This window comes from Borostomias antarcticus (assembly GCF_949987555.1).
Source record: "Borostomias antarcticus genome assembly, chromosome: 4".
Classification (NCBI taxonomy): Eukaryota; Metazoa; Chordata; class Actinopteri; order Stomiiformes; family Stomiidae; genus Borostomias; species Borostomias antarcticus.
The window spans coordinates 5,149,599-5,221,687 of record NC_140237.1 but is presented as its reverse complement, the minus strand read 5'-3'; the positions used below and the strand labels follow the sequence as shown (position 1 = coordinate 5,221,687).

General features: G+C 46.1%; 1 protein-coding gene and 1 long non-coding RNA gene across 2 annotated transcripts; both read left to right on the top strand.

The window, feature by feature from the left end:
* Positions 1-13,588: 13,588 nt before the first annotated feature.
* LOC311308275 lies at positions 13,589-14,579 on the top strand. The gene is made up of 3 exons (XR_014630425.1): positions 13,589-13,687; positions 14,060-14,144; positions 14,222-14,579. It is a non-coding gene; the product is annotated as an uncharacterized lncRNA (long non-coding RNA).
* Positions 14,580-43,823: 29,244 nt separating this feature from the next.
* LOC311307973 (Krueppel-like factor 13) lies at positions 43,824-55,336 on the top strand (the record flags this gene model as incomplete). The annotated part of the gene is made up of 2 exons (XM_084436873.1): positions 43,824-44,265; positions 55,041-55,336. The coding sequence occupies 2 exons, from the start codon at positions 43,824-43,826 to the stop codon at positions 55,334-55,336; spliced, it is 738 nt and encodes a 245-aa protein (XP_084292999.1).
* Between the last annotated feature and the right edge of the window lie 16,753 nt (positions 55,337-72,089).

The window sequence follows — 72,089 nt, the reverse complement described above, 5'->3', positions numbered from 1 at the left end:
AAGCTGCCTTACTACAGGGCATTGATTACTACTCCCTTGATTACTCCTCCACTTTCTCACGTGGTTCTTGCTCTCTCTCTCTCTCTCTCTCTCACTCTCTCTCTCTCTCTCTCTCTCTCACACACACACACACACACACTCTATGGACTGCATCCAGCTCTCTCTCCTCCTCCCGCTCTATCCTCCTCTGCCTCTTTTGTTAACCAAAAGGCAAACATAACAACCAGAGAATTTATAATCTCATAATAGGTATTGATCCATATCAATGTATAACGTATTTCTAATTGAATATTGGGTTGCTGTGGGTAATGCAGTCAGTTAACATCCATTTGACCTTACTCATCTTATGTGCATTTATAGGAAAACAGACCAATTAATGATGAGGGTATAATGTAAGATATAGGCCTACCATGAAGCCCAGTTCTATCAGAATAATAAGTGCATCAGCTCTGGTGAGTGTGCAAGGAGGCTAGCACAGAGTGAGAGATACTAATCTCTAAGCTACAGTAGCAAGCTAGCAAACAACAGCTAACCTTCTTTGACGCACACCATGAAACTAAACCAGACACTCTAAGTCACAGTCACAACACGTTTGACCAAACGTTCTGTCAGAACATTCAATATGCATACAGTATTAGGGCTGTCAATTTAACATGTTAATTCTATTAATTAACTATGCAAACTTAACATGTTAATAAAATGAATTGCATTCATTGATTTGTCCAGCTGTAGGTGGCACAGTTGCCGCGTCATGCCTGTTTTAACATTATTGAAGCGACAAACTTAATTTGGACTTGAATGACCCTGTAGGCTACTTCACGCAAAAACATATTTGCCTTCAAACAAACTCGAGGAGGCGGATAATCATTTTGCTTTGCCCTCTAAACAGAAAGTTTACTTTTAAAAAAAACTCCCAGATGGGACAGCTAATAAGAGCGTGGTCGTTTGCATACCATCGAAACAGTTTTATCCTATCTTTGCATCTCAATGCTAAACATGTCAATACAGTTTTATCCTATCTTTGCATCTCAATGCTAAACATGTCAATACAGTTTTATCCTAACTTAGCATCTCAATGCTTAACATGTCAATACAGTTTTATCCTAACTTATCATCTCAATGCTTACGGTAATATGGCAATAGCTGTCAGCATCAGCAGCAAAGGCCTAAACTTTTTTTTAACAAGGATATATGTATCCATGAGATCTGGATTTATCCATGAGATCTGGGTTTCGGACGGAGCACATATTGCTAGGATATATCCATGAGATTTGGATTTCGGACGGAGCAGATATTGCTAGGTGTTGGCGATGTAGCCTATGCGGAAGGCACAAACGGCTCACAAACTCCAGATTGAAATTCATCAGGACAAAATCGTGGAGTCTAACTGCACGTTGAACAGGGTGAATAAGTTAGTGGCCTCCATTCTTAGAAAATAAGCCTGTGAAAATGATCTGTTTACTACTAGCTATAGGCTAATTAGCTACTGTACATCAAGCACCTAGGCTAATGTTACTAGGTTCGTAGCTTTTTGTGTCGGTGCTGCACAAAAAATAACATTATGGTACAGCAGCCTGCAGGCCGGTTTTCTGCATGTTTTAAGAACCTCTTCAAACTAATGTCTAAGCTATGAACACTGTGCAGGACAAGCTTTGTTTGTGGGACATCAGAGACATGGTTTCCAGAAATCAAGCAACCTTATTGGCTTCTATTATTATCAGCGTGATCGACAGATCAGAAAGGTCTATTTAAATATCTTTATATGGGGGCTTTTGTCAGCAAAAAATCGATATAGCATCAATTTGCGATTAATCACGATTAATAAATTACAGATCATGTAATTAATAAGATTATTTTTTTAATCGTTTGATAGTCCTAATATATATTTACTGTATATATAGAAATAATAATTAAACTTTATTTGTATAGCACCTTTTATACAAATAAATGCAGCTCAAAGTGCTATACAACAGATAATTTACATGCACAAAGTGCTTCACATATAACAAAAATGAGCAAAAAGCAGGAAAAATAAGTTGGAAGATAAAACACAATAAAATAATATAAAGATAAAAATCAAGTAAAATACAACCTTTAAAAAATATTACCAATTCAAAATCACAAGACCAAAATACCATACATTTGTAGAGTATCATCTTATGGGAACCACTGGTTATGCAATAATACAATTGACAATGGTTCCAAACCTGTTAAAAAAGTAAAATTCATCCTGGACTTCTAGAACATTTAACACAATACCCGGTGATATGTGTCCAGATTTCTCTCTCTCTCTACACTGTGTGTATATATATATATATATATATATATATGTGTATATATATACACACACATATATATATATATGTATTTATTTATATGTGTGTGCGTGTGTGTGTCTGTATTGGGGCTGTCAATTTAACACATTAATTCGGGAGTGCCCACACTTTTTTGGCTTGTGAGCTACTTTGAAACTATCTGCGGTGTCTTTAGCCTACTTAAATGACTCAATCACACAGCACAATGCACGACTTGCACTGAATGGAATCAACCAGGGTTGCATAATCCTGACTATTTTCGGGGTTTTGGTGGGTTTTCCTTGGCTACTCTCAGCACTCTAGTTTACCGTGGTACAAAATAGATTGTAGCCCATAAAACGAGTTGTAGCAGCTGCAAAAACAAGCCTAAACAATGATTAGATCAGCACTCACATGATTAAATCATTAATATACTCAGCTAAACTACAGTACAAAAGGTCATACTTGTAATCTATAAAGTAGCAGGAGGAAAAAGTTGCTCATTTGGACAACAAGAGAGGTGACGTGACTGCTTGTTTCTGCACATGCAACCTCAATGCGCTTCATCAAGTCAACTTTTTATGTCTTTTCTTTTGAATGGCTCGCAATCTACCAGCATAGAGATCTACCAGCATAGAGATCTACCAGCATAGACTCTGAGATCTACTGGTCGATCACGATCGACGTATTGGGCACCCCTGCATTAATTGATTAATTAATCATGCAAACATTAAGGTGTTAATAACAATTAATGCAAATTAATCACATTCATCGATTTCGGCCAGCTGTAGGTGGCACAGTGCCTCATCATTGCCTGATTTAGCATTATTGAGCCCAACCCTCCATTAGTTTGTTCAATTCTGGTTTAAAATCAGTCCTATAAATCAATAGTAATCCTGGCCGAAAATGCCTCTAACAAGAGTCTCTATGAATGGTCAAAAAAATGTGCTCCTCGTGATTTTCACTGCCTTTGACTGTGCCAATCGACCCCCTCGCTCACCATCTCACGTGAGTGTGTAATACAGTGCAGCTGCACATCTCCTCCGTCACCAGGCCACAACATTCTCTTGTTACGGAGCATAACACACAGCACACACAGCAGCTGTTGTGAGATGACATCTAGATGAAACTTACCATTTCTTAACTTGAGATGTTACCAAATATATAATAATATTATACATATATATCAGAGGAGGCTCATCCATTGAGGTACAGGAGGACTGTCCTCCTCAGTTTTGAAGAGAAGAGAGGGATTAAAATTTAAATATTAATATATTAAAATATATATATTAATAAATAATATTTAATAATATTTCCATTTTGTTCATAAATCAGGTTTTCCCTAAGGATAAAACCCCATTGTTGAAATTCTAAAGCTCCAACAGTGACATCTACAAAAGGTGTAGATGGTGGACCCATACATATGAAAGGGAGGACTGTCCTCCTTTAGGGCGGGTTCTTTTATATTAAATCAACGTAATGCCATTTTTTTCTTGCTAATTTGTGATTGGCCAAAACACTGAAAATGACGCGCATCGGAGGACTGTCCTCCGGCCCTGTCTGAACAGGATTGAGATATTGACATTTTGTTGGTCCAATCACATTTCAGAGTGTGATGACTTGGTGGTGAAGACTAACATTCAATTGCATTTATGTTAATAGTCCACTTTAAGAAGTAGGCATAGTGACAGAACGGGCAAAACAGTACTTCATCAAATCTACTGACAGTAAATGCAACTTATGTAAAAAGTTAATTGTGTCCAAAGGGGGTAGCACTAACACCAGCAACCTAATGAAACACTTACAAGTTTTACCTTCGGTAAATGTGAAGCAGTGCAGTGTGTTTGACTGCTTTAGTGTAGCAGCTAATGCTAACGCTGTTGGCTCTAGCAATACTGCAGCAGCAGATGAGCCAGGCTAAAGATGCAGGTAACACTCATTATCGTTATTATAAATAAGTCTGTACAGTTTCCCCCCCAATAGAACCTCCCGCCCCTCCTGAAAGACCCCCACAAAAATGAATGCCAACAGTTGCGGAATTTTAGATCGCTAACGTTTTTAGCATAAGTCATGGAGTTTAACACAGCAAAAATTAGCATCGGAATTAGCAGACATTTTCTGACTGGGAGTGAGAGATGCTGAAATTAAAATATTTTAGCTGTTGTAGCTAGCTACATAAGTAATGTAGCCACAGTTAAGTCTATGTCTTCTGATGTTAGTAGCGGTTACTGTTAACAGCTACTGTTAACTGTTACTGTAGGGCATGGGTTCCCAAACTCCATCAATGTGGGCCTCCCCTCTGAAAACACACCCGCGCCCCCTCAACCCCCCAAATTTGTCCATTATGCAAGGCAGCGTTAGCTAGCCCATAACGTTACACAGCTAAGTTAGCTCGGTGGCACATGTTGCTAGTTAACAATGACGTTTTCGCACAATACATTCATGCCTGTGGGGGGAGGCTCTCTGCACTATCCGCAAATTTAGTATACATCTCTCCCATTATTTATTTAGATTTCCTGACCTTTAAAATCACGTTTCATTCATAAAAAACATAGAAAATTCAAAAATAAAAAAACATGTTTCCCTTTTTTTTTTTTTTACCATCAAATTTCTTTGGGGTGCCCCAGGGTAGGCCCGCCTTACAGTTTGGGAATGCCTGCTGTAGGGTGATGATCACAGCCCTTAACCCCAGTTACCAGAGGCACATTATCAGACACCCTCATACCTGCTTAGCATGCAGTTGAAAAGAAAAACATCATACTGTAGGTGAGCTTGCCAATGTAGCCATAACCAGCAATGACTGGACAAGTATCACACAGGATCACTATATTACAGTGACAGTCCACTATGTAAATGAAGGCCAACAGATGTGTATGACTCCCAAAGTGGTAGTGTAGTATTGATAAGAGTATCGTTAAGTATCAGTACCGATAAGCAGTAACGGTATTGATACCGGTATCAATAAAATCCTAACGATACCCATCCCTACTCCTGTCCTCCTCAGTTTTTTGAGTCACCAGCCGCCACTGATATATATATATATATATATGCAGTATAATAATAATAATAATAATATATTTGCTATCATCTCAATTTATGAAATGGTCATTTTCATCTAGCTACGCCATGAAATTCATCACTAGTTCACTCAACTTCCCCTTACAGATTTTACTGGCGCCAGGCAGACGTTACCAACTAAAACTTTACCAACAAGGGGCATGCAAATTGGCTCCAGCAAACCGGAAAAGAATACTGGATAATACTGTTTAAATAAAGTCCACACCCACCTGTATTTGTTTGTCCCTGTTTCTGGACTAAAAATAATTTATGAAAATAAAAATAATTATTAAAAAAAATTTGTTTTAGGGTGCTAAGATGAAATGTAGGAGTCATTGCAGATATGCACATGTCACACATACACACATGCAAACATATTAGATATGGCACTAACAACAGAACGCTAAATATGTTTAGGGCAGATGTATTAAGAGCCCTGAATGTGATAGACATCTTTTAAAATGCCAGACATAGCATGGTTAAGGTGATTAGTGGTGACAACACACACCGGTTCATTGAGTCTTTTCTTGGAACCACCACTATAGCCACCTCAGCTGGGGGGCCTCAGTGCACACACTCGACCTCACAACCACAACAATGCTGCTGATGACCGTGAATGGGTTCCTCTCATTAGCGAACTAAGTGTATAAAGCAAAACACACGTGAATAACCAGTAGAAAAAGAGAACCAGACCCCAGAATCAGTTTTGGTTAGTGCTAAGTTATGATTCACCCTGTGTCTGTGAATGGAGCCTGTCAAGGGTGGCTTTCCTCACTGGGCCCTCCAATGGGGCCCACCACCTCATACAAACCCCAGCAACACCAGTGTAGCAGGCTCAGTAGAGACACTGCCCTTAGGTAAAAGGGTGGAAAGAGCATCAGTGAATCTATGATTGGTTTGTTGTGTTGGCCTGCTTTGTATGAAGAGGAGAAAAGCTGTGTGACTGCACTGAACTGATGATGTGGGAACAATGCTTGGAACAACAACATGGTCTTAGTTGTAACCTCAACCCAAAATGACTCATGTAATTACTTACACATAGTTATATAGCCCACTCTGCAATGGAAAGGTTCTATGGTCAGTAGACAATATTTCAAGTCATGTCTAGACTTACAGTACGTACTGTACAGTGAGTTCCCATTTAAAGCATTTAAAGCTGTGTTTGAAATCGTTCCCTATTCTCTATAGTTTCGTAATGTCAGACTTTTGAGATCTCCGCCTCTCAGCCACCGAAAGTCTGGAGACATCTCTATCGAGAATCTAGGCTAGAATGAGCGCCTTCTAACAACGCTACCAATCAGAATCGCTCCCTATAGAGTGAAAGACCCACGTTACCGGAAATTATGTCCTCCCTTATATTCGTCCGCAGTGAAACGGCCTGGTCTGGAGTGGAGCAAAACATTGGAAATGGATGTCCCGGCAAGCAACGTTAGATTTGATTCTGTTTTATTGACTGTGTGCTCAATTCACAAGATTGGATTGAGATTAAGGATTTGCAGCAACTATGTTTAAACGTTAAGTAGTTTAGCTGGCTAGCAGTAGGTTAGGGAATCTCTTGCTACAAATACTCATGCCTGTTATGCCGGGCTCAGACTACAGAATTTTTGGGCCTATTTATCCCCGATTCACCCCTCCCCACAATCGGAAGAGAAATCTAGTCTGGAACGTTGGTCGGGGCCAATAATCGGCCCAGATTATCTTGTAATGTGAGGGGTTTACAGATCCAATCTTATACCTCCCGATCGGCTCGCCGACCCATCGGGGCGGCCCCGATAATATCAAACATGTTTGATATTTAAGATTATTACGTCCCGACTTTACAAGTGAGACGGCGAGACCAGTGATTCGTTGCTCGATCGGGCATGATAAGATCCTGTAGTGTGTGATGAGCCGTTATTTTCAAATCTTGCTGTGTGTGCTTGTTTGAGATGTGCAAGAAGAATATCTGTTAAGATTCTCCTTATGTGCGTGATGTAACCCGATTTCGAAATTGGTTAGGATTTTAAATATCCTGTAGTGAGCCCGGCATTAGAGCTTTTCAATTTGATCCCTTTTGATTAGTGCTAGTAGCCATGCAAACTGCTTTGCAGATCATTCGATGACAGCTTTGTGTTAACTTTAGCCTGAGCCAAGGGTCAGCAGTTTAGTTTTCAGAGTTGTAATCGTTACTATAGTTCGGCAGAGGCTATTCAACGTGTTGAAAACACACTAGCACAGTTAGAACAAACAAACTGCCAAGTTAGACCAAAAGTGTGGAGTGAGATTTTTTCACTTGGTCACAAGCTTAGAACTGATCCTTTTGGGACCCACATGTCATCTCAGTGTTCTTTGAGGTGTGGTCACCAAGGGTGATGATAAACTTGCCAGTTAAATATGTCCTGAACCAGTCAAGGACCGGCCTGGAGAGGCTGACCCAGTTCTCCAGTCTTCTAACAAGGATATCATGATCTACAGTGTCAAACGCTGCACTCAGGTCCAGGAGGACAGAGAGCTTTTTCGAGGCAGCATCGATTCTGACATTGTTTACAACCTTTACCAGCACTGTCTCTGTGCTACTGTATGATGCTGGCGAAAAACTGACTGAAAAGTGTCCAGAATAGAAATTGCAGCTGGGAAATTATTTAGCTGTTTGAATACAGTTTTTTTCTAGAATTGTACTCAAATAAGGGAGATTGGAGATCTAGGTCTAAAATTGCTGAGGACTGAGGAGTCTAAGTTGTTTTTCTTCAGAATGGGTACAATTTACAATAGCTAATGTGACTCCCACAGAGTTCAAAATAGTCTTGAAGAACTTGGTGGGAATAAGATGAAGCAGGTAGACAACTTAAGTTGTGACACCACTTTCATCAGCATCTCTGTGTCAACTGGTGGAAACAAGTTCATAACCCTGCTCTGTGGATGAACAGGGTCATCAATGAAAACATTTGGTCTTGACTGGGTGATAAAATATGCTACAAATTCCTCACACTTTGAAGTAGAGGACATGTTGATAGGTGTATAGGGCGGGATTTAAGAGGTTGTCAATCGTTAAGAAAAGTGCCCTGGAATTGTTTTGATTTCTAGAGATCAGTTTTGATAAGAGATCTCTTCTAGCATTTCTTATGGCCTGTAGCTTGGTCTTCCTCCATGTGTGCTCAGCTCTTATACATATATATATACTTAAGTTCATTCCTCCATAGAGCTTTGTGCTTAGCTACAGCCTTTTTCAGTTTAATCGGTGCTACAGAGTCACCGTGACCTTAATGACATCATATTGGACATCTGCAACCTGGGACATCTGCAACCTGGGGCATCTGCAACCTGGGGCATCTGCAACCTGGGACATCTGCAACCTGGGACATCTGCAACCTGGGGCATCTGCAACCTTGCCCTAATGAAAAATAACAAGCCTGCTATATTGTGTCTCTCCAATATTATCCCAGTGCCTAAATCCAGGGATCTGGATCAACATCAGCCTGACCCATATCATTGCAAATATGTACAACCGCATGATACTTAACAGGCTGCATTGCCTGATCAACCCAAACTTGAGAGAACCAGAATGGCTTTCGAGAGGGGAGGTCCACAGTAAGTCAGATCTTGGTCCTAAGGAGGATCATCAAGGTAAAGAAGAAGGACATGACAGCGGCGTGGTGTTTTGTTGATTCAAAAAGGCCTTTGACTCAATACACAGAGGCGTCATGATGAGATGAAAATCTCAGACCTATGGTGTTCCCCCCAATTAACTTAAGGTCATAGGGACCATATCTTCGAACACAAGGGCAAGGGTTGTGACGCCGGATGGCAGCAGCGAGGATTTTGACATCATGGTGGGAGTGTTACAAGGGGACACCCACGCACCCTTCCTCTTTATAATAGTCCTGGACTACGCACTGAGGCAGGCAATCCAGGGAAGAGAGGAGGATCTTGGCTTCACACCTAGGAGGTGGATAAAGTATCCTGCTGTAATCCTAACAGACCTGGACTACAACCACTGTCATCAGCCTGATATCTAACCAAGTGAGGCAAGCACAAGAGCTCCTGACCAGAGTGGAAAGGGAATGTGCCAAGGTGGGTCATGTACTGAACGCCAAGAAAACTGAGGTCATCACTTTTAACACCATGGAACATCTGCCCCTAATGACAGCTGAGGGTACTGCTCTGAAGGAGGTTGAGGACTTCAAATAACTGGGCTTTTGGATCAACTCAATGGAGCAGGACCTCAAAGTGAGGAAGGCGCTCACGTGGAGAGCTCTAAACAGTATGAGCAACGTGTGGAAATCCAACCTCCCCCATGAAACCAAGCTCCATTTCTTCGACGCCATCGTGGAGGCCGTTCTCCTGTATGGCTGTGAGTGCTGGACCCTGAGCCACTCCCTGCAGTGGTCGCTGGACGGATGCTACACCAGAATGCTACATGCAGCGTTGGACATAAGTCATATTGAAGGTCTGTACAGAGAGAGGCAAAGGGTGAGTGGGAAGCTAGCAGCAAGGAGAATGAGGCTGGCTGGGCACTGCTACAGACACCGTGAGCAAGCTGGTGTTATGGGAGCCATCCCCATGGCATGGACACAAGTTGCAAGGACATCCTACCAAATAATTTGGGGACATAATTAAGTTGGATGTGGAAGTGGAGACCACCGATGAGATCACCAGGTGTATGGAGGACCAGGATAATTGGAGACAAAGATGGGAGGCCCGTCTGGGGCCAGCTCTGTTGTGGAGCAACAACTGGACAGCCTGGAGACTGTGGTGGAGAGGAGGGGGATGAGGGACAAACTGAAGTCTAACCTGGACAACCCCTCCCATCCCCACTATGATGAGCTGTGGCAGATGGGGAGCACTTTCAGCCACAGGCTCATCCCACCCAGGTGCAATACAAAGCGGTTCAGACAATCCTTTGTGCCAGCGGCCATGAGACTGTAATAAACATAATGAACAGTGCCTGAGCATGTCTGAAGTATAGCCTACAGTATGTGTATTACTAGACATAATCCATACAGCATCTATGTATGTATGTACAACCTGGTCTCACCAGGCAGACGTCAGAATTCAACGTTTGTCCATCGCCTCCAAACGTCATTTTTAGACGGCATCAAACGTCCCTCATGTTCACCTATAAAGCACTAAATGGACTTGCCCCCGATTACATCTCAGAACTCCTGGAATATACATCAACACAAACATCAAGAACCCTTAGATCAGGTGACCAGAGACTGCTACGCGTCCCCCGGTCTAACCTGGTCTCAGAGACTGCTACACGTCCCCCGGTCTCTGGTCTAACCTGGTCTCAGAGACTGCTACACGTCCCCCGGTCTCTGGTCTAACCTGGTCTCAGAGACTGCTACACGTCCCCCGGTCTCTGGTCTAACCTGGTCTCAGAGACTGCTACACGTCCCCCGGTCTCTGGTCTAACCTGGTCTCAGAGACTGCTACACGTCCCCCGGTCTCTGGTCTAACCTGGTCTCAGAGACTGCTACACGTCCCCCGGTCTAACCTGGTCTCAGAGACTGCTATGCGTCCCCCGGTCTCTGGTCTAACCTGGTCTCAGAGACTGCTACACGTCCCCCGGTGTAACCTGGTCTCAGAGACTGCTACACGTCCCCCGGTGTAACCTGGTCTAGGCCTGGTCTCAGAGACTGCTACACGTCCCCCGGTCTAACCTGGTCTCAGAGACTGCTATGCGTCCCCCGGTCTCTGGTCTAACCTGGTCTCAGAGACTGCTACACGTCCCCCGGTGTAACCTGGTCTCAGAGACTGCTACACGTCCCCCGGTCTAACCTGGTCTCAGAGACTGCTACACGTCCCCCGGTCTAACCTGGTCTAGGCCTGGTCTCAGAGACTGCTACACGTCCCCTGGTCTAACCTGGTCTCAGAGACTGCTACACGTCCCCTGGTCTAACCTGGTCTCAGAGACTGCTACACGTCCCCTGGTCTAACCTGGTCTCAGAGACTGCTACACGTCCCCTGGTCTAACCTGGTCTCAGAGACTGCTACACGTCCCCTGGTCTAACCTGGTCTCAGAGACTGCTACACGTCCACCGATCTAACCTGGTCTCAAGAGGTGATGGAGCCTTTGCAGTAGCAGCACCACGGCTGTGGAATGCACTGCCACTGGACATTAGAACTGCCCCTGATTTGACTACATTCAAGAGAGAGATCAAGAAATATTTCTGCCGCAAACTGAATTACTGAGATGTGCTCCATACTATAGCTAATTTTGTATTTTCTTTATTATCTGACTATTCTTGTTGCTCATTACCCTTAGTGGAGTTCTATATGTCTGTTTCCTTCCTCTGCTCAGTTGTTGTCTTTATGTTTTCACCTAATGGAAGCCACGCTTTGGGCAACCTGACCAGTTGTAAATAATATGCATGTAACAAATAAAGATGACTATGACTATATCTTTGTTCTATTATATGCTATCCTGTACAGCTGCTGTACATATGGATGTATGTAGTTCCTTTTTCTTCATCTTTTAGGCTTAGTGCTTTACTCTGTATCTGCATTTCCAACTTTGTTGTACATTTTTTCTACAGCTGAAATGCCAAATTGAACGAATAGCATCAAAATAGCTACATATACTGTAGGAATCATCGTTGTAATGTTAGCTAACTGGTAGCTGCTGCTATAGTCATGAGCTAACTGGCTATCACAAACCCAAACCAAACTTGCACATAATTTTAGCACTAACACACGAGAGGGAGTGCTTCACCGTGGTTATTGGCATGGCTGTGCTGTGGTCGTAAGCACAAGAGCACAGCTCGAGTGCTGTAGCCAGCATAGCTGTGTCAACAACCACATTAAAGCACTCCATCATGTGATATTGCGTTTATACAACAGCACTGCACTGTTGTTAAATATCTTTTTGAATAAGATGGGTTTGTAGTGTTCAATTTCATTAAATTGCATTGCTTTCAGCCCTCCGTAAACTGAAATAGTATTGTTTACCGTTGCTATGGTCAACTTAACGCCGCTGACAACGTTTATGGAGTGATACCTTCACTGTGATTTGCCTGTTGGTAGGCTATATCATAAGCTGTGTTCGAAACCATTCCCTATTCCCTATATAGTGCACTATATAGTGTGTCGGCCATTTTTTTCTAGTGTTTGAATTCTCAACGGTTAATTTCATTCACTATATAGTCCACTACAAAATAACCACAAGTGATTTCTACTGAACAGATGATGTAGGCCTACCATACAATTTCAAAACACTACAAAACTAACTAAAATGAACTAAAATCAGGGCCAGGCGTTTTGAGGAGGAAGGAGGAGACAAGGGTCTCTGCCTGGACCATAATTATTTAAAACCTCTAATTATTATTATTTTTAATCATGTGTCTGAAATCCAAACAGTACAATGCCTGAGTAGGCATTAGCATGTTTATTCTGCATCACCCAGGGCTTGAACTCAACCATAGACACCATGGGAAGGTCATGTTCTTGTTAAGCCAACTGAGAAGCTGGTAGTTTGGCTTTAGCTTGATCTTCTAATAAAACTTCTACAAAAGAGCCTTCTTTTGTAGTAACAGTAATTGCTAACCCTAAACTAACAATTTTTTAAAAATACAACAAAGTAAAACTATACTGGGATTCTCCCACTGAGCATAAAGGCTATTAGTTAAGCTAAATGAAACTATGGGGAAGTGTGCATGAGGAGAGGAGGAAGAGAAGATCACAAATACATGAGTGTCAACAAAACTGACCGGACCATCATTTAAAACTTTGAAATCGTGTCACAGCACAATGAGTATACATTCACATTTGTATTCTGCATCACCCTGGGCATGAACTTACAACTTTACACGAAGGGCAAGTCATGCTCTTTCTTGAGCTTCCTAGAAAGTGAGAAGCCATAGACGGTTTCACACTATGGCCCAATCTCAAACCACCCCCTAAACCCTCGCCCTATCCACTCCCCCTCCGTTTGCGCGTTCACGCCGAGCGTCGCCATGTTAAGGGCCGTCCCAAACCAATTAGCGCGGAGTGCCCCTGGAGTGCGAGTGGGCTGTCAAACCCTTAAATAGCGAGTCTGCATCGGTGCAAGCTCCCGATAGCCGAAACAGGAAGTGCTTGTGGCAAAGCGATGCCGGAGGAAACACCACATAAATGTAAGTTCCGTCTTCCTACACTGGCAATCATTTTAGATAGGCAACAGCAAACTATTACAAGCCTGTATTCATGCATAGGTGACAGAAAAATACATCAAAATAGGCTTAGGACTGTGTCAAATTGACATCATATATTCCTTCATTTACAGGGACAATGGAACAGACAAAAGAGCTGATTAGGCTGCGACATATAAACGCAAACCTATTCACCAAAAAAAGGAATGCTGCCAAAGAGGCATGGGAGTAAGTTATTTAGTATTCATTGATTTATTTGTGTCAACAGTGCACAAAAGAGTTAATTTGCTAAACATATCTCCTTTTGGATTTGTGATCATCTCTCATACATTTGTATTTAATTAGATTATTTTATATGTTATCATAATTAAAAGTTTTTCACATGAATCACCCAAAAAGTGTGTGTGCACTCCAGGGCGTCTAAACAGGTATTGTTCATTTTAAGAATGCCATTTATCAGTATTTACAAATGAACCTTTCATACCAAATATGATCACGTTCATTGGGGATTACATCATCCCAGGCTCCCTTAAGAGGGCTGAGTAGCCCACTCACACCAAAGACAAAACCTAATTCCCCCCCCCCTATATTGAACTATAGGTTTGTGATCAAAGAGATGGGGCTCCAAGGTGTATCCCACAAACAAGCATCTAAAAAGTGGGAAAACCTACAAAAGAAATATAAGGTGAATGACTTTGTCTCTGTTTAAAGGCTAGTTTTATTGCCGCTGAGAGCTAACCTACTGCACACCATTATCCACAGGAGCTGAAAAAGCCAGTGACAGGAAGTGGAACAGACCAGGGGGAAGACACACCAAAGAACTGGCCCTATTTCATGGACATGCATGAGGCACTGGGGTCTAAGCCATCCATTACCCCCCCAGTTCTAATTGCCTCTGCACTGGCTAACCCCACCATTCTCCCCGACTCCAAAGCAGAAGGCAGCCACCCTAGCCCCTCAAACTCCCCATCCCCCAGAACACCCCCCAGCCCAGGAGGACCATCCATATCCCACCCCACAGAAAGCCCTTCCCCTGACACCCTGCCACCACCTGCCAAGAGGAGAAAGGCAACAGGGGGGATTTTGGAGTTCCTCCAAAAAGAGGCAGAAAAAGATGATATACGCCACACTGAGTTAACTCAACAATCAGAAAGACTGTTGAGTGCATTTGAAAGAATGGTTGATAAGAAAATCATTCCAAAATTCAAGACTGGAATGTCACATCTTATTAACCATTCTTTCAAATGATTTTTTTGTTGTTATTTTTGTTCACATTCATTGCTCAAATCATGTTTGTTCTGTCACGATGCTAACTTAAAAGTACTGAGTTTAAGTACAGGACGCTGAGCATAGGAGCCAAAAACAAACTTGCTTTAATACAAAAGAAGGTCCCACAAAGGGTAACAAAGGTACAGGCGTATCCTAGAAACATATGAGGCTCGAATGCATGGCAAAACACAGACACGTCTTAAATACAGGTGCATGCAATCAGCAACCAAACAGGTGAACCCATTTAGGGTGAGCCAAGCCCAAATCAGTCCACAAAATCCAAGTACGGTGCACTCTGCCGCCATCTGCTGGACATCTTGGGACACTACGGCGCAGTGCTGACAGTGCCCCCCTCCCGACGACCACCTCCAGGTGGGCCAGGTTTGAGAGGGTGGGCGCGGTGAAAGGCGCGGATGAGGCCAGGATCCAGGACGTGCCGGGAGGGCACCCATGAGCGCTCCTCCGGGCCGTAGCCCTCCCAGTCTATCAGGTACTGGAGGCCCCGCCCCCACCGCCGGGAATCCAGCAGCCTCCGGACGGTGTAGACCGGGCCACCAGCGATGACCCGCGGAGGGGGCGGCAGCGGGGCAGGCCTGGACAAGGGTGAGGAGAATAGAGGTTTCAATAAGGAGACATGGAACACCGGTCTCACCCGGAGAGTCCTAGGAAGTTTGAGTTTGTAAGCCACCGGGTTAACCCTCCTCTCCACAGGAAACGGGCCGATGAACCGGGGAGTGAACTTGGTGTCTGTGCGCAGAGGCAGGTTCTTGGTGGAGAGCCACACTTTCTGTCCAGGGCGGAACGTCGGGGTAGGCCGTCTCCTGCGATTGGCCTGGATTCGATGGCGTTCGGTGGTGCGCGTAAGCGCAGCACGGGCCTTTTTCCAGGCCTGGCGGCACCTGGCCACAGCAGCATCCGCAGAGGGGACCGCTGACTCGGACTGTTGAGAGGGAAAAAACGGTGGGACAAATCCATACTGAACCTCAAAAGGGGACATACCGGTGGATGACCCACTCAGTTGGTTGTGGGCGATTTCAGCCCACACCAGCTTCCGACTCCAGGCACCCGGATTGGATGAGACCATACAGCGCAAGTATTTCTCCAGTTCCTGGTTCACACGTTCCGTCTGTCCATTACTCTCGGGATGATAGCCTGAAGAAAGACTGACAGATGTTTCAAACAAGGACCAAAATGCACACCAATACTTGGACATGAATTGGGGGCCTCTATCAGAGACAATGTCACTTGGGATGCCATGGTAACGCACCACCTCCCGGACCACCACATCGGCGGTTTCCTTCGCTGAAGGCAGCTTAGGTAAAGGGACAAAGTGGGCAGCTTTAGAGAACCGGTCCACGATTACAAAAATCACAGTGTTGCCATCAGAAGGTGGTAGGCCTGTGATGAAATCCATCGAAATGTGGGACCATGGTCGATATGGGACCGGCAGGGGGTGAAGCAGGCCTGCCGGGGCTTGGTTCCCTGACTTCTGTGTAGCACAGACTGTACATGCGTGGACATATTCCTCAATGTCGCTTCTCATGCGCGGCCACCAAAAGTGGCGGCTAACTAGCTCTACCGTGCGGGCAGTCCCCGGATGCCCCGTCACTGGTGAGTCATGCCCCCACTGTAGAACATCAGAGCGGGCGTTGAGTGGGACATACAGATGGCCCAGGGGTACTCCACTAGGACCCGGATCCTCCTCTTGCGCACGCAGGATGGCGTCCTCCAGGGCAAGCGTCACCTGTCCCACCACACAGCTGGGGGGAATGATGCACTCGGGGACAGGGTCAGTAACATCAATGTCATACTGTCGTGATAAGGCATCAGCCTTGGCGTTCTTGGTTCCGGGGCGAAACGTGATGATAAACCTGAATCGGGTGAAAAACAGAGCCCACCTGGCTTGTCGGGGGTTCAGGCGTTTGGCTTCACGGATGTACTGGAGGTTTTTATGATCCGTGATGACAGTGAATGGGTGGCGTGCTCCTTCTAGCCAGTGTCTCCATTCCTCAAGCGCCCGTAGGATGGCCAACAGCTCCCTGTCACCGGCGTCGTAGTTCCTTTCAGCGTCACTGAGCTTGCGAGAGAAAAAGGCACACGGGTGAGTCTTATTGTCCATACCTGACTTCTGGGAAAGCACGGCTCCAACTCCAGAACTGGACGCGTCCACCTCCAATACAAACGGTAGGGTAGGGTCAGGATGCCTCAGCAGGGGAGCCGACGTGAACTGAGCCTTGAGGTGCTCGAATGCCGCTTGTGCCTCCGGGGTCCATCTGAGTTTGGTCGGTGCTCCACGGGTCACTGCTGTGATGGGTGCTACAATGGAGCTGAAACCTCGGATGAAACGACGATAGAAGTTAGCAAATCCCACAAAACGTTGTACCTGTTTGAGAGTGGTAGGAACCGGCCAGTCCAGTACTGCTTGCACCCTGGATTGGTCCATGATCACACCGTCAGGGGAGATGACATACCCCAAAAAGGAGGTGCGTGTAACATGGAACTCACACTTCTCTAGTTTGACAAACAGCTGATTGTCCAGTAACCGCTGTAGGACCTGCCGGACGTGCTGACGATGTTCTGTAAGGGACTTGGAGAAGATGAGCACATCATCGAGGTAAACAAACACACTGCGGTTGAGGAAGTCTCTGAGCACGTCGTTTACAAAGGCTTGGAACACAGCGGGTGCATTAGTCAGACCAAACGGCATCACATAGTATTCATAATGTCCACTAGGGGTGCTAAATGCAGTCTTCCACTCATCATTCTCTCTGATGCGGACCAAATGGTAAGCGTTCCGCAGGTCTAGTTTGGTGAACACTGTAGCTCCTCCAAGGAGGTCAAAAGCAGAAGACATGAGTGGCAACGGATATTTGTTTTTCACTGTGATGTTGTCAGTGCTCGGTAGTCTATGCATGGTCGTAGACCACCATCTTTCTTGGGTACAAAAAAGAATCCTGCTGACACGGGTGAGGTCGAGGGCTTAATAAGCCCATTGGTAAGGGACTCACTTATGTAATCCTCCATGGCCTGAGTCTCTGGGATGGAGAGAGGGTACAGTCGTCCCCGGGGGGGAATAGTGTTAGGCAACAGGTCAATGGCACAGTCATAAGATCTGTGAGGGGGTAGTTCTGTAGCTCTAGTCTTACTAAACACTTCAGCTAAGTCATGATACTCGGCAGGGACTGAAGTGAGCTCAGGAGATGAACAGGCAGCGGAACACTCTATCCCAGGTGTAAAATGATTGGCTGAAACACACTCTGAGCTCCATGACAAAATTGCCCCAGTGGACCAATTGATTAGGGGGTTGTGCTTCTGGAGCCAGGGAAACCCTAGTACTACCATGTCATGGTGGGATTCGACTAAAGCCAAAGAGATAGTCTCTTTATGTGAACCAATCTGTAGCGATAAGGGGCGTGTCATGTAGTTGATCTTACCGGAGCCTAGGGGTCGTCCGTCGAGTGCCTGTATTCTCACAGGATTGGGACGAGCCATGACCGGTAGACCGAGGCGTGTGACCAGAGCAGAGTTCATCAGATTCTCCTCTGAACCGGAATCGATCAGCACAGTGATTGGGATGTTCTCAGAGTTCTCTGGGGTCCAGGTGAGTTGAGCACTCAGGGATAGGCGCTTAGCTGGGTTGGGGGACTGAGATCGGACCAAACTGCTCACTAAGCTGTCCCCTTCCCCTAATGAGCGTTTTCGTTTCCCTGCAGCTGGGGGCATCGGTCTCTGTAATGACCAGCCTCACCGCAGTAAAGACAGCATCTCTCTCTGCGGCGACGCTCTCTTTCAGCAGGTGTGATGCGGTACCTGCCTATCTCCATAGCCTCCGCTTGAGTGGGCTGAGCAGCGGGAGCTGACGCGCTCTGTGGCGAACGCGCTTGGGGCTGTGCGGAGTTGGGAAGCCTGCGCTCACGCCTCCTTTCGCGTATGCGCTGATCGAGGCAGATAGAGGTGGTAATGAGCTCATCTAAAGTGGCACCCCACTCCCGACTAGCCAAATCATCTTTTACCGCCTCAGACAGGCCGTTATAAAAAGTGGTCAAAAGTGCTTCATTGTTCCATTTACTCTCAGCTGCCAAGGTGCGGAATTCTATAGCATACTCAGAAACGGCTCTGGCCCCTTGGCGGAGCGTGCTGATGCGGCGTGCTGCTTCTCTGCCACTCACAGGATGGTTGAAAACCTGGCGTAGTGCTTTAGAAAACTCTGCTGCATTAGCACAAAGTGGGGAACTAGCCTCCCACAGGGCAGTAGCCCACACTAGAGCTTTTCCTGAGAGCAGAGAAATCATAAAAGCGACCTTAGCTCTTTCTGAGGGGAACTGATCTGGCTGCATAACAAAAAACAGGTCACATTGAGTCAAAAATCCCTGACAGGTCTCTGGGATGCCATCATACCGCTCCGGTTTCTGAAGGAATGTCTTGCCGCCTGGGGGGTTCGGTTGATGCATTTGCTGTGTTATCCAGGTCTGGATCTGCTGGATTGAGGATCCTTGGGTTTTCAAAGCTCCGAGCACTTGGGATAGGCTGATGTCCGCTCCTTCAGCGCCTATTAAACTCATTTTGATGATTCGAGCCTACTGTCACGATGCTAACTTAAAAGTACTGAGTTTAAGTACAGGACGCTGAGCATAGGAGCCAAAAACAAACTTGCTTTAATACAAAAGAAGGTCCCACAAAGGGTAACAAAGGTACAGGCGTATCCTAGAAACATATGAGGCTCGAATGCATGGCAAAACACAGACACGTCTTAAATACAGGTGCATGCAATCAGCAACCAAACAGGTGAACCCATTTAGGGTGAGCCAAGCCCAAATCAGTCCACAAAATCCAAGTACGGTGCACTCTGCCGCCATCTGCTGGACATCTTGGGACACTACGGCGCAGTGCTGACATGTTCATATTATTTTCTACCTTAAAATATACGTTGTGGATTTGTCGAAGCTACTTATTGTATTATATATATATATATATAAAATGATTTGAGATGAGATCCTGTTTTGCAACTTGGATAGTAGATAGATAGATGGATAGATAAATAGATAGACAGATAGTGAGATAGATTTTATTGTCCTCAAAGAGGAAATGCTTTTCCCAACTCACATTATAAATTACACAGTGAAAGCATATAACCCCACATACCCCATGTACAGTACATTAAACAAAAATGTGCAAACAGTTGCATCCACCTGCCCAGAATCTGCCTTATTCAACAGTGACTACTTTAATACAGTTCACAAGTAGTCATGCTCCTGCAGGTGCTCTGGAGGGAGGGGAGGCTCATTCTCATAGTCATGCTGCCTCAGGTGCTCTGGGAGGTGGGCAGGCGCAGACAGCATTGCAGCCATCCGCTCTCTGATGTGATTCCCAGTTGTTTCCCTGCCGCCTGGTGCATCATCATGAGGACCCTGGGCATCGCCATCAGGGTTGAGATCTTCCAGCTCCATGACATCATTGGTCTTGAGGCACAGATTGTGTAAGAAGGCACAACAAGCAATGATATCTGGGGCAAAGGCTGGACTGACCTCCAGTGCCTTGAAGAATGTGGCCCTCCATCTCGCCTTCATCATTCCAAAAGCACGTTCAACCACTGAACGGGCCCTGGAATGGTGACGGTTGTACCTCTCCTGGCTCCGTCCTCGTAGAGGAAGCTTGTAGCATTGTGATGATGCCTATAGGTGTTTCTAGGCATGGGTATCCACCATCTGCCAGGAGGAAGAAGTCGGCTGGTGGATAGAGGGCCTGGCTGAAGATGGGGCTATTCTTCAGGACTCTCGCATCATGCACAGATCCAGGGTATCCTACAAAGATGTCTAGGAATCTGCCTGTTGCATCACAGATGGCTTGCATCTGGATGGAATAGAAGATCTTGTAATTCAGGTAGTCAGCTTGGTGCAGACCACCCGGTGGCTTGATGCGGATGTGGCATCCATCAAGTGCACCCGCTGCATGGCTGAAGATGGGAGTGCCAGCAAGCTGGCAGAATCCTTGGCCGACGTTAGGCAGTTCCTCCCGGGTTGGCAGTGCGACCATTGTACCCAGCTTTGCCTTGATCTCATCGGCTATTTTATGGATCACCCGGTGGACAGTGGACCTAGGGACCCCAAATGCACGACACACCACAGAGAGGGACAGCCCATGTGCCAGGCTGTAAATGAAGATGAGGACCTCCAGCTCCTGGCCCCAGCCATGGTCCCTTGGGTTGTGGATCAGCCTCTGCAGCAGTGCCACTGACTGGCGAGTGAGCCGGAAGTCCCTCTTCAGGCATGCCTCTGGGTCATTGTACACCCGCAGAATGGGCACTGCTGGGTTTAGCTGCAGGTACAGCATTCTACCTCCCTGGGAACAGACAGGACATATTTTTCTATCAATAAATGAACACACAGAGTTAAACAGGACATTCCCACAAATGTAAGCAGAGCATTCATCTCGGACCTGCTAGATTTATTAAATAATTAATTCACAATCATAATATATATGTTAGATGAAGCAACACTTTTCTTCCACACATTTCTAACAGCTCTGTGGATGCAATAGTTATTATTATTATTATAAGTCTACATAGAAATGTTACCAATAACACCTTCTATGTGATGTACTTTTCAAATCCAGTCAGCTAATATAGCCTAGACTGCAATTTCACTTGAATCACAGGCCTACACCTACATGTTTCACCAGTATTGTTCTTGCTATGTTGATTATGTGGCCTATCACAGATGAGAATACACATGGTTGGCTGGAACTGTCACCAATGGCAACGTTATATTTATCTGATTGCAGATAAATAGCCTATTTCATCACTTGTGGCCTCATAGCATAAACTTGGATTCAGAGCTGTGTGTGTGGGTGGGCCTTATAGGTTTTGTATTATGTTTTTTTTTTTTCTTTCCATGTATGATATTGTATGTATTCACAGTGGATTGGGCAATAATTGTGTAATGGCCACGATGCCTGCTTATTGCGGTCCACGTTGTTCAGCCTGACAGGAGTCGAGTCACTGTAATGATCACATAGGCTTACACTACATAAATTGCTTACATAAATTAACTTACCGCTTGCTAATACAGCAACGTTGCAAGAGTTTGCAGACGCTTTCGTCTTTTGCGAGCAGCGACTCTAGCATTTTGCACACTGTTTAACACGAGTGCAGCCGTACAGACAAGGGCTGCGTGGCGTCTGTCAGTTGCCATGGTGCCAGCTGCTTCCGTGTTCCAGTTGGTTCCGGTGGAGTGGGGAGTCCGTCCCACATTTGGCTTTCCATTTATATACACTCCCCCTTGATTGAGAGTGCCCTCCACAGCTGCGAGTGACACTTAATTTGGAGGGACACTCGGTGGCGGAGTGGGAGTGGGTAGGGGGTGGTTTGAGATTGGGCCTATGACTTAAGCAATCAAGGGTTGCATGTAAATGTCACAGGTGCATGTAACATGGAGGTTTCAGTAGTTTCCACAAAATGTTAAAGGCACCACGAAGGGTAAAAAACTAAACCATAAACTAAATGAGCTTTGAAAGAAGAGTCTATCTATTGGAGGAATTCTCTCCCTTGTCGTTTCACGCATAATTAACCATCACCAGGCAATCACGATAGATATGGCACAGCCGTCACTATTCACAGCTGTCACTAATTATGGGCCGGCTCTACAACAAGCTAATTTGCTAGAACCAATCACTTCCGTTTATCAATCTCACACGCTCCTTCTCGAATCTAACCCACCAATAGCAGGCTTATCAGCAGGCTTTAACCGTGCATAGGGTGCCGCACAATCGCTCAGTCTCGTTCTGATCCTCGCAGGTTCGCTCACGTTTCGTCCGTTTGGTTGTGTTTGTTCGGCATTCGTGGTCGGTTTTTGGCTCAGTGTGTCGCGGTCCGTTCGGCTCGCTTCGCGTAATAGTCTACACACCAAGGCGTAGGTTTGGTTTCAACATTGGTAGGGACCATATAACAGTGTAGCCTGCATACACATTTTTTGCTGGGGAAGAGAGGTTAAACCTCTTAAATATGCATATATTTATGAAATTGAATAATACTACAGTGTATCACATCCTGCCTGCTGCTGCGTCCCTCCACTCTCTCTTGACTTTTGCTGCTGCTGCATCACTCCACTCTCTCTTTCTCTCTCGGTTGCTGCTGCGTCCCTCCACTCTCTCTCTCTCTCAACTGCTGCTGTGTTTCATATATAAAAATGATTTGATAAAAATTGAGATTTTCATTGGATTTTTAGACTGACATTCAACTCATAAATTCTTGATATATCTGTCCATTAGGGGAGTCACAAAATACCAGAAATTTAGTTGGCAATACCAATTGAGAAATTCCACAATCCTGGATACCCAATTCGATACCATAGTTGGAAAAAATGTACTTCAACATACGCTACTTTATCTTACTTTATTCACTTAACAACCTCCGGCAAATATAGTGAGAGGAAAATTATGAGATTCCAGTTAGCAAGTATAGCCTAAGTTAGCTAATAACTGTAGGCCTAAGAAAACAGGCTACACAGGGACGGGCTTGTATAAAGAAAAACAGACCTGAGTCCTCATAAGTAACGTTAACGGCTCACACGGGCTGGCTAACCTCTAGATAACGTTACCTTATGAGTATTCCGTTTCCCCTATAATTGTAACAAGAACCCCTGTCAGGCTAAAACAATGTATTTATTTTTACATCAAAACTTACGACTTTAATATCACTGACGTTTTTTAGCATAAGTTAATGGGAATTTAATATGGCGAAAATTAGCATCCCGTCTAGCACAGACTGGGTTTGACAAAGCTATAGCTAGCTAATAGCCCAGCTAGTATGCTGACACTAACGGTTGTTAGTTGTGAGGACGCCATGATGTCCCACTCAATTAAATCTCTGGTCGGCAGCTAATGTATAATAATGTAATGGCTGCTGCTACCCTAATGTTACAGGATGATAGAAGCCATCTTAACAGTTCGCTAGCTAGCCAGCTTATATCACCAGTTGATAATTTGCCACAATGTAAAGACAAGTGATGGTAGTTTAGGTAACATTAGCTAGCACCAACCTAGCTGTTTTTCATGTGGCTAATGCCTAACGTTAGCTACTTAGTTTACCAGTAGCTAGCTAACCTAGCTAACGCTAACGTTACTTACAGTTGCGGAGAAAAAGCTCCTGATATCCCTCATCCTCTTCGGAGGGGGAGGCGATCGCCTGGCGGAGGCATAAAAAATACTGGGATGACACATTCACGGTGGAGGAAAGGGGTAGGCGGTCTAATGTAACTCCGAACATAATGCAAAGTAATTAGTTAACTCACTCAAAATGGTACCAATTATGTCCTTCCAAACTATGGGAAGGCCATCTAAATGATCTAATATAACTGCACTCCAAAGATAATGCGAACAAGATTGCTTAAAAGTTGGTAGGGACAATTTGGGCCTCCCAAAATGTTGGTAGGGACATGTCCCGACCGTCCATACGAAACCTACGCCCTTGATACACACCAATACCGACATTCGATGCAGCAGAAAATGTCCTCCGCAACCCTCTGGTTTGTAGCGAAATTCCGCATGTGAAGAAAATTATCTGACCAATCAATTGAGGGTACTCATTTGTTCGGGTTGTCCCGGTTTGGGATTGTTATAGCCTATAGGCCTATATATATATATATATATATATTTCTGTGTTTGTGAACATGTACGGTACGGTTTCAATGTAGCCTACCAGTCAAATGGCATAAATTCCGGTCAAGGCTATTATAGGAGTTTGTCGCAGTGATTTGCTGTCATCTAATACATTAGTAGCCAAGCCTTTTGTGATTCGCTTTCATAATTCGCTGATTCTAGTTTTATCTTTTGGTAGGCCTATTTGAATGGACGATCAATGCATGGAGTTCCACATCTTAAAGGACAATGCTCGTTTTTGACAACCTGGACCTTATTTACGACATATTATAAGACGTTTGACTCACCGAGATCACTTTGGTGTAGTTTGGAGGCATGTAGAAGAAATGTAAAATCCAGCGCGAGCCAGTATATCCGTGTAATGGTGGTGGTCGGGGCACTTAGAATGCAGTTTCAAAAAATCGATTTTCTGCCGCGAAACGGTTGTTTTCATCAATCTGTCTTGATGAATCGCTAGTTGTGCTTACATAGAGCATAGGCCTGTTGTGGTTTTCACATGCCATGATCTTTCGAAACGTCTTTCGAAACGAAATAGCTTCCTCACTTGCTCCAGCACGCATTCGCACAGCGCGCAATCGTTGCTCCAGCACGCTCTGCGCATGCGTGCTGGAGCAAGTGAGGAAGCTATTTCGTGTCTAAAGACGTTTCTAAAGATCATATTACAGAGGCATGTGAAAAACAACACAACAGGCCTATGCTCTATGTAAGCACAACTAGCGATTGGGCTCGATGGAGGAACCGTTAAGGATTTTGGCCTGTGGTTCCGGTTCACGGCAAGCCCAAGTTTTCGGTTCCCTTCCCTATTGATCGTACGGCATACAGGGGGCAAAATCATCGTAAATGCGATAGTCATCGTACTCTGGCAACGCTGCACGTCGTCGAGGCATGGGGAGGTGGGCCTCCTCGGCCTGTCAACTGTACGTTGGGACCAGCGGGACGTCCCCCCCTCGAGTCACAGGTTGACTGGCTTGGCGGCCCACCGCCGGGGGGAAGGCGTGTCTTCCCCCCAATGAATCAAGGCACGCATCACAGATCGTCAGGCATGGGGAGGTGGCCTCCTCAGCCTGTCTAAAATACATCTGGGCAGCGATTCGTCCGTTGCTAGCACGGCGGCTGATGTGCGCTCGTCTCCTCAAGTCGCCGGATTGACTGGCTTGGCGGCCCTCCACCAGGGGGGCCGTGCCCCCCCCAAACAGTGCTCCAGCCACAGTCTGCGCGTCGGTGGGGCTGCCACGGCTGCGCAAGCCAGCGCACGTCGTCACGGCTGTGGGGAAATCAGACACGATATCAGAGGGTAGGCCATGCAAATGGAAGACATGTTGCACCAACAGCCCAGCTGTCTCCTTGGCCGAGGGCAACTTGGGCAGAGCAATGTAATGTACAGCCTTTGAAAAACGGTCAATCACAGTGAGGATGGTGGTATTACTGTCAGACGGGGGAAATCCAGGGCTACGTGAGATCACGGCCGACTGGGAGAGGGAAGGGGGCGTAGGAGACCAGAGGGGGGTCTGGTAGATGCCTTATTCCGGGAGCAGACTGTACAGGCCGCCACAAACTTCTTGGTATCTGAGACGATGGTGGGCCACCAGTAACGGTGTCGGAGAAACTCTAGGGTGCGCTGAAACCCTGGATGGCAGGTGAGCCGAGAGGAGTGGGTCCACTGAAGAGCCAGGGAACGAGCGGCGATCGGAACATAATGGCGACGGGGGGGGGGGTCCCCGGATCTGGCTCGGCTCCTGTCCCCGGATCTGGCTCGGCCTGCCGGGCCTGTGCGACGCCGGCTTCAATCTCCCAGGTGAGCGCTGCCACCACGCAGTGGTGGGCTCGGGTTCGACCTCCTCCTCGTCCTCCATGGAGTGCATACGCGAGAGGGCGTCAAGCTGAATGTTCTGGGGACCAGGGCGGTAAGACAGTTTAAAATTGAACCTATCCAAAAACAGAGCCCACCTGGTCTGTCCACACCACAAAGGGGAGAGCAGCTCCCTCCAACCAATGCCGCCATTCCTAGAGGGCCTCCACAATGGCAAGTAGCTCTCGGTTCCCCACATCGTAATTCCCTTTTCAGCTGGGGAGAGGCGCCTGGAGAGGTAGGCACAGGGATGCAGCTGGACATCGACAAGAGAACATTGTGACAATACCACACTCAAGCCGGAGTTGGAGGCGTCCACCTCCACCACGAACTGGAGCGCCGGGTCAGGCAGGCAGAGGACTGGGGTGGTGGTGAACAGGCCCTTCATCTTCAGAAATGCGCCGTCGGCCTCGGGGTTCCACTGGAAGGGAACTGAGGTAGAAGTGAGAGCATAGAGAGGGGCAGCCACCCGACTGAAATCCTTAATGAACTGTCTGTAAAAATAAGCAAACCCCAAAAAACGGTGCAGCCTTTTACGGGTGTTAGGGGCCTCCCATTCTGTGATGGCCTTCACCTTCACCATGTCCATCTCAATGCTCCCCGCTCCGATGACATAGCCCAAGTAGGACACAGTGTTCGCATGAAACTCACATTTCTCAGCCTTGACGTACAGTTTGTTCTCCATGAGGCGCTGGAGCACGATACGCATGTGTTCCTCATGCTCAGTAGCATTTCTAGAAAATATCAAAATGTCATCGAGATATACAAAAACAAAAAGATTGATCATATCACGAAGAACATTGTTGACTAAGGCCTGGGAGACCGCTGGTGCATTAGTCAAACCAAAAGGCATCACCAGATATTCATAGTGACTCTGGGGGGTGTTGAAATCAGTTTTCCATTCATCGCCTTCACGAATGCGGACCAAATGGTAAGCGTTCTGTAGGTCCAGCTTAGTAAAAATGGCAGCATCTTGGAGAGGGATGAAGACAGAGCTGAGCAGAGGCAGAAGATATTTGTTCTTTACAGTGATCTCGTTCAATGCACCGTAATCGATACAAGGACGGAGAGAGCCATCTTTCTTTCCGACAAAGAAAAAACCTGCACCCACCGGACAGCGACTCCTGGATGTACTTCTCGTTCCGGTTGGGAGATGTTAAAGATCTGAGTGGAGGGGAGAGGTGCACCGGACAGTAAATCAATAGCACAATCATAGGGTCGACTTGGGGGCAGAGAAAGAGCTAGATGCTTACTGAAAACCTCAGCGAGGTTGTGATATTCCACGGGAACACCCGACAGGTCTGGGGAACAGGGGGCGGAGCTAGGGTCAGCTGGTTCAGGGGAGGAAGCAGACCATAAACAGTGGGAATGACAATGTGGACTCCACGAACGGATGGTGCCCGAAGCCCAGTCAACAACAGGATTATGTCTCTTTAGCCAAGGGAGGCCAAACACCAGACAAGGATATTTACAGGGCATGAGATAAAAACTGAGGTGATTCGTGGTGGTTACCTGACATCAAGATGGTGACGGGGGTGGTGTCCATCAGGCACTCGTCGGCTCCAGAGTCGATCAGGACTTCAAGAGTACGAGACTGACCGGCTATCACCAAGGTGACCTCATGGATGGATCGTGCTGTGGGAACCATGGGGGCGTGACTCACAGGAGAGTTGGCAACAGGGGAGCTGGAAACGGAACTCGTCAATACCCCCTTCTTTATTGACGGGGCCTCCCGTTTCCCGGCGACTGGGGCAACTGGAGCGCAAGTGGTCAGCCGCTCTGCAGTAAAGGCAGAGCCCGTGGTGCATACGGCGTTCCCTCTCGGCGAAGGTGAGCCTCCCAGGGGCCCCCCTACCCACCTCCATGGGTTCAGCCGCAGGAACCGAGGGGGAACCAATGAGAGGTGGAGAGGGAGGGGCAGGTGGATGTGCGGGCGCCTGGAGCGGACCAACTCCGGCCAGAACCCAACCAGCCCTCTCCCGGCGTCGCTCACGGATGCGGTTGTCGATCCGGATAGTCAGTGAGATGAGCTCCTCCAACCCCTCTGGCTCGGGGTGAGACACAAGCTCGTCAGGTGGTCGGAAAGAGAGTTCATATAGATGCTCTGCAGGGCCTCTTCATTCCACCTGCTCTCCGCCATTAGGGTGCGGAAATCTATGGCCAGCTCGGCCACGCTGCGGGAGCCCTGGCGGAGGCCCAAGAGGCGTTTGGCTGCCTCCTTGACCTGGACCGGATGGTCGAAAACCTTGCGCATCTCCCTGGTGAAGGCTGGGTAGGAACGCGTTGCAGGGGATTGGTTCTCCAATTCGGAGGTCGCCCAAGCAAGGGCGCCTTTAAGCAGACCGATGAGATAGGCTATGCGGGATCGGTCTGAGGGGTAGGTCTGGGGCTGCAGTTCAAAAACCAGTGAAACCTGAACCAAAAAGGTCCTGCACGCTCCCAGGTCTCCTCCATAATGCTCCGGGGGTGGAACGTGGGGCTCGCATCGTGGGGGAGCGCCGGCGTCCTCCACAGTGGTCGTAAGCCCCCTCAGCGCATCAGTGATCCCGGTCAGGGCTTGATCGTGTTGGCCCAATAAGGCACCCTGGTTGGCCAGGGCCTGTCAGATTGCTTCATGGTCTGGGAGGTTCATGCTTGGCCAGATCTTTGTTAGGTTAGTTGGCTAAGAACCCCCACAGAACAAGACAGACCGCTGTTGCAAAAATAATGAGTTTATTCTTAAAGAGAACAAAGGGAGTCCAGCGGCAAAAGGGCTCAGCTGGAGGACCAGGATCCGGGCAGGGTTCAGGGCTCAGGCTCTGTGCTAAGGTCCAGCGGATCTGTAGGCAGATGGAAAAAAGGGTGTGAGAAAACTATCCAAGGAATAGCAAGCATAACAAGTGTCCCAAGAAAACCGGACTGAGCTGATATAGCCTTGTGATCGGCTAACAGGAAGCAGGTGAGTGTGCTGACACAGGTGTGATGAGGTGGATCAAACCGGTCAATTAGTCCAGAGCAGGAGTGCAGGCCCAGTTTGGGGCTCTAGGTGGCAGCAGAGGTGGAAGCGAAGGGCAAAGCCCGAACTGTAACAGAGTGATGGACTTCATACTTCCTGCCAGCTAGAAGCATGGATGTTTCTACTCAGCTGGACCCACGTTTTGGTGGTGGTTGCAAAGCATAGCATGTAAAGCTGACTTGATATTATTTTTTTAAGTTTTAAATTTTCGACTGTTGCTGTAGCGCCACCATCAGGACTATTGGACCATACTGCAACCCGATAGCGCGTCTAAACGTCGGATAGACAAGTTGGTCCACCATGTTAAATGTGTCTATGCTACGTTTGAGCCTTAGAATACGCCCGTTTAAAAAAAAAAACAATGCATTTCTATGTGCCACTTGTCCACATACAGTACCACGCATGCATGGAGGCGCTCGGGCAGCGAGGATTGAGCAATTCCCCTGCACACCTGTGTGCCTCCAGGGGCGCTTGCCCTCGCAGGCGTATTACAATATTTGTATTTATTATTTAACCTTTATTTACCCAGGCAAGCAAATTAAGAACAAATTCTTAGATCTTAGATATGCAGAGTACACCCACTAAGCGCTCCACTAGTAGCTCCACTCCTGGGTTCAGTTTCGTAAATTAGCCTGATATGTGTCCACGTATAACCCCTGTGTTGATGTGGATGGTGCTTGTGTACACTGTGAATAGTTAGCTACCTCTTATTCTAACTCTATTCTAAATCTACTAGCTAACTCTAGTATGGTAGCTAGCTAGATAGTAGCTATAAGAACAGTAGCTAATGCTAATGCTAACTAATAATAATGACAGTAAGAATGTGAGCTAGTTGGCTAGCTAGTAGTGTTGTTTGCTAGTTGCTTGTAAAACGTTGTTGTTGTTGTTGTTTGTTAGTTTTGCTAGCTAGTTTTGCATTCGGTGTTGTCTCACCACAGTTGTTTCACCCACCCTCATTTATACCCCTCTTCTATCACACGTTCCATTGTGAACAACCAACCACAAAACTCTGAATGTATCATGTATTCCAAGGTGAACCACCACATCAAAATCTCTGATGCTGCTATTTCACGTTTTGACAAACGTGTATTCTACGTTTAAGCATGGCTAAAACGTAAAACTGAGCCGTTCCAACCTCTACTGAGCCTCTACTTGTCTATTCTACGTTTTCCTCGTGATATTGGGCTGCACATTGCCATTTGAGTACTTTTGGTATAGGACAGGACCTATGTGCAAAGTTTGGTGATTTTTGTGTGTGGCTGTAAGCCAGCGCACCAATGATAGCAAATGTCTGGTTGTCACTCCCTCCCTCCCTGGCTTCCTTCGTCCCATTGTTGACCTGCAGTTCTATGTTGCTTACACAAGAGTCAGTGGTCCCAGAACCTGCAAAGAGGCAGTTAGACTGCATTTACCGTTTTTTCGCCCATGGGAGGGCAGCAACAGGCTTAGATAGAACAGGCTTAGATAGACTGTGTTCCTTGTTGAGTGTAGTTCTAGCAGTACTTATAACAAACACCTACTCATTCTCACTGCTTCTGCTTCTCACCCCAACTTCCATACAACACCTCCACAGCTACTGCTCGGGTCCGGAGTGGGCTGTCCTCGAGGGGACAGGGGAAACCTCCCCTGTGGGCTCGAGGGGGCAGAGTCTCGCCACCACGCCACTATCCATGCCACTAAGCCCCTGAATGGCTAGAGACACACGGTCTTCACTGGGGGGTGCATAGAGATTGTCCGGAGGTCATTGCAGTGTCGCCGACCAACTCAGGTCCGAGGGGGCGGAGTCTTGCCACCACGCCACAGAACTCAGTCCAAGTAGGCTAGAGACACACGGTCTTCTCCGGTGGGTAGCCTGGAGAGGGATACACTGTCCCCAACTGGCTATAACCCAAGGGGGTGGAGCCTTGCCATCACGCCACTATTCACGCCACGGAATCCACAACTCAGTCCTTGAGTGGGCTAGAAGCACACGGTCTTTAATGGTGGGTGCATGGAGGAGGCAGAGTCTCACCACCATGCCACTATCCAAGCTATGGACCCCACAACTCCGCCCTTGAGTGAGCTAGAGACACTCAGTCATCACCGGTGGGTGCATAGAGATTGCCCAGAGGTCACTGTACTGTCCCCGACCAGCTCTGACCAAAGGGGGCGGAGTCTCAGCACCACGCCACTATCTACGCCATGGACCCCGAAACTCAGCCCTTGAGTGGGCTAGAGACACATGGTGTTCACCGGTGGGTGCATGGAGATTGCTCGGAGGTCACTGTACTGTCCCCAACCAGCTCTCCACCCCTGGTTATCTGGATTTATCCCTTACCTTTGTCCAGAAACAGAAGGTGAACCAATTGCAGCAAAATAGCTAACATTACACACTCTAAAAACTGCTGGGTTAATAATCACCCAAATTTAGTCATTTCAGTGACCCAGCCGGTAGTCACTATGTCACCTACTCGGTGCTGGGTCATTTTGATTTTGATTACAAATTTGACCCAACATGCTGGGTCGACCTGTTTTACCCAAAATTGGTTATTTTGAGCAGTAGTGTGGGTACCTTTTTACCCTTTTGTTGGGTTAATGTTATTTATTGTTATTTATGGCATTCTTCGCCCAATGCTGGGCATTTCTTACCCAGCATTGGTTTATTTGATCCTTTTTCTGGGATTTCTTATTCATTACTAAATCAATAACAAACATTTATAAAACACAGAAACGGCTTCTTTAAAAAGTGTTTGTATTGACATCCATCCATACAAATCCAACATCCAAATACATGAAAAAACAATATAAAATACATCCTAACAATAAAGTTCAACATTCATACAAGTAAAAATACATTAAAATACATACCTCCATAGGCCTAGTAAAATATAAAATACATGACAGATCACCATACCTTATTAAACCCCAATGCTCTCAACAAAAGCAGTAGATTTTTATCATCATCATCATCATCATCATCTTCATCCGCTTATCCAGGGTCGGGTCGCGGAGGCAGCAGCTCCAGCAGGGAGCCCCAGACATCCCTTTCCCTAGCAGCATCAACCAGCTCTGTCTGGGGAATCTTTAGCCGCTCACAGGCCAGTGCGGAGATGTAGTCCCGCCACCTGGTCCTGGGTCTACCCCGCGGCCTCCTCCCAGCCGGACACGCCTGGAACACCTCCCTAGGGAGGCGCCCAGGAGGCATCCTCACTAGATGCCCGAACCACCTCAACTGGCTCCTTTCGACGCAAAGGAGCAGCGGCTCTACTCCGAGTCTCTCCCGGATGACTGAACTTCTCACCCGATCTCTCAGGGAGACCCCAGCCACCCTCCGGAGAAAACTCATTTCGGCCGCTTGTATCCGTGATCTCGTTCTTTCGGTCATGACCCATCCTTCATGACCATAGGTGAGGGTGGGGACGAAGATAGACCGGTAGATCGAGAGCTTTGCCTTTTGGCTCAGCTCTCTTTTCGTCACAACAGTGCGGTATAGCGACTGCAGAACCGCACCAGCTGCTCCGATTCTCCGGCCAAACTCCCTCTCCATGGTTCCCTCACTCGTGAACAAGACCCCCAGATACTTGAACTCCTTCACTTGGGGTAAGGACTCATTTCCTACTCGGAGCGGACAGGCCACCGGTTTCCTGCTGAGAACCATGGCCTCAGATTTAGAAGTGCTTATTCTCATCCCAGCCGCTTCACACTCAGTTGCGAACCTATCCAGAGAGTGCTGGAGGTCGCAGGCAGCTGATGCCATCAGGACCACATCATCTGCAAAAAGCAGTGACGTGATCCCCAGCTCACCGAACTGCAAACCCACCTCCCCCCGGCTACGCCTCGATATCCTGTCCATGAAAATCACAAACAGGATTGGTGACAAAGCGCAGCCCTGGCGGAGGCCAACACCCACCGGAAAGGCAGACGACTTACTGCCGAGGACCCGGACACAGCTCTCGCTCTGGGTGTACAGGGATTGGATGGCCCTAAGTAGGGACCCCCTCACCCCATACTCCCGCATAACTCTCCACAAGACCTCTCGGGGGACCCGGTCGTAAGCCTTCTCCAAGTCCACAAAACACATGTAGACAGGTTGGGCAAACTCCCAAGCCCCCTCCAAGATCCTTGCGAGAGTGAAGAGCTGGTCGGTAGTTCCACGACCAGGACGAAATCCGCATTGTTCCTCTTCGATCTGAGGTTCGACTATCGGCCGGACCCTCCTTTCCAGCACCTTGGAGTAAACTTTCCCTGGGAGGCTGAGTAATGTGATGCCTCTATAATTCGCACACACCCTCTGGTCCCCTTTTTTGAATATTGGGACCACCACCCCAGTCTGCCACTCCTTCGGCACTGACCCAGACTTCCACGCAGTGTTACAGAGGCGTGTCAACCAAGACAGCCCCTCTACACCCAGCGCCTTCAGCATTTCTGGACGGATCTCATCAGTCCCTGGGGCTCTGCCACTGTGGAGTTGTTTGACTACCTCAGTGACCTCCTCCAAGGACATTGACGACCCCCCATCATCTTCCGGCTCTGCCTCGATCGTAGAGGGTGGATTAGTCGGGTTCAGGAGTTCCTCAAAGTGCTCCTTCCAACGCTCAACAACCTCCTCAGTTGAGGTCAGCAGTGTCCCCTCCTTGCTGTATACAGCTTGGATGGTCCCCCGCTTTCCCTTCCTGAGGTGTCTGATGGTCTTCCAGAAACACTTTGGTGCCGACCGAAAGTCCTTCTCCATGGTTTCTCCGAACTCCTCCCACACCCGCTGCTTTGCCTTGGTCACGGCCAAAGCCGCAGCCCTCCGGGCCAGTCGATACCCTGCAACTGTTTCTGGGGTCTCCCGGGCTAACATAACCCGGAAGGCCTCCTTCTTCAGTCGGACGGCTTCCCTCACCACCGCTGTCCACCACGGTGTCCGAGGGTTACCGCCCCTTGAGGTACCTATGGCCCTCAGGCCACAGCTCCCAGCCGCAGCTTCAGCAATGGAGGCTTTGAACACCGACCACTCATGCTCGATGTCCCCAACCTCCACAGGGATGCCTGAGAAGCTCCGCCGGAGGTGGCAATTGAAATCTCTCCGGACAGGCTCTTCCTCCAGACGTTCCCAGTTCACCCTCACTACACGCTTGGGTTTTCCAGGTCTGTCCAGAAGTTTCCCCCGCCATCGAAACCAGCTCACCACCAGATGGTGATCAGTGGACAGCTCTGCCCCTCTCTTTACCCGAGTGTCCAAAACGCATGGCCTCAGATCAGATGATACGATAACGAAATCGATCATCGACCTTCGGCCTAAGGTGTTCTGATGCCAGGTGTACTTGTGGGCATCCTTGTGTTCGAACATGGTGTTTGTTATGGACAAACCGTGACTAGCACAGAAGTCCAACAACAGAACACCACTCGGGTTCAGATCGTGGTGACCATGCCTCCCAATCACGCCCCTCCAAGTTTCTCCATCATTGCCTACGTGTGCATTGAAGTCCCCCAGTAGGACACTGGAGTCCCCTGCAGGAGCCCCCAAAAGGACTCCACTCAGGGTCTGCAGGAAGGCTGAGTACTCTGAACTGCTGTTCGGTGCATAAGCACAAACCACAGTCAGAGTCCCCCCCCCCACAGTCCTAAGGCGCAGGGAGGCGACCCTCTCGTCCACTGGGGTGAACTCCAGCACAGAGGCGCTCAGCTGGGGGCTAGCTAGTATAGCCACACCTGCCTTGCGCCTCATACCGTGAGCAACTCCGGAGAAGAACAGGGTCCAACCCCTATCCAGGAGTTTGGTTCCGGCGCCGGTGCTGTGCGTGGAGGTTAGCCCCACCAGGTGTAATTGGTATCGCTCCACCTCCCTCACAAGCTCCGGCTCCTTCCCCCCCAGCGAGGTCACGTTCCATGTCCCCAGAGCCAGCCTTTGCCGCCCGGGTCCGGTCCGTCGGTGTCCCCCGCCTTCACCGCCACCTAGTTGGCAGCGCACCCGACCCCGACAATTTCTCCCGCGGGTGGTGGGTCCACGGGACGATGGAGGAGGAGATGGTGCTTCCACGTGGCTTTTTCGGGCTGGGCCCGGCCGGGCTCCGTGGTAAGCCCGGCCACCAGGCGCTCGCATGCGGGCCCTCCGTCTGGGCCTGGCTCCAGACGAGGGCCCCGGGCTTCCTCCGGGCCGGGTCTCTCTTCCATTAGTTTGTAATTTCATTGGGGTTTTTTCCTGTAACCCCAGGTAGGGGGGCTAGGGGGTACTACCACTTGCCCAAGGTGGACCCCCAGACTAGTGGAGGGAAGGAGGCGTCTTACTTCTCCATTCTAGTTTTGCAACTAGCCACTGCCCGTAGATTTTTATTTATTTGTATAAACCCTCCACCACCACCAGGCATTTTTCTCTTACTCTTTTTTTTTTTTTATTAAATCAGGTTTGTTTTCATTCTCTTTTCTTTTTTCCCTTTTTCTTTTTTCTGGGTCTGAGTTACACTGCACTGATTGTCGTCCTCAGGAACCTCACTGCAGAAGACAGTGGTCTGCAGGAATTCCCACGCAGGGGAGCATTGCTTCGAGTAGTTGATGTCATAAACATAGAATGCTTTAAAGCAGACATCAACTGCTGCAAGCAATGTCCTGTGGCCCCTGAGCCTCTCCATTGAAAACAAAAAAAAACTGAGACTTGACATTGCTCTGCCCTAGAATAAGAACAATTGGTTCTGATCTTGTTTTCGCAGCTTCACAGAGATATTCTGGCATGTTGGTTCCAGGCTCTGAATAACAAAACAACAGATTCCAGTCAAGAGGGAGGAACTTTCATAATCTTACTGAAATAAATGTAAAGTCAAACAGGGGAAGTTAAATACTCCTCACAGGGGCACAGAATCATTGTTATTACATGGGGGAAGTAAAATATTGCCTTCGAGTGTGCCTTACATTTTATAAACAGTTAAATATTTCTATAATAATAATAATTAATTGCATTTATATAGTGCTTTTCATGACACCCAAAGCGCTTGACTATGGCCTTCTCATTCACATGCCAACGTCCTCTCTGTTCACAGTCACACACTCACACACACATCAATGGTGGTCAGCTACCATGTAAGGTGCCACCTCAGCCCATTGGGAGCAATTTAGGGTTCAGTGTCTTGCCCAAGGTCACTTTGACATGCACACAGGAGGAGCCAGGATTTCAACCACAAACCCTTTGGTTATTGGACACCTGCTCTACCTCCTGAGCTATAGTTGCCCCTTCAATACTTACAGGTTTCATGTCGATGAAGAAGGTCTTTGCCTCATCCAAAGTGGGACAGGTGTCGTTTTTTACTACTTTGTAGCTCGATCCAGGGAGTAGATATGGAAGCACCTGCAGGGCCACATCACCTTTCATGTCTGAAAGGCAAAGACATGATTCTAGTGGCATTCAAGGGACCCCGAGGAGTTTATTTTTGGTTACGAAACAGTCTCATTTTAATGTGGGTGAATCTACATTACCAGGGCCGGACTGGCCATGTGGCGTACCGGGCAAATGCCCGGTGGGCCGGACCTACTTGTGGGCCGATCTAAAAAAACGAGCTAACGAACGGCCCATAGAGCAGGGACAGCGGCCCATTGGTCCATCTTCTATACTGACACTGGGCTGGCCCAATCATATGTAGGCCCCACCCCTCCCTCTGTTAGTTTCAGGTGTCATTTGCGTGGGCCGCTAGAGAGCCTCAGCAGCACCCCCCCCCCCCCCCCCGTCAACAAATCGCGCAGCAGCCCCCCCCCCCCCCGTCAACAAATCGCGCAGCAGCACCCCCGTCAACAAAACGAAACTGAAGGTGTTCCATTTCACGCGTCGGCTCGGCTAGTGGGCCGACTGGGGCTACATTTCCCGGTAGGAAATATTCACCCAGTCCAGTCCTGTGGGCCGGTCTGGGCCAAGATGCCAGGGCTGAATTTTTGTCCCAGTCCGTCCCTGTACATTACCCACACAAGTTTGTGTCAATTTTCAACAAATGTCGTTTCTTGTATGTTGTTTATTTTTAGATTATTATTTCGTGGTCGGGTCGTCCAGAACTTCCTTGGAATGACGTAACGATTTACTGCAGTAGCCTACGCCGCCGACAATAATTTAAATATGACTGTTATATATTGTCAAAAGTAACGTTACTAGTAAGACCTATGTAATTACCTCGTCGGTGCCCATCGTTCCGTCTTCAAAACACCCGGCTCAGGTAGCTAAGGTTTACGACAGTGACCTTGGAGGCTCATGGGAAATGTGGTCTTTTTGGGCGGAAAACAGTTCCGCTTCGAAACTCCTCGTAGGGCCTTTCATTTAGCAATTTTTACAAATATATTAATTTGTTTCAGTCTGAAAGCATGCCCTGTTGTATTGCTCCCACTGGTGTTTATTTTCACATAACTGGTCAACATTTCCATTTTCTACCACAAAGGATCTCCATCAGGAAGACCTGGGGCCTCATTTATCATTGAGGTACGCCTTCTTTTACACGGTCTTTTTCGCGAGTTCAGGCGTACGCCATTTGCCCCCCCCACATTGCGATTTATCAAGCCGTAAGGGCGAAAATTTAGTCGCCTTTCTCCGCGCTTTTGTAGGACACCTCTCAGCTTGTCCTACCGATTTACACGGTGTTCTACGCCCTTCTTGAACACAGGGGGAACTGGCGACGCAGGTGGTGCGTCGGTGAATTACTATGTTTGACGGAGAGAATAAGAGCGACAGTTCATGAACGCACAATCATGTAGGCTAATAGCCCAATTCAGCACAAACATATATCGCAATGCAAGATTAGACGTGTCCTCTAACCGGCTCATTCATGGTCCGATATGGATTTGTTCCCCAAACTGAACTATGCGCTGTCCCAAACCTTTCCGCGCAATATGTCACACACCTAATGCCATCAAACGGCAATAATTGACCAATTAGATTGTCAGTAATATGTGATCATGTGGACCCGTTTGCTGTTTGGTAAGCATATAAATGACAGTCCTCCTGTGCGTAATGCGAGCCTAAATGAATCCGGCGCTACTTGGCCTACTGGCCGAGATAGAACTCCAAAGAGGTGACGGCGATGGCGACTGCACCCACATAAGGGCACCATCAGTGAATGAATACGTCTATGTGAATTGCTAAAATGTGCACACTAGAAATACCCAAATCATATGTGACGCCGACATGCTCATCTCAAGTGTAGTGGCACGGTGGCCTGGCTCCACGCATGACTCATTCATCCTGGCGCACAGCAGGGTAGGGCTAGACTGGAGGCAGGCGCTGCGCGTGACGGCTGGCTTGTTGCTGTGTGCATAGACAAGATACATATTCTTTGTCTTATTTACTTTAATCTTTATTAGCATTTTCCATCCATACAACGACAATACAATAAAACATAAAAACCTACAATAACAGCTTATGGGTACATCCATCCATGCAGCTTTTTTTTCTTACTCAAATATGACAATTTTAATATTAGTGGTATCATCACACTTCCTTCTATAATCCATCCATTTTTCCCATCTCCCTTCAAACTTTCCTTCCTGCATCCTCAATGCATGCGTGAACCTCTCCCTAACATAGGCTACATCTCCTCCACAACACCCAGCCACTGCTCCTTGGTTGGGCGTTCCACCTTATACCAAGCCCTCGTTATTGTCTTTTTACTAGCAACCAATAGTACTTTCACTAGGTATCTGTCCCCTCCTTGTACATCATCCCGTGTTATGTTTGCCAAGTATCAAAGCTGATAAGAAGGTGGAGGCCGGCGCGCTGGAGGTGGAGGCTGCAACCGGCGGGGGCACGACCGTCAGGTCAAGGACCACTGCAGACTCCCCCTCCTCTGAGTCCCACCCCACGTCAGAGTCTGGAGAAACAATTTCAATCATTTTCTTTGAGTTTGTCTGTGAACTTGATTATGCATTAAACATTTCATTGTGCAGCCATATTCATTTGATATGTTTTTCTGTTGGCAGTCAAATAAATGCTGTGATTTACCGGGTGATTTAGATGAGTCTTAATTTCCCAGAGGGGAAAATGTTTAATGTGTTCTAACATTATGAAGTGGTCATCTGCGTTATTGTTCCCTGTTTTTGGTCCTAATTTAATCATAGCCTACCACAGAATGTTTGCTTTCCTCACAGTCACATGTTACAGTATGTCCGTGTATGCCCAATCCTAGATGCACAACACGTAGCTAAAGTAGGCTACTAAGCTGTAGGAGCAAACAGACAAACGTAGGCGATTTATACCTTCCGAAGAGGATTGCCTTCCTCACGTGGACCTCACCAACTAGCACATGCACCTCCGTCTCCGAAAAGTTCCTCTTCTTTGCTCTTCGTTCCATGTTTCATTGTCCCGCCTGGGTGCTCCACGCTACCTTTTTAAGCCGGTTCCTTCCGGGAAACCACGTTTGGCCACTCATGGTTTTGACCATATATGGTTGGATTAGGGCGTGGAGGGGGCGGAACACGGGGCGCATGCGCGTACGCTCTCTTCCCCGCCGGTCTCGGATTTCCCGTGCAGAAAAGGGCATACGACATTTTTGATAGATCCGAAAAGCGTGTAAATATTCTCGTCGTACGCTACATTTCGCATTTTCCGTGTTTTCGTCGTACGCCCTCTTTTACACCTGAATTTACACGCTCTTTGATAAATGAGGCCCCTGACATGTAGAAGCATGACATCACTGTGAGTTTTATGCAGGATTGCATATTCCCATCTCTAATCTCTGCAACTGTAACCTAGTTGAATCTTTTATATGGGTACTCTGGTCTGGATTAAAGAAATTAGATATGACATTTCAAAAATAAGAAATGATTACTGTGCATACCAGCAGTAGCAGTGTCATTGTTATAGTTGTATATAGTTGATATATATTTTCATCTTTTTCATGTTGGTGTGCTCTGGGTATCTGTGTGTAGTGTGCGTAATAGGTGATATATATATATACATATATATATATATATATATATATATATATATATATATATATATATATATATATATATATATATATATATATAAATATAAGAACACATTGGCGCAGTATGATGTAGGCCTATTCACCTATAATGCTATTGAGCAATTTATGGATGGATTTATGGATGAATTCTATGGCCCGTCCATGTTTACTCAGGCCTGGACGGATTTATTATTTCTGGATACACCGCTGGCCTAAAGCAGCCGATATGGCTACATTAGATTAGCCTATAGCATATCTGTGTGGCCTAACGTGACATTTTACACAACGGTGCTTTTCTGAATCACTAATGTGTTAGAGACGTTTTGACGAGGTAACCTACAGGCACAGACATCATTTTAGAGATTTTCAGCATCCCCTGTTCAAAATATGTTCCCGCGGCTATGAGAGTACTGTACATGCCATTATTTGATGTGTGTGAATAACGTTACCGATTTGATGAAGACGAGAATTAATTGACGTGCTACAAAAAGTGCTAGTTAGCAGTAGCGCTAGCTAATGTAATTTATTACACAGATCTATTATATACTGTTCGCTGCTGCACTATAACATGTTTGTAACTAGAACTAGCTAGCTAGGAAAAAGTCAGGAATTATTTCTCCAAGCTCTTTGACATGTAGCTATCTAGCTAAATTAAGCTAGCTTGCTAACGTTAGCTATGCTCCATTTCGCTACTGAACTATTGTCATTAGATATGTGATGTTCACTCTAGTAATGTTACCCTTATAATGACTGAGCAAAGGTTAGCTCTGCAAATGAAGGAAATGGGTGAATTTGTATAACATTTAATATGAAATATAGCCACTTACTTCCAAGATCCAGGATTCTTGTCTTCCCCCAGTCTGCAATGTACAGCAGCGGGAAGATTAACCCAGGTTTTGGGTACGGTGCAGCGGGAATTTGGACCCAAATTGGGTAAACACAGGCGCGTGTAGACCCAGTCCATTGTGTGGTTACCCAGCTTGTGGTCAATATTCGCGCCACAACAAAAAGAGACCCAAAGACTCACCCAAGACTAAATTAATCACCCAATATCAACAGACCCAGCAGATGGGTCCTTCAATTCACCCAGCTTTTTTTTTAGAGTGCAGGAATCATCAGTGTTACGGCTTTAGCCACTGACCGCTACCATTAATATTATGGAAGCTGCTGCTAGTTGTTGTTAGCTCATGAGCTAACTGCTAACTATCCCGCTCTTATTGTGCTGGATTAGCATTGGAAGTATTGGAACTGATGTGTCCAGGTGACAAGACCTATCATAATGTATCAGACATTATTTCATGTCATTTCAATTCACAGCTATTTCAGTGGCATGACTGGCTTCCGTCCTACCAGTCCTGAACAGAAACAAGCCAGCCACGCATATAAGCCAGGCTTGACCTGGCCTGGTTCATGCATGGGTAGTCAGACTTCCTAGGAAGATTCAGATTCATTAATTCAGAATATTGGGAAATACAAGAGGGGTCAGCAGCTGAGCTGCCCGGACCCTAATTATAAAGAAAATGAAAAGCTCTTCATCGGCGTGGTGGATGGTAGGGGAGTGAGTTTAACCAACAACTCACTACCTAGTCGGGACACACAAGGACTGTTTCACTCCGTTACAATAGGAGTGAACTCCCTGAGCCCTGCCAGTACAGGGTTGTTTGTTAGTCAGTATGAATCCTCCCACTGCTCACATGATGCTTCTCTCTTGATTACCCAGCACACCTGCATGCTCTCATTACATTAATGCACAGAAAAAAGGAAATGCCCCAACTAAGTCAAGAACTACTCAAAGCTCTGTTCATAATATGTTGGTTTAACTGCCATGTCTTTTAGGCTACAGTGCATACACAGGAAAAAAAAACAACTATTTTTTTGTTGAGCACGTGTGTTCTGTGAAATATAGAGTTCCACCCATTTCTTCACATCCTGTGGCAGAACAAAGATAGAGAGAGAAGACAGAAAGAGATAGATATATAGACTGTGTGTGTGTGTGTGTGAGAGAGAGAGAGAAAGAGAGAGAGAGAGAGAGAGAGAACCAAGGGAAAACTGTCACCAGCACCACCCATGATGAGAAATGAAACCGCTCAGTTGAAATCCATGTCGTCAGAGGAGCAAAGTCAAACCACGACACTGCACTGCAGCAACAGCAGGTGCCCTCAATGTGTCCTCAGTCATATCTGAACAGTCAAAGCCAAGCTTTGTAACTGTGAGCACCATTTTAAGTCAGAGATCATTTCTTGTTTCTTAATAAGGAGATTCTGCTAGGGAGCTGGGTGGGTGTTAAGGTAATAAGGTAATTGCATATATACACAAAGTCACAGGCAACTAGAACCCATAAAAGAGTTTTCATGGCTGTCTCTGATGGCTACGCTCTCTGCAACACCACAATCACACACAGATGAAAGCCCCATACCTCAGCAGGCCAAAAGCCCAGCATCACATCCCTAATCTGGAAGCTTTACCTCTTTATAACTTCCCTTCGTCTGAGGCTTTAAGAACCTTGCTGTCTAGCCTGAGTGTCCAGTCTGACCATCGGTGTGTTCTTAAAACGGATGAACAGACACCAGCTGACCCCTAGTGGCCATGCTGACCGTCGTTCTACCCCAATAGCAGTGGTAGTTCTAGGCCGCCCTATGTGTCGAGGGGAGATAACCTCTGCCCCCCCAGCTGGAATGCCTGACACCCTTTTTGCCCCTGCTAATGCCCAATAGGAGTGTGAGGTTGCATACTATTGAAGGTCCATTTGCCTCATGTGATTTGTGCCACGTCCCTTTACTTCCCTTTCAGATGTTTTACTCGGACACCTACCGTAGCTTTGAACACAGGTGCCACGTCCATGTGTTGTTTAAGGTCAGGGGGAGTTCAAGGGATATCCTCTGACTGGGGGTCCTTGTACGTCCAAGGACTGAGAGGAATTCCCCCTCCCTGCTAACCAGAAAAGCAGAGTGTGCGGTACCTTCTCTTCTATAATCTCTCTCTCTCTCTCTCTCTCTCTCTCTCTCTCTCTCTCTCTCTCACGCACGCACACACACACACACACACACACACACAGTGGTTTGGGGTTTCTCAGTGCGTAGGCCTATTAGGCTACGTCTATGCTGGACTACTCAGATACCTTATATTGATCAGTGATCATTGAGAGTCTATCTATCAAGATATAGGACTACTTAACCTATATATTTCCTGTATCTAGAGAAAGAGGTTCTCCCTCCCGATGTACTATGTTCTAGAGCCAACTTTGCATTACAAGCTTACCGAGAGCACGGTTCTCGCGCTCTAGAGCGCACCGGTGTCCAATGGATAAGCAGCTGCAATGACGACACTCCCCTATGCATCGGGCCGACACGCCCCCAGCATGGAAACGGCTCTAGTCGGCATATTGACCTGTCACTATGCAGGAGATACAGTGCAGCCAGTGATGGAGCTCGTCAATTTAAAGTTTATTAACATTTCATAACTGTCTTATTTCCAGAATCGTTTTCAGAGTCGGACGCACATTCACGTGTTTGTGGGTAGACTTTGATCTTTCAGTTACCGGGATGACAATTTCATGGAGAAACCAGTAACATTTATGTGAGTTTCCAATTGATAGACCGGGGTAACGTCATTATAAAGAGGTTAACGGATTTTTGGGGGCAAGTTGTCATTTTTTAATGTCACCACGACGAATTTGTGTTAGCCTATATTTGAAAGGATATGGATCATTTCGCAGCTGAGTGCCTTGTGTCAATGTCCAGTCGGGCTATCGTTCATCCTAAAGAAAACATAGAGTTCAAAGCAGAACCTGCATGCTCGCAAAGGAATGGAGAAGAAAAGGACTCAATGGTCAAAGACAACTCCTCACTATTTGTTGTGGCCAGGATTCTAGCGGATTTTAACCAACAGACACCCACCGATGCTGCGGACCAGGCTAAAATGAAAGCGGAATGCGTATTGCCAGCAGTCACAGAGGAGGATGGAAGAAGTACTGCCACACCTATCATCAACACCGACCCTGGGCGCACACAAAGAGGCAAACGCGTCAGAGGTCAAATCGAACCCGAATCCTCCGCGAAAAAGCACAGATGCCATTATTCAGGTTGCGAAAAAGTTTATGGGAAATCGTCCCATCTCAAAGCGCATCTAAGGACGCACACAGGTCAGTTTCAAAATAAAGTAAATCGTGCTGTGTCAATAGGCCTAGTTAAAATAAGAGTTAAATGACATTCGCATTTTCAAAAGAAAGTAGGCTATACGATGCGTAGCCTATTGTAACTTCAGTGTGACCCTGTTAACTGGCTGTGATGCATGATGTATGCAAATGTGTCATCGCTGTGAGAGAATTCAATCACCTTGCTTATCGCCAGTCGCTATAGCTATTACACTCTAAGCTAATTTATCAAGTCAGGTGTAAAACTTGGCATGAACTGCATGAGTGGTATCATATTGTCTGTGAATAAGTTGTCTGTGCATGTAGTCCTCGCTGAATGAGAGGTGAGTGCGCCTCTTGAGCGAAGCAGCAATGAGGAACTAACAAGAGAGCCTCGCCCACTCCTCCAGGCTGCTACAGCCCAATAACACGAGGGGTAGGCTACTGCACGATTCCATATGAGACTATACATCCAGTAGAAGGATAGAGTGAGAGGGGGTTGGTAAATTCTGCAGTTCTTCTAAGCTCTTTGTTGTCATGTACCACACCCCCGCCAGCCAGTCTGCCAGCTGATCTGGCCAGCAACAGACGCGGCTAGCGGAGCTCAGAAAGAGAGAGAAGGGGGAGGAGGTGTGCTGAACTTGAGTTTACTTTGGGAAGATGCTTCATATTACTTCAAGTGAACCTTCCCCCCAGCATGACCTTCCAAGGGTCATACTATTCCCTCATTGAAAGAGCTATTAAAGATGTGTGAACGACAGTCCTCGCATGACCCCGCCTCCCGACCCTCCACTAATCTAGGAGCCTCACAGCACATTAACAACACAATACTCACACCACCACCATGTACCAGTCCCACGATGTACCAGTCCCACCATGTACCAGTCCCACGATAGAAATATGCAGGGATTCTATAGGCGTTAGTTCTCTGTATAAAAGGATTTTGGGCTGTTATGCAATGCTTCATTTTCACAGCTGGAATAGGTTGATGAGTCTTTCATGTTAAAAGCCCATATGAAAAGTCTGTACAAAGTCTGTACAAAGTCTGTACAATCTTTGATGATCAAGGGGCCTGTGCTTTGATGAAAGCCCATGCTATGTAGTATTATTTGAAGCCAAAGATATATTTGAAGTAAGTCTGTGCCTTGATAACAAAACCATTTCAATTGTTGCATTTAGTGTAATACCATGTAAATTCACCAGAATATAGCATCAGACGTTGTAGTTGTAGATGTAGCTATCGGCCTGCATGGAGCAAACACACAGTTTTGCACCGACGATTCTGAAGGAGACTGCAGCTGTAACTGAAAAGTCCAAACAGCTTTCAAATTTACAATATTTGTGTGTGAACTCCTGAGACCCCCCTGTGCTGTGAAAGCCTGCCACAGAAGGGGGACATGCAGACATTTTGTCTAGACAGCTTAGACCCAGCTTGTGGAGGAGATGACTTTTGGTTTACTTACACAGAATCCTTTCTCATTCGTATATCACGTCTAATTGTATAGGGACTTCAGCTTAGATGAAATCTATTTAAGCTGGGTCTCAACTGGAGCTCGTCCTGCTCCAGCGAGGGAGCGTGACTGGGGTGTTTCCTGGCAGTGGACTGCAGCCTGTGAGTGGGTGTGTGTGTGTGTGTGTGTGCTCAGGGTGAAACCAGGATAGGAGCATTCATACAGTATGAGGTTAGTCAGTGTTGTGTTGTGTTTCTGTGACAGCACAGATGGTAACATTAGGCTGTGGAACAGTACAGCTCCTGTGTGTGAGTTATTTCCTGCTGTTGTTGAGGCGGCTGCCATCTTTTTTCTCTTTGAAAAGAACCACTATGCTATTTGATTATTACATTACTTTCTCATGTAGCCTTGTGTAAATACAGACCCTGTAGCTCTGGAGAATGTGGCACTGTTTTTCCAGAAGGCTAGTAAGACATCATTCTTTGTAAGTGTAATTTCTTCTATATTTACTGCAGTTGTGACTCAAAGAGCGCATACACACCAGTGTTCTGAAACCCTGTCCACAGCCCAGTTTAGACTCAAAGTATCCTTGATTTTGGCCTCAGTGAGCATTCAGCTGTTGAAATAAAGGCACTGAGAAAAACTGTGCCACATGGAAGTGAAAGCAACAATTTCCAGTTGTCAGTTAACACTTTCTCTCCAGCCCTTTCTCTATCCAGCCTTCTCTCTCTCCCTCTCCCCTCTCTCTCTCTCTCCCTCCCTCTGTCTCTCTCCCTCTCCCCTCCCTCTCTCTCTCCCTCCCTCTGTCTCTCTCCTTCTCCCCCCCCTCTCTCTCTCCCTCCCTCTGTCTCTCTCCCTCCCCCTCTCCTAGCTCTTGACCGAGTAACACTACGGTCAGATAATATGTTTTCCGTCTCAGTCTCGTTGGGTAATCAGAGAATGTGGGTCATTTGAGTTCAGTTCGGGCTCAGCCAACTTGGTCTGTCCCGGAGTATCTTTCTCTTGCACTCAGCAGTTTCCTCAGCAGACTCTTCCAGCAGAGCAGAGAGAACAGGGAGTTCCCTTTCAACATTAACCCATTTAACAAGTCTGCAGGCTCCTATCTCTTCAAAGTCGTCAGTGAAGTCTGTGTCCTAATCCCATAGTTTAAGGCTTTACATGTTGTTTATTTTGTCTTCGAAACCTTGAAAGATTCAGGAGATTAGGTGTTTATTGTTTCTCCTGTTATGAAAATGAAATATCCACTAGACTGTCTGCTGATAATTACTAAGGGTAATAATTAGTGTCTGAGTGTCTTCAAGTGTGTCTGTAAGAGATAGTCAAAACAGCCCAAGCGTGTTCTTAGGGTGTCACTTAAGAATTAATGGCAGCATGCACCTCCCTCACAAGCATCAAAAGAAACACCAAATTCTGACTCGTTTCTGGATAGATTAAATTACCGTTTCCCTTGGAGATTATGTGGAAAGTCATCGGCATTGTGAATGTTGCTTTGTGATTGTGCTTATTTAGAGTGCACAAATGCCAACAAGAGCTCCAAGATACATTTGAATGCATTTCAATCTTGCTTATTCCTAAAGCATGTCATGCTCTGATACGTTGGGTAATGGCCTTACCTTCTCAATGCAGTCACACCAGTCTTTTCTGCATCAAACCTGCACTATGGCACAATGGAGTTTAAACAATCAACAACATCATCATATAACCTGTGGAATTATCTTCATACTAGCTTGTTGCAAAATGATATTAACCTTCTTGAACGTGAGGACATTATACAACTGCTAATGAATTCTCCTCAACAAGTTCTTATTATGCACACAATTAGATGATCTGCATAAAGCGCTGAGCTGGCAGCGTTTACCAGGTGAACACAGATAAGTCAAGCTGGGCTGTGCCCAACATTAGCGGGGGTAGCCACAAGTTGGGGTCGAAGGTTACCAGACATCTTTGTCTGATCTTCAGGAAGGGGAGGAGGTGTTCCTTCTGGACCTACGCTGCTGCTTCTTTGAAATATTAGTATGAAAATGGGTCTGCTGTTTATTTCACACAGGAAGTGTGACGAGGCGTGAGCCTCTTTGTGATCCTGCCCTGTATGCACTGCTCTTACAGAATGTCTTATTGTCCCTATATGTCAGTCATGAGATGCATGGATGGGCTTTCTCATGATGCAGATGCTGTATGAAAAGGTCAAATAATATTATTATACTCTATGTATATTCTATTGAGTCTTTCTACTAATAAGCAAACAGAACCTGCTATATAGGTCTACACAGACAAAGGCTGGAATAACATATTTCACAGTCTGTTGGCTGTGTTTTCTCTGGACTTCAGGTCTTTGTCCTTGTCCTTTGTCTTTGTATGGCCGCCCCCCTCGTTCCCTCCAAGACACAGTCCACTGACCCACCCCTTCAGGGGACCCATGTGCCACATACATCTACGCCTCAGAAGCTTGAATAAAGAGCCTTACTGATGGAAAAGCACCAGCCTTCATCTCCATAGAGGGTCCCCCAGCATCATTTCCATCCTCATAGCCAAATCAAGCTGATATCTGCCAAATTCATATTCCTCCTCGCTCCGAGCATCGCGTGGCATCCATCTTATCTCTCCCATCTGTCTCACTCTGTCTCTTCACTGAGATAGAGACAGGGTTTCTGTTACCACCACCACCGCGTCTGTCTGACTGAGGAGAGGGTGCCAGGGTACAATATTGTTGGTTGGTCCAAAGGTCAGTCAGAAGGTCGGCTTGTCCATTCCTTCACTCCTCTGGCAGAACACACTACTCAAGGAAGTCCACCGTGTCCCAGGAAAGACAACATATCCTGGGCGTTCTCTGTCCTTGCCTGGTCCACATGACCAGCATGGCCAGATTGGTTCTCTCTGTGAGTTCCGGCTAGCGCAGGGTGGGCTGGCTATGGGTCCCTGTTTTCTCAAGCAGCCCTCTCCGTGCATGGCCTTGTGTTTGGCTTGGATTGATTTAATACCCAATGAAAAAGTTTTGGTTTTCCGTCTGTCTTTTTTCCTGTAGTAGCTGTGCCAGTGTGGAATCCTAGTGTCCAGCGTCCAGAGCCAGACCAGGCCCAACTGACCCCTGTAACATATAGAGGTCATCTCCTAGGCCTGTAACATATAGAGGTCATCTCCTAGGCCTGTAACATATAGAGGTCATCTCCTAGGCCTGTAACATATAGAGGTCATCTCCTAGGCCTGTATAGGGAGTGTTTTATGAAAGGAGCCAGTTTGCTGGCCCTTATCTACTGTAGATGTGGCAGTGCTGCGTCTCTCAGCGGAGGAACTGGGAAGCAGTTGGCCATTCTGAGACTGTGCCAGAGTGACCGACAGCGGCGTGCTGCTTACTGTGAGCAGGCATAAGAAAGGCTGAAAGGTGTGTGTGTGTGTGTGTGAGAGAGAGAGAGAGCTTTAATAGCATTATATATCATATCGTCCTATAAAAACATATTCACCTGTTAAGATTTACGTCAGTCAGTGAATAACACCTAACAACAATGTGAAGACATTACAGGGAGAATTAATTCACTCAGTACCCTCAATTGATGCAGGGCATTCATTAAACTGCATCTATCTCTCTCAAAACCAAGTTGAGCCTCACACCAGGAATGCAAACAAGCTTTGATCTGTCAAGTGTAGTTAGACCTAGCCCTGTATCTGGGGAATTTCAATATATATTCTTGCTAATAAAAATAATGTTCTGTATATCCTATATGTGATACAGGCAGAGTGAGACTGAGAGGTCTTTCTCCCAAGGCCTTAGTGTTTACTTTGTACTGTGAGTGTAGTTAGTACCGGTCTTATAAACACTCACTCACACACACACACACACACACACACACACACGCCCAGTAATGAATCAGACAGCCTGGGTTCCATGTCAGTGAGGAAGAAAAGGGGCATTGAGCAGATGGAAGGGGTGGACTAGCCCCTGGGGGAGGGGGCTCTGTAGTCTGAACCCATTCCCCTCTGCCCTGCCCCTCACTGTAACCAGCACTACTCTCACTTCTCTTAGTTATCCCTACTAGCTGTTGTGTCTCTGCCCCCTATGAGACGCTGAGTTACACTGGAACTCAAGCATTCGACAAGCAACTGGCTCTGAATCTCTCCATTGTGGATCAGATGGCCCAGTGGGTTGATGCATGTTTGAAGAGGTGTGGTTGTTCACTATGTGCGTTGTGAGTCTTATAAAGGCCTAGTTTTCTGAATATCGTTTATTTGTTCTCTGTTAATAAAAGCATCCAGCCGTCAACTATGAGAGCTATGGCAAGGAGCACTAGCTAGCCATGAGGTAACTAGCGATGAGCTAACTCGTTGAGTCTTCCTTCCCACCTGTTAGTCTCAGGCTGTTTTTAGCACTTAAGTGGCTTTCTCCCCCCATCCAGAGCTTGAGGGTTAATGTGGGTTTTAAAGAGTTAATCTCATTTGGGCCCAGACCATATCTGGTGTTCACATTGATTTTAGTTTAATTGGTCTTCAATGAAACAAGTGTGTGCGAAAGAGTCGTAAACAGGGGCCATCTGGCTTTGTTTAGGTAGCCATCTTGATTTTGGTGGTGCTTTTCTCTCTCCCTCTTGTCTGCTTTAACTCGTAATATGTGGCTACAATGCTCAGAATATAGTGTTGGTGGTTACGCTGCAGACATGACAGAAGAGTAGCATTGTTGTTTTGCATCGCGAAAAGCTAATGTAAAGCTCCCAAATTAATCAATTAAGCTTTGTCTGTGGAAAAGACATTGTAATCAAAAAATAGGAAAGCACCTCAAATAAAGTTTTAAAATACTGTTTACATATACTATACACTGTTCTTCAGTATTTTGAGTATTCAGTAAACTTTGCTTCAGGAAATGTGTGGCCATGGAGTTTGTGGCCACAGTCACCCCCCCCCCCCCCCCCCTCCACACACACACCTCCGTAATCAAACCGATCTGCTGCCACAGGGGGAAGCCTGGGGACAGTGCAGTGAGAGATGCTATGAGTCAGGAACTCTCAGTAGTATTCTCAGTTCTCCCTCCCACTCTCTGCAACATTCTGACTTGCATAGTTCGCTGATTTTTTTACACCCTGAATACCATGAAGGCCATACGCTAACATTCCACTACGCCTGTAAGATATCTACCTTCACAGGCCCTACATTGCACGACTTAGCAAACTGAATCTCACTAAGTTGGATCATTAGATTAAATGACAGTGGATTGATTGAAGTCAGCATGCAAGGGAGAGTAGGGGGTTGAAATTGTAAGTCTGTTGGGTAATTGTTAAAGTCAATTCTCCTCACGAATGTAAGTGAAAGACGGATTGTCTGCAATGGATGGGCTTGAATTTACCACTGTTCCATCATGTGTGTGCCCCTCCCAACTGTCTCTGGCTGCTCTCTCTAGGGCCTGGGACTGCTGCTCTCTCTAGGGCCTGGGACTGCTGCTCTCTCTAGGGCCTGGGACTGCTGCTCTCTCTAGGGCCTGGGACTGCTGCTCTCTCTAGGGCCTGGGACTGCTGCTCTCTCTAGGGCCTGGGACTGCTGCTCTCTCTAGGGCCTGGGACTGCTGCTCTCTCTAGGGCCTGGGACTGCTGCTCTCTCTAGGGCCTGGGACTGCTGCTCTCTCTAGGGCCTGGGACTGCTGCTCTCTCTAGGGCCTGGGACTGCTGCTTTGCATATGTCAGTGTTAGTGATGACTACTGATTGCATTTAAATGTGTATAGGTCTGATTGATATTGTGCAAATGCATACTGTATATGTGTGTTGCTCTGAAGAATGACCACTCTAATCATTGCTTTATTTACCACTTAAAGCAACTTGAACGTTGTATGCATATTAACGGATCAACCTGGAGCATTTTGGACGTTATTTAAATTTATCTTTGAGATAATCCCAAACCTCACAGATTTTTCAAATTTACAAATAGATAAGACATCTGGCATAGGCAGAAATAGGCCTCTTTAGTGTCATAGTACGACCTATTACCCTCAAAATGGTATTTTAACCCAATATTTACCTCCATATGAGCTGAGAGTTCTCCTGCCATGGCCAGGGACTGGGAATGAGGACATTTACATAAGTCAACCACTTGTGACATAATGGACAGGGCTTGAGGCTGAGATACTAGTGTGTGTTGGTAGGAACACACACCACATGCCTGATGTAACAGCCTCACACTGGAAGTGGGTCAATGTGTTCATTTCTTAGACTGTCCCCACCCAATGCTTCCCTGATTATCACTGTCACTGTGTGTGTGTGTGTGTGTGTGTGTGTGTGTATGCGTGTGTGTGTGTGTGTGTGTGTGTATGTATGCGTGTGTGTGTGTGTGTGTGTGTGTGTGTGTGTGTGTGTGTATGCTTGTGGCTCTGGGCCCATTTATCAGGCTTTGCCATCACAGTATACCTGCAACCCTGTATCCTGCCCGATCAAAAACACACGCACACATGTACCTCTATGCATATAGAGTGTCATACAAGGAAACAGTCCAGAGGTATTTGTTGTCATTTGGCATCAATCAGTTCCACGGGAGCCACGTGCCTCATGCTCGTTAGTGTGTTTGTTCTAGAACAATTACTCCACTTGACTCCGGCTTCCCTCATTGTTCCCTCGGAAGGACAAAGAGGCTTGTTTTCAAAGCTTCTCCAGAGTTCTGGTTGTACCCTACCCATCACAAAAACAACCCTTGTATCATGTTACTGAGCAGCCAGCCAATCCCGGGCATGTTCTTATGTAGGGCCAATTTAGGCTCTGTAATTATAACAGGAAGGCATAAAGACACAAAGTGTTTGATTCAGGCATTTCCCGGTTGTTGGGTTTTATTGTCAGTTGTTGAGAGGGCAATTACTCTTGTGTAGGTGAGCTGGAGCCAGTTAGTTGTATGACGAGGGAGAGGTCTTTGCATGCCGGAGTGTATAGAACAGTATGCTGTTGTAGCCTCTTCTTCTTAGTGGGAGTGGAAGTGGGAGTCGTCCTTCGTGTGGGTGTGTCTGGTCATGTGGGCGTGTCTGTCTGGTAGATATGATCGTCACTGTTCACTACACATCCTGAGGGAGCGCCCATAACTTTCACAAGTTCGCCACATGGTTTTGGTCCTTGACAGCAGCAGCATAAAGGTGCGCTCCAAGATTTTGAGTATGAATGGAAGGATGAATAGAAGGATGCATAGAAGGATGCATAGAAGGATGCATAGAAGGATGAATAGAAGGATGCATAGAAGGATGCATAGAAGGATGCAATTGTTTCTGACTGTAATCCTGGCAGTTTGAAGTATCCACGCTAGCTCAGGTTAGTATTGGTCTCAAGGCTAGTGGATAGTCTGGAGATTTAGACCATAGCTTCCAAAACGCCTCAAAAAGACACTCAAACCGTTTGTGACACTAAAGACATGACTTTGGTTTTCTATCGGGACATTGTAGTGTTGGAATCCAAAAGTACATCTAGTCTTTAAAAAAAGAAAAAGAGTCTCGATTGGACTAAAATTGACCATTCTTGTCATATGGAGTATCATCACTGTAACATGCTTGGCAACATACTGTCATTCTTAGATCTAGTTTCTGCACCATGCTGTTGCTGTCAACACAGACTGATTAATGTACACCCCCCCCCCCCCCCCCCCCCCCCACACACACACACACAGAATTGCGTGCCATGAGCGTTATTGCTGAGTTTCATGGTGTATGAATTCACTGGATACCAGGCTGTGCCTTGATACCTGAAGTTCAGTGATATCTTCTCAGTCAGTACCGCCATGCCACTCCCAGATCCAATCACCTCTGATAGCCTGTTTAATATTGAAGTGCTGGGATCTGTTACCCCTGGTGTTGTGCAACGTAGAGCAGCATAAAGGCCTGTGGTTTGACTCACCCGCTTCTCTGCTCTGGGTCTTTTGTGTGGTTTGCGTGAGTCAGAATGAAACAGGGCATCCACCTTCTGGTGACTGACTTCTCAAATGGACGTCAGCGAGTAACGCTGCAATGGTGCCTGCTTTTGTCTGAATCAGTGCGCGTTTGTATTCTGGGTCTGGAGGAGGGAGGTGGGGAGTCTTGAGGGAATTGAGAAGCCAAGAGAGTCTAGGTTTGCCTAGCTTGGTTCTGAGTTGATCTCTGTAACCTAGTGATGAAGCCTAGTGTTATTCCGGCAGGGATCAGGTAGACCCTGTAGGTTTGTGGCAGGCTGCAGATCATGTGTTCACTCCTGGGACAGCATATTTGGTAGGAACCAGTAGAATGGAGATCTTTGTTCCCTGGAGTTTTTCTAAGGGTAGCGCTCAAAGAACAATAAGTCTGGGCCAGTGTTTTCTTTTTGATATTGAAGGCCTATATCACCTGATGTGGAGATTATTTGCTCAATGTAAGTACTGTGGAAAAGTGCTGGTCCTTTGTTGTCTGCCATCTGGTTCCCAGTGGCCATGTGTTGAAACAGTTTTATTGCCAACGGTGGAGCGGGATGGAGGGGGAGGGGACCATTTTTCTTGGACCGTGCCATTGATAGTTGTGTGCTTGAACAAGAACTAGGGGTGCTATTTCAAAGATCCTTATCTGGTTGGATCCATGTCCATTGCATATAAGGATAAGGCTTTCTTTGAAAGGCCCTGTAAAATAACTTTATGAAACCCTGTAGGCATTGTGGAAGTGGAGTGAATTGCTGCCTTTTTGTATTGGCTCAGCTCCGCAGACAGTATAATAATAGGTTATGTTTTAAAGGGTCACGCTAAGATTTTAAAAGTAAAACTTGCTTTTTTACTTAGAAGGAGTGTAGTAAAAGGATGTTTATATTTCTTGCTGTAATCCAGAGTCCATGCCACCTCCGGTTTGTAATAGTCTGGAGCTATAGACGGTTTGCAGACTGTCCGTCTTCTTGCAAGTCACAGCATAGCATCTGCAATGTACTCAGAGATATTCTCAGATGTAGTCAGTATTATGGGGTTTTACCAAGACAGATGAACATGTGAAGTATAACCTGGAGCTAAAAGAGTTAGTTGAACTAGAGGAGGCCCCAACATTGTCACTGAAACATCATGAAATTCTAGGAATTGCAGAATGTTTGGATGTGTTTATAGTGTATCCATGTTAGTTTGCCCTTTACCAGCCTGTGTGGTAGATTTACATATGGCTGTCAGTAGGCCAGGCAGGGTGCAAAGGTCAATTTAGGATGAACTTTCATTAAAGGCCTAGAAGAGGACAGAAACAGTGAGCTGTAGAGGTTGTGTTTTTCCTTCACCTGTGTGTGTTTTTGTCTGGAGCCTGTGCTTGTTTATTCTAGCTGGTGTTTATTCCAGCACGTATTCTAGACGTGTGTGGGACTATTTCACTTCCCCATAGTGAGATTGATCTCATGTCCCCTTTTGTCTCCCAGGAGAGCGTCCATTCCCATGCACCTGGCCCGACTGCAACAAGAAGTTTGCTCGCTCGGACGAGCTGGCGCGCCACTACCGCACCCACACCGGGGAGAAGAAGTTCAGCTGCCCGCTGTGTGACAAGCGCTTCATGAGGAGCGACCATCTTATGAAGCACGCGCGCCGCCACTCCGACTTCCAGCCGGCGATGTTGAAGAGACCGTACGCGGGCGCGGTCAACAGACCCGGCTCCCTCAGCGACTACAGCCGCTCCGACGCGTCCAGCCCCGCCCTCAGCCCCGCCCACTCGCCTTAAAGCTCTGCAGCACTTTCAGTCTCTGCCCCGCCCCCTCCATGTCCAGACCCGCCCATAAGACACGCCCCAGTCTCTCTGAGCCTGTTCACCATGATGGCGGACAGCTGGGGGCCCTGGGGCCCCTCCCTGTGGGATCTCTGATAGGGGGAGGCTGCGTCCATCGCCTCACTGATTGTCTCCTTGGTCAGTTGCGTTCTTAATTGTATCTGTTCTAGCAGGGACTTGCCCGTTCTACTTGTATTGCACAGTTACTTATGGACCTCCTTTGCCAATCCTGTGCTTGCTGTACTGTGTTGTATGCACCTGCCTACCGTAGTGCAATCTTTTTAAGCAACTCAAAGAATGAGAACAAAAATAATGCATTTATGATGGCAACATCTCCACATACAAATATGTACTGTAGATATCATTTATTTCCAAGCCTCTGGCTGATGTTCTTGTATTTACATTCTGTTTCCTAAAATGAATTGGTCAAGAAAAAACAGATAGAATGGAATTCTATGGGTAACCTAATTTAAAACGAACAGACCACATTTACACCTCAGGATTATAAAATCATTTTTATCCACTTAACTTGACTGCACAATACAGACATCACTTTAATGTGAAATTCAACATGTGTTGACATTTCTGCCCTGCTCAGGGAAGGCCTTGATAGCTTGAAAGAATGCATACAATGATGACACACACACACACACACACACACACATACAGTGCACACACAGCCAAACACGATACGCACTCAAAGTTGCACTTCTCCGTTCATGATGCATGATTGTGTTTTTGGAGGGAAACAGGCTGTGAGTCGTCCAGTCCAGGTCTGATCTGTTTATCAGGTCTGATCTGTTTATCAGGTCTGATCTGTTTATCAGGTCTGATCTGTTTATCAGTCCAGGTCTGATCTGTTTATCAGGTCTGATCTGTTTATCAGGTCTGATCTGTTTATCAGTCCAGGTCTGATCTGTTTATCATGTCTGATCTGTTTATCAGGTCTGATCTGTTTATCAGGTCTGATCTGTTTATCAGGTCTGATCTGTTTATCAGTCCAGGTCTGATCTGTTTATCAGGTCTGATCTGTTTATCAGGTCTGATCTGTTTATCTGAAGAAAGAATCTCAATCACTTGAACACCGATCTGCATTTCTAACTAAAAGACTGGAGATTTACCACCTCCACTTTCACTTTCATTTGATGCAAACTTCACCTCTTATCTCCACCTTACTAAGCCGCAAATACATCCATCTTCTAAAGGAAGTGTGAAGCTGAGTGGGCAGCTGTTTGACCACCAGTGTCATTGTTCCACACATGAGCTGAATAGACAAATCTCAGTTCATGTTGACCAGCAGAAAACCTAATGGAGCAGGTTGATAGAACAGAGCTGTTCCCACTACAGTGTATGAGTCAGGTTCACCAGAGTCGGGCTGGTCTTTTCTGCAATGTGGAGGTGTGACTCAGACCCACATAAACACAAGGTGTGTTATCAGATAGTGTACAGAGTGTCATTAAAGCGCCAGTCTCTAGCGATGAGGCCCATGCAGGAAAAGAAGAGACAAATTATAGGGAGTCAGAATATCATAAATGCACGTGGAAACTTGAGGGCACCTTGTTTGCTCGTGATCTCTGCATGGCAGTGTCTATTGCAGGCAGAGTCAGGGCTTGGTGCAGATGAATGGAGGCCAATGACTGCAGGGAAGTACAATAAAAGCCTTTCGTAATCAGCCTGGAGGAACACACGATGAGATCATACTGAGTGAGGACCTCACCCTTTCTCTAGAAGCCCAGGAGTCCTATCCCCTCATGTCTATAAGCCTAGGAGTCCTATCCCCTCATGTCTATAAGCCTAGGAGTCCTATCCCCTCATGTCTATAAGCCTAGGAGTCCTATCCCCTCATGTCTATAAGCCTAGGAGTCCTATACCATCATGTATATAAGCCTAGGAGTCCTATCCCCTCATGTCTATAAGCCTAGGAGTCCTATACCCTCATGTATATAAGCCTAGGAGTCCTATACCATCATGTCACGAGAACGCTTGACATCCACCCAACAAACAAGACATGGTGAGAAAAAAACAGAGGCCGACTGTGTTTGATCTTGGGATCACTGAGACCTTGAGCTATGTAACTTATGCACTGTACATATACATAGTTACCCAGGAGAGAAGAGAGTCAAACTTTAAAGATAACAGTGTTAAACATTGTTAAGTTTCCCAGTGGTGCGTGGAGAATTATTTCCCTTGCGGTGGTCTACCCTATTATCTTGAAGACTTGATCTCGACATGACATCTCAGGTTTCATACTTGGAGATGTGGCAATGTGTTTTTTTGTAAGTGTAGCATCCAGAATTTTCCTCTGCCTCTGATTCAACATCATGGGACACACCCAGTGCCCTTTTTTTGGCTCAGTATTTTATTTTTACTTCAGTATGCTTTTGAACGTATTCCCTTAATATGGAATTTTACCGCATACCATAAGGCTACGATGCCTCTTTAACACATTAGCTGTGTCATATTGCTCTCCCTAACTGATTGAAAGAGAAAGCTAGATGCAAGAGCTCCCTTTGTGCTTCTTTGGAATGATGTCCTGTAAATGATGTCTCTGCTTCGTCCTCCAGGTCTCAAACAGTCAGAGGACCTGTCCTCTGCTACCCTGGGACATCTAGTCAGAGGACCTGTCCTCCTCTACCCTGGGACACCTAGAGGGCTTTAGGCTCTCAGTGGGTTAAGATAGGGGCGTGGCTGCTTCTTTGCTTCAGCATTGGCTTTCAGTAGAGAAGGCTACATGCACGCTTATTGGCACATGCGCACACAAACACACACACACACACACACACACACACACATGCATGCGCACACACACGCATGCACACACACACACGCACACACACACACAGAGAGAGAGGATTGGTCCAGCTGGAGAAGGCTAGGAATGTGTGTGGGGGGAAGGAAGCAGGTGTCCGGGCCGTGAATGGCCCGCGTTGTCCCCTCTCCTCTCCCCCGGGCCCCATTTTCCCAGTCACCTAAAAAGAGCCATAATCAGCTTTTTCCCCTCTCTCGTCCACAAAGAAAACACCCCTTAGGAAAACACACTGCACCACTGCTGCAGAATTCCCACCCATAACACCAGGGTAGACCTACTAGATAACCCTCACTGTTTTAAAACCAGGGTAGACCTACTAGATAACCCTCACTGTTTTAAAACCAGGGTAGACGTACTCTTAGATAACCCTCACTGTTTTAAAACCAGGGTAGACGTACTCTTAGATAACCCTCACTGTTTTAAAACCAGGGTAGACGTACTCTTAGATAACCCTCACTGTTTTAAAACCAGGGTAGACGTACTCTTAGATAACCCTCACTGTTTTAAAACCAGGGTAGACGTACTCTTAGATAACCCTCACTGTTTTAAAACCAGGGTAGACGTACTCTTAGATAACCCTCACTGGTTTAAAACCAGGGTAGACACACTCTTAGATAACCCTCACTGTTTTAAAACCAGGGTAGACGTACTCTTAGATAACCCTCACTGGTTTAAAACCAGGGTAGACGTACTCTTAGATAACCCTCACTGGTTTAAAACCAGGGTAGACGTACTCTTAGATAACCCTCACTGTTTTAAAACCAGGGTAGACGTACTCTTAGATAACCCTCACTGGTTTAAAACCAGGGTAGACGTACTCTTAGATAACCCTCACTGTTTTAAAACCAGGGTAGACGTACTCTTAGATAACCCTCACTGTTTTAAAACCAGGGTAGACGTACTCTTAGATAACCCTCACTGTTTTAAAACCAGGGTAGACGTACTCTTAGATAACCCTCACTGTTTTAAAACCAGGGTAGACGTACTCTTAGATAACCCTCACTGTTTTAAAACCAGGGTAGACGTACTCTTAGATAACCCTAATGGTTTTAAAACCAGGGTAGACGTACTCTTAGATAACCCTCACTGTTTTAAAACCAGGGTAGACGTACTCTTAGATAACCCTAATGGTTTTAAAACCAGGGTAGACATACTCTTAGATAACCCTCACTGGTTTAAAAGGTTTCATTCTGCTGTCTGACTCATGGGATTCCACTGTGACTCACCAGCACAAATAAGACAGGGAGAAGTGGCAGCCCTGCTCTATACCCTTTAAGAGCCCATTGTAAAAGCCATTCAAATCAGACGGTGGCCATTTTAAAGTTGTGTGTAGCTGTGTGGTAGCTCAATGACACATTAATCTACTGATGCTTTCCTTCACAGAACAAATAATGCTTGAATTCCAGCATTGATGTCCATTTTGTAATGTATCTGAACAAGAAAAATAATTGTCTGCATGAGCGATCGAGAGTGAAAAAAAGAAGAAAAAAAAGTTATCTTGTCAGCTGCTTTGCCCCCCCCACCCCACCCCCCTTACACACCAAATTGAGCCCCAAAACCGACCCATTTACCTCAGTGTGCGACTGGTGTTATCTGTTCATTTAGAACATTCCATATACCTCTTTTCAGTGAAACACATTACGTTTTGGATGTATTTAATCCATGTTTATCATTGAAAGCAGCCATTCAGTTTGCTGCTTTCCTTTCGTCCCCCAGGTTCCTGCCAGGTGGGGGTCCAGACCCACCATCACGTCCACTAACTGTGTGTTCTTATTTACTGTTCTTGTTCAAACTGTCTTTTAAGTGGTAGTTCAACCAAATTAAACGTTGTAAGTCCTAACAGGATGAAATAATATAATAAAGAGGTTGAAGGACTGCGTCAGTGCATTGTATAATGAGAGGAATATGCATTGTATTAATACTGTTTTGCAGTTGGCATATCCATTGTTAATGAAATTATTCTAATGCTTAAAAATTAGTAGTGGAAAGGCCGAGGTTCACCTTTGCAAGTCCAAATCTGAACTGTTAACAAACTGAAAAGTGAGCGCAAATGGACATCTCCTTTTGAACTGAAACCTCAATGAGGTTGAACAATTATTACAGTAAGAGATGCTGGGTGTTTTGAGAACTACTCTTGAGTTTTTTTTTTATTTGTTCTTTTTTTTTATCTTGATGAAGACGACTAGATATTGTTTGGTAGATTCTAAAATTATTTTCATTTTCTGACTCATCATTAGTATCTCCATTATTGTAACTGATTTGTATTTTGTGTTTTGTACATTTTGCTATCACCTGAGTGTCCATATCATGTTTTTAATTGGTGATATTATTTAATATTTTCTCATGCAGTTGATGCAAAGGATAATGAACATACTGTATATCTTGTCTGCACAAAGATGGCCTGTTGAAACAGCAGTGAAGGATTCAACATGATGCTTTCACAACAAGCCTCTGATTAGGTCATGTTGTTGACAGAATGACATAAGAAACAAACACCCCTTTAACATACAGTATCTGTAACGTGATTTTTACATAATTTTGCTCCAAACATAATTTGTTACTCCATTGCTGAAATTGATGCATTTTTCTGAATCTGCATTTTCACATTTTGAAGGTATTGTCATGTCATTATGCAAGACTAGCCTGGATGATTTTAAGGTTATAGTTATTATGTATTTTATGGAATTAAAGCAATGTGTGCCAAAGGCAAAAATAGTCATTCCACAACTGAGCTATTCAACAGTTCAACGTTCAACAGTTATTTTATGACATGACTTGAACTTTCAATTCTGTTCTTGTAAATAAACATCTATGGTAACAACTGAACAAGAGAGCTGACACTCAAATATGTTAGTTTGGAATGATTAAATATTTATCTTATTTGGAATTGGTTTATTTTGATTTACCTTGTGTCAAACTGAAAAGGGACACTTAGCTTTTATTCTCTCACTTGTACTGTCTACAAGTACTGTCTATATTGTACCCAGCTTGTCTCAGTTTTGACAATGCTTATGCTGTAAAGCACAATTTAACAGCAGTTAACTGTAGCAAAACGGTGGTTAAGTTTCTACATGCTCTATTAATGAATGCCTGCTCAAAAGGACTGAGATGTCATGCATGTCATGGACACTGCTTCATCAAACCAATGTATCTGACCCTCTTTTCATGTAATGTTATTTTATTTATTTTTGAACTTGTATTATATTTTTTGACTGTGATTCATTTACTATTCTTTATGAGTAATAGATTCATTATCAACTTTTTCTTAGTCGGATTCTTTATTCATGTATAGTAGCATTGTCATATTGAATGGTCTAATTGTGCTTGAGTAGGCTTACCTAGAAAGAAGACAAATACCATTGAATTCAAAGCATTACGCTCCTGATGACAAGCTGAGGACATGCACGTTACATACTGTAGGTTATACTTGCACCCAACATTAAACAGAAACCTGTGATTTGACCATTATTGTCATAAGTGTGAAGCTTGACAGGAATGTTACCATGTGCTTTAGGTTATTTCTCACAAAATGGACCAGGGATTGGCCTACATCCAGTAATGATAATCACAGTCTTATACTGTAGGTCCTGTAGCTTTAGCTCCAGAGGAATGTTCCTGCCTGGTTCCTCTTATGACCGCTCTCCCTGACAGAACCCAGCATGGACATTAGGAGCTGCAAACTGCTCTGGAACTCTGCTAGAAAATAATAATAAGGAACGTACTCTAGGTATTTATTTTGAGCGGGTACAGAACATTGTGCTTCTGCTACTTTGAAAAATGGCCCTTGGCATTATATCACAGTGGAGCTTTCAAAGCACACACGTTTACTCTGCCTTGGGAACATGCAGTTACTCCTATACAGCATGTAAATCACAATGCCTTGCATTTAGAACCTGAAGCGGAGTATTATCCTCTATCTCTTTGGATATTAAATATGTCCACCTATCTACTCCAGCCTGACTGGCTGCTGAACAGTCTCTGAGCTCAGATACATTATGTACAGTAGACTGAGTTGTTATCCATCAATGAGGGCCCCTGTAGTCCGCATGGGCAGTCACATGATTCCTTAAGCCCTCTTAAAAGAAAATATGTAGGAATTTGTGGTCCTCTGCCTTGTTAGTTTGGTTGTCTTGAACCCAGTCTGATCACGCAGATGTACAAACACACACGGTTGCCAGTAGAAATATGTGGCTTCCAGTTTGATTCAGCACAAATGGAATCTCTTGCACCCTCGCTAGAATCAGAGACTAAATAGCTCAAGTGTCGAGCCAAGTTCAGATCTCCTGGCAACACTGTGCACTCACAGCTCTTCTTCCTTGGTGGGCTGCCCTCGATGTCCTAATTTGCTTCATCAGGTCAATAAACTCAGTTAAAGTAACGGAAATAAACTTTGTTTAAGCTAATCAAATAACCTTAGTTGAAGTAAACTTGCCTTCAAAAAAGTATAGTTTGTACATCACCATCAGCTGTCTGTATCTCTGTAAGGACAACCTGGTGTTTCCTTCTTGTTCATGCGTTGCTTGCTTTGTATAGTGAATCAAGTCTAATGCGGATTATTTTTTAGGTCCACATCAAAGCTGCCATTTAACAAACGTCTCTAGGACAGTTCAAGACATGTTGAAGCATCTCACATTTACAGTTCCATAAATTGTATACAGAAATATAGAGATATTCATGTGCTGGTCTATTGTTGCTCTGCTGTATCTTTTTCCAACATTATTTTTTACTCTGTAGACAAATATTTTGTGAGGACGTTCTATGCAAATACAAAAAATTAACCGGAGTGTAAATTGTAATGACGTCTTAACTTGTATGCATGAATTAGTGAAGTTTACATTTGGAAATAAATTCCTAAATAAACATGTATGTGAAGTGTCATATTTCTAATTATTCTGTTGACCTCAATATGTCTAATTTTATGGCCTGTTGTCCTTTGCCCCCTCAGTCCCTCACTTTGAGTGTCCTATATTCAGCTGTACTTTAGTGTGGCATCTACCTAACCACATGTAGCAAATCTGTCACACACACACACACACACACACACACACAAACACACACACACACACACAAACACACACACACACACACACACACACACACACACACACACACACACACACACACACACACACACATTTCTTCCCCCTAAGGATATGGACATCTGCAGAGGGCACATCCTCTTGAACCATGACATGGTCAAACTCAAGGTGGAGCACATTGGCACTTCAATGCCACTCCCAGGTACTGGCACAGGGAAGGAATATATTATCTCAGTGGGTACTGGGGAGAGGCAGCCTGCCAATGTCACAGAAAGAACTCTCTGTGCTTGTCAAATGGAAATCTTTCTGCTGTCATAGCAAGCTGGGTAGATTTGACAGAGTGTGCACTGTTTAGAACTAAGAAGAGATGAGATGAAGAGGATTCAGCTAGTTTCAGATGCTATCCATATTTCAATAGATAGATAGATAGATAGATAGATAGATAGATAGATCGATAGATAGATAGATAGATTCAGATGCTATCCATATTTCAATAGATAGATATATAGATAGATCGATCGATCGAGCAACACCTTCAATAGATCGATCGATAGATAGATAGATAGATAGATAGATAGATAGATAGATAGATAGATAGATAGATAATAGTCAAAGAGTTGGCCTCCTCACCAGCTTGTTCAGCTTGTTTGTATTCCCAGACCTGATGATGTCTCCCCAGCAGGCAACAGCAAAGAACAGTGTGCTGGCTTCAACAGACTGGTAGAACATCCTCAGAAGCCTGCTACACACGTCGAAGGACCTGAGCCTCCTTAGGAAGAACAGTCTGCTCTGTCCTTTCCTGTAGAGGGCCTCAGTGTTGTCAGTCAGGTGCACTCCCAGGAACTTGTATGAGTCCACTATCTCAACTTCCTTCCCCTGGATGGTGATGGGGGTTGGAGACCTCTTGTTCCTTCTGAAGTCCACCACCAGTTCCTTGGTCTTGCTGATGTTGAGTTGACGCTGGTTCCCCTCAAATCTCCTGATCACATCCCTGTACTCCTCTTCAGCGTCTGCCCTGATGCAGCACACAACACAGGAGTTGTCCGAGAACTTCTGGAGGTGACACACTCCAGAGGTGACAGAACATTTCTTGGGGGGGCGCCTGTATTGCTTATCACCACATTGGACAGGCAGCCCTGCAGACGGACGTATGTACTGTGGCCTTCTGGTGAGGTAGTCCGTGATCCAGGCCACCATGTTGTGGTCTACTTGCACTGTTGGGAGCTTTTCCATGGGCCAGAGGGGAAGGATTGTGTTCAGAGCACTGGAAAAGTCAAAGAGCATGACTCACTGATCTTCCTGGCCCCTGCAGATGTGAGGAGGCTCTGTGGAGGAGGTAGATGATGGTGTCATCCATGCTGATTTGGGTCTGGTACGCAAACTGCAGGGGGTCCAGGAAGTCACTCACCATGGGCCTCAGGGGCTGCAGAACCAGTCTCTCAAATACCTTCATGACATGAGATGTCAGTGCCATTGTCCTGTAACCGATATGATATGATATATTTTTATTTTCATGTCATGCACTGAAGTGCCCAACCCACACGCGTTTATAAGACATCAAATGTACATAACAAAATACAGATCATTGTCAATGACACTTTTTTTTCAACTAAAACAAAACTGTGGAGAGAGCGAGTGGAGGATGCAGGCACTCAACCACTCATACGTGCCCATCCACATCCACCCAGACAGCGGAGGGTCCGCGCTGCTGCGTGTTCAGCCCCAGCGGAGGGTCCGGGCTGCTGCGTGTTCAGCCCCAGCGGAGGGTCCGCGCTGCTGCGTGTTCAGCCCCAGCGGAGGGTCCGCGCTGCTGCGTGTTCAGCCCCAGCGGAGGGTCCGCGCTGCTGCGTGTTCAGCCCCATTACCCAGTCCCTCCTCCGCGGAGCGGGCTTCGGTGGATACCCACACCCTCGAGTCGCCCCCCACCCCAAACAAAACAAAACACATATGAATAACAATACAATACAGGACATACTAGATACACTTTTTCAACCTTTAAACAAGTTTCATTGCCTTCTCTCCCAGGCCAGTCCCAGAAACTCTATTAAAGCAAATAGGCCTACTCCTTTCTTGAAGCATAAATGAAGTCTCCGACGCAAATTCAGGCGAGGCACGTACGTCACGGCCGGGGTAGTCAGCAGAGGTTAATCAGTCACGCATGACGCCAGCACCAGCTGACTGTAGCTGTCATAGCATTGGTCAGCTCACTAGAGCGCATGAATTTAAGCTGTCAAAACATGTCATTGTTCGCGCTTGCCATTACTGCTGGTTGTGCATTGCATGCTCACCCCACCTCCTCCCCTGCTCCTCCTGCGTATGTCGATGTCATCTGTTGTCATCGTTGCTCTCTGTCCGGGGTAAGTTTGTCAGGTATTCCACTAGCGTTGGCTAGTGGATGCCAGAGTAGCCGCTAGCTGGTCTCTGTGGCTCTTCGTGGTGACCGTGGGCCGAAACGTCTCCGAATGGCCATCCAGCGGTCCCTCCGGTCGCCATGGAGGCAGAGACACTAGGCTGTATCTCCCTCGGAACCCACAAAGCGTCGGCCCGTGGGGGCCAGGGACTATAATGTACAGCAGTCCCCCTGTGGCGCTCTTTGACGGTCTTAGTGGGCTGAGTTACCTCCGAGCGTCTTCCCGATCGCGGCCCACTCTGATCGTCATTGAGGCAGGGGGCTAGATGCCGTTCCCCCTTCCTGGCTCTCTGGGCCAAGCGGCCCAGAGGGGGGGAACACCTAGATTGCCTCCCCCTGCTAACGCGCTTTCCACGTCGGTGGAAGGCAGGGGGCCCCCCGGATAGAGCACACCGCCAAAATTCATATGCTATGTTTTATGCCGCATGTATAATAAATGTTCAAATTTGACAAAAGTGATCTCGATTGAATTCAGTTTAACCATTGAGGAGATGCTGAGACATGCAAGACATGCAATGCTGAGACCACAACGATGCAGGAGGTCTTCCACAGCTACTGTATATTGCCCTCATTTCATTACTAGTTATTAGTAGTATGATTCAGATCTAGGTTAAATTGACCCGCCAAAAAACACTTAATATCAATATGTGTTGGATACAGTATTACAACTGAGCTACGTGCAATAACATTGCTGTTATCAGGCACATATGATTGTAGAAAGAGAAAACTTATGTGTAAAAATATACCTGCAAGCAGGGCTGAGGGGACCAAGCAGCAGTCAGCAGGGCAGACTCCATGGCAACTTGATATGATCATGTTAAAAGCACGGCTGTAACCACTGATACAGTAGCACGTTTTATGTGCATTGGGCAAAGGGGTAATGTTTAACTGAGATATGACCTCTCTTTGATTAGCTGTGAAAGGCGAACACTTTTGAAAACCCATTGATAACGTGAGGTTATCAATGGGTGAGGCTTGGTCTGAAGATCATCTGTGCCAATTATGGTGAAGATTGGAGAAGAACTGTGGCCTGTGAAAGTTTTTTAGACTTTTTAATAAAATCCAATATGGCAGACAATCCAATATGGTGGTAATGAAGTCACAGGGTGCGTTGAACTCGGCTTGAGCCAAGGAATCCAACTCTACCTCATTTTTGAAAATCGGGCATACCAGGGTCAAATGTTGTGTGCGTAAACGCACCTCCAACTTTGACATGTTGGTAGCACTAGAGTTTTCGAGGTGTCGATGTGAGACTTAAGGGTCATGGGACTATCCCGAATGAGTGTGCCACATTTCACAACTTTTGACCACATGGTTCTATGGGCTGCCATAGACTCCAATGACAGAGGAAGATTAAGAAAGTATAATAAGAAAAGGTACAATCTCTACGGTCGCTTCACTGCTTGCCCTCCAACAAGGTATTTGGAAGTCTGCACCGATATGAGTCCACATAGGCCTAGTCTCCCTTCAGACTCCAATATTACGTTGAATCGCTGCGCTCCGCATACGACATAATAAAGTCTGTGCCACTTTGCCGCCCAAGCTCGTGTTCTGAGGGCGTATCGATGAGTCAGAATTTAAAGAGTTACAGGTCGTATCAGCAATTGAGAGATGCTAGCCTAGGTTAGATGGGCGGGGCATATCTATGGGTGGGAACGCCTGATCGAGAAAGTTGTTACTGATTGGTGTCGCCGGGATTGCCAGGATTTGAAGACCAGATTTTTGCATGAAGAGTCCCAGACCCATAGAGAGATTTGCAGCATGTGTGACGCCCACTATAAGTGTGGTCACATTTATGTATTTATAAGTTTTCTTTTGATAAACAATTGCTAGTCAGCCAAGATTATTTGGATTCATTGGTGCTGATTGTGCCCAGGTGTGGCGCTGTGAGACTAGGTGCGTTTCCTGTCAGCACGCAACTCACGATATACTTTCGTTGCCATCCTCTCCCGCTCATTCCTTTGTAAGGCATTGACGGAGAAACAACACTTTGTCGTCCCGACTCATTATTTCCTGTCATTACAGGTGAGAAGTGTACACAAGCACTATAAATGTTATCTAAACACCATTATAACATGGTTATGTAAGTTTGTCTGAGTGAATAGTGATTTTCGGAATGGTTGAACTGATAGATAGCTTTTGGAGACCACGTTAACTAGCTACCCCTCGTCTGAACGGGCGCTGTGGACAATGTGATTTTGCTAGCTCCCGTAGTGAGTATTTTCTACCAGAAGGCTCCTGGCAATTAAAGATGCTATTGTATGTCTGAATCTATGTCTGTGGATGTTCTAGTTAGGACTATGATTCATGAGAAACATAATGAAGAGTTCGTTCATTAATATTAGGATAAAAACCCCTTTGGTTAGCCTGTTAGGATAGAGAGGTTATGGTTAGGTCCAGTAATGTGGTTGTTAAGGTACATAGTAATTAGATAGCGGTTTAAGTAGTCTGGTCAAGTCTATTACCACCACAGTGGGTAAATGATGAATGTATGTGTGAATGTAAATGTGATGAATGTATCTCACAGAATATGTCCACGTACAAGGTGCAATGAGATAGTATAGGATATCAATTTAGACATAGCATAAGGTATTTAGACAGAGTGAATTAGTTTGTATACAAGATACAATGAGATAGTATAGGATATCTATTTAGACATAGAATACAGTATCTATTTGGCATAGAGTGAACATATCAAAATATTATGTTTGATATGTTCACTCTATGCCAAATAGATACTGTATGCTATGTCTAAATAGATATCCTATACTATCTCATTGTATCTTGTATACAAACTAATTCACTCTGTCTAAATACCTTATGCTATGTCTAAATTGATATCCTATACTATCTCATTGCACCTTGTACGTGGACATATTCTGTGAGATACATTCATCACATTTACATTCACACATACATTCATCATTTACCCACTGTGGTGGTAATAGACTTGACCAGACTACTTAAACCGCTATCTAATTACTATGTACCTTAACAACCACATTACTGGACCTAACCATAACCTCTCTATCCTAACAGGCTAACCAAAGGGGTTTTTATCCTAATATTAATGAACGAACTCTTCATTATGTTTCTCATGAATCATAGTCCTAACTAGAACATCCACAGACATAGATTCAGACATACAATAGCATCTTTAATTGCCAGGAGCCTTCTGGTAGAAAATACTCACTACGGGAGCTAGCAAAATCACATTGTCCACAGCGCCCGTTCAGACGAGGGGTAGCTAGTTAACGTGGTCTCCAAAAGCTATCTATCAGTTCAACCATTCCGAAAATCACTATTCACTCAGACAAACTTACATAACCATGTTATAATGGTGTTTAGATAACATTTATAGTGCTTGTGTACACTTCTCACCTGTAATGACAGGAAATAATGAGTCGGGACGACAAAGTGTTGTTTCTCCGTCAATGCCTTACAAAGGAATGAGCGGGAGAGGATGGCAACGAAAGTATATCGTGAGTTGCGTGCTGACAGGAAACGCACCTAGTCTCACAGCGCCACACCTGGGCACAATCAGCACCAATGAATCCAAATAATCTTGGCTGACTAGCAATTGTTTATCAAAAGAAAACTTATAAATACATAAATGTGACCACACTTATAGTGGGCGTCACACGCTCCCTGACAAAATAAAAAATGGCTCCTGACATTCCTAACACTCTTACAAAATAACAAAACCTCTTTAGAAATTTGGATTATCAGTAGGAATACGGTGTGTGTTATGCACTAGTCTGCTCTAGTATGTGTATTCAGTAAGCGGGTACAGGATGGGTGTACGGTAGGTATGTATATTGTGTGTAGGGCGTAAATTGGTATGGAGGTAGTATGTGGTATGGGGTACCCCACCAGGGCGCCTCAGGTGCACTGTATGTCATGACTGTGTTGACTTCTGGGTGGGGCTGTAGTGAGGGCTGACCAAGTGACTGGTATGTAAACATTTGTTTTGGTCGCCTCTCCCTAGTGGATCGTCTAACTTCAGGGTTCGTGTCAAATCCAGGGGAGGACAGGGGCCTCTCGGGGCATTCCGAACGGTCAGATCCTCCATGGTCACTCTCTGTCTCGGCTGGAATGTCTTGGTAAAGTATGTCTTCAGACACAAGCTGCCTCTCCGGAGATCTCTGTTCTTCTCTCCTCCATCCTTGGTATTGTCTCTCTACCATTACAGGACCTTGAACTGTACTGGTCCTCCCCTGAGCTTGGCTCTGTTGGATCCCCGTAGGTCTCTCTCTATAAGTTCCCCTATCAACTGGGCTCTGTTGGCTCTCAGTAAGTCCTTGGTAAGTTCTCCCATGAGCGGGGCTCCGTAGGATCGTGTTCCTTTCTCTCCATTCTGTGTCATTTGTAGGTACCCTTAACCAATAGCCACCAGTATTCCTTTCATCATCGGAGCCGCTCGTATCACTTTGAGTTTGCGGTCTTATGTCTCGGGATTGTCTGTTCCTTTGTATACGTTGTCTCTCTCCCGTGCGTTTGACAGTTTGCTGGGGTGTTTCAACAGGCAAATCATTTACCAGTAGTAATAGGTTTCGATGCAGAGTCCTGGTCTTACGTTTGTCTCCTGCTTCTGGGTAGACTACATATACTGGGTTGTCTGCTACTTGTTCCTTGACCACGTAAATCGCCTTCTCCCAGTAAGATCTCAGCTTGCCAGGTCCTCCCCGTTCACGGAGGTTCCGAACCAGGACTCTGTCTCCTCGTTGTAACGTTACTCCTCTCATCTTCTGGTCATAATAAGACTTGCCCCTTGCACTCGACTGTATACTGTTCTCGTTGGCGATTCGATAGGCTTCTCTCATTCTTCCAGCCCACTTCTCTGCATAGCCCTTGTGTTCGACTGGGTTTTCCTCCTCCATCAGGCCGAACAACAGATCCACTGGAAGGTGGGGATGGCGCCCGTATAGCAGGTAAAAGGGCGAGTACCCTGTGGATTCATGCCGGGTACAATTGTACGCATGTACAATTTGCGGGAGGTGGTCCTTCCACCGCTCTTTCTCCTTATCCTGGAGTGTCCGCAGCATCTGTAGGAGTGTTCGATTGAACCTCTCAGCAGGGTTGCCCTGAGGGTGGTATGGTGACGTTCTTGAGTGCGCAATGCCAGACAGCTGTCGGAGAGTGTGGAAGAGCTCGTTCTCAAATTCGCGGCCTTGGTCGTGATGGAGTTTTCCAGGGTATCCCAAACGGGGAATGAAGTCATTAAAGAGGCGCTCTGCAGCTGTCCGCCCGGACTTATTCTTTGTTGGATAACACTGCGCAAATCTGGTGAAATGATCCACTACCACTAGGATATACTCATATCCGCCTCTGCTGGTTTCGAGATGCAAGTAGTCGATGCATACGAGTTCCAAGGGTGAGTTAGATGTGATACTTCCCATTGGTGCTCGAACATGTGTTGTAGGTTTTTTTTGTTTTATGCAGGGACATTTCCTGGTGATGTACTCCTCAATTTCTCGCTTCATGTACGGCCAGTAGAACCTCTCCCTTGCCAAACCCAGGACTCGTTCGGTGCCTACGTGCCCCATGTCGTCATGTAGGTGTTTCAAGACTGTCTGCTTGTATTTGGCTGGAAGAACGAGCTGCCGTCTTCCCGTGGTCCGTCTATACAAGAGTCCGTTCTCCAGGTGTAGTTTACGCCACTCATGCAGGAGCTTCCGCGAGGGTCCACTCACGGTCTTCATTGTGTCCCGATGTAGCACGGCATTGGCTTCCTTGAGTTTGATGATTTCTCCGATGGCCACATCTTCTTGCTGAGCCTTGACAAGCTCCTCATGAGTGATCGTGGGTAGTGCACAAGATTTCTGGTTGGCTTCAGCAGAGAGGTTGAGTACTGCCACCCAGGCTACATCTTTCTTCTGGGCTGCTTTACCCCCTTCCCAGGCAGCATTCACAACATCCTGAGACAGTTCTTCAGTGCACGCGGCAACATACTCGTTGATGTCAAGTGGGACACGGGACAGGGTGTCAGCATCGATGTTCAGTTTTCCTGGTCGATATTTGATGTTAAAGCGGGAGTCTGACAATTCCCCAACCCAACGATGGCCGACAGCATTGAGCTTTGCTGTACTCATGACATACGTCAAAGGGTTGTTGTCCGTGAATATGGTGAAGTGGGGCGCGTAGTATAGGTAGTCCCTGAACTTTTCACACACTGCCCATTTCAAAGCCAGGAACTCTAGCTTCCCACTATGGAGGTGATAGTTCTTCTCGGCTGCTGTTAGAGTCCTGGAACCATACCCAATAACTCTCAACCTTCCATCTTGGTGTTGATAGAGGACGGCCCCGAGGCCCTTCTCTGATGCGTCTGTGTGGAGTGTGAAGGGTAGGTTGAAGTCTGGGTATGCAAGCACTGGTGGGTTAGCCAGTGCCTCCACCAGTTGCTCCAATGTTGCCTGATGTTCACCCGTCCATTCCACAGGAGTCCTGGAA